General features: G+C 40.2%; 2 protein-coding genes across 2 annotated transcripts in view; one reads left to right on the top strand and one right to left on the bottom strand.

Annotated features, from left to right (window-relative positions):
* CNRIP1 (cannabinoid receptor interacting protein 1) overlaps positions 1–13896 on the bottom strand; it is an 18759-nt gene extending 4863 nt beyond the window's left edge. Inside the window, exons 1-2 of the mRNA XM_060659660.3 lie at positions 13611–13896; positions 11422–11572 (exon numbers count right to left, since the gene is read on the bottom strand). Of these exons, the coding sequence (XP_060515643.1) occupies positions 11422–11572; positions 13611–13789 (330 nt within the window). The 5' untranslated portion in view covers positions 13790–13896. The remainder of the gene's footprint in view (positions 1–11421; positions 11573–13610) is intronic.
* Positions 13897–46333: 32437 nt separating this feature from the next.
* PLEK (pleckstrin) lies at positions 46334–71876 on the top strand. The gene is made up of 9 exons (XM_060659652.3): positions 46334–46485; positions 56173–56328; positions 56577–56758; positions 58351–58442; positions 61368–61552; positions 63326–63430; positions 67910–67993; positions 68667–68736; positions 70135–71876. The coding sequence occupies exons 1-9, from the start codon at positions 46444–46446 to the stop codon at positions 70269–70271; spliced, it is 1053 nt and encodes a 350-aa protein (XP_060515635.1). The 5' UTR covers positions 46334–46443; the 3' UTR covers positions 70272–71876.
* Positions 71877–72089: the final 213 nt, after the last annotated feature.

Raw genomic sequence — 72089 nt, 5'->3', positions numbered from 1 at the left:
ACACAGAATTTGAAGCAGGTTCCAGGCTCTGAGCTGTCAGCACAGAGCCCCACATGGGGCTTGAACCCACAAACCGTGAGATCATGACCTGAGCCAACGTCAGACACTTAACCAATTGAGCCACCCAGAAACCCCTATAATCAGAATATTTTAAAGGGTGAAATGGATTAATCATCCCTAAAAAATTAACATATATATCCCCCTAACCCTAGCAGTTTTATAAATTCTATCAAGGATACATATATAGTTATGAAAAGATCACAGCTTTGTTGACAGTAGGGTCGTTATGGGAAGAATAAATTGAAATCTCATTTTATAAATGACCAAGATTTTTAAAGAGGGATTATTATTATTATTTGATCAGCACAGGGCACTGCACATTTTAAGTACAATTGAATGACATTAAGCTATAAAAATATTTTACACATACCAGCTAATCTTTTGAGGAAAGCAGCTTGAGAACATGCTAGGTAAGTGGGAGAAACAACACCGAGGCCTTTCTTGAAATAGATATAAATAAATAAAAGTTGGTTGCAAAAACAAAGATGATTATGACTACAGGGAAGAAAAACCTTAAGGTGTGACACTGTATCTGAATAACCTAAAAATTAAGAAAGTCTCAAGGTAACACAGGAGACCACTGTAGAAATCTGCTGACAGCAACAGTCAGAGCTAAAAGATATGGAATGTTTAGGTGCTTCTAATTCATTTTTTTCCCTCTTTTTAAAAAAGGTTTATTTTTATTTTGAGAGAGAGAAAAAGAGAGTGCATGTGAGGAAGTATGGGTGGGGGGCAGAGAGAATCCCAAGCAGGCTCCATGCTGTCAGAGCAGAGCCTGATGTATCTTAAAGGCTTCATCTCAGCTCTTCAGTAGCTGAACAAAATACTAAATGTGTACTTGAACGTCAATGAAAACAGAAACCAGAAAACTGAATTATAAAGTACCTTCCTCTTTAATAGCTGCATATGCTTGGGATTTGTAATAGTTTTATTGGCTACTATCATAATTTGGTGAGTCCATACATTATAGCTACTTTCTCCAGTGCTGATACTGGTAAACTGTTTCTCTAAGTCATACATCTCCAAGTCTTTTAGTTTACTTGATTTGGGGGAAATCATTCTTTTTTTTAAAGTTTGAGAGAGAAAGAAGAGTATGAGCAGGGAAGAAGGGCAGAGGGAGAGAGGGAGAGAGGGAGAGAGGGGGGGAGAGGGGGGGAGAGGGGGGGAGAGGGGGGGAAAGGGGGGGAGAGGGAGAGAGGGGGGAGAGGGGGAGAGAGGGAGAGAGAGGGAGAGAGAGGGAGAGAGGGAGAGAGAGGGAGAGAGGGGGAGAGAGGGAGAGAGGGAGAGAGAGGGAGAGAGAGGGAGAGAGAGGGAGAGAGAGGGAGAGAGAGGGAGAGAGAGGGAGAGAGAGGGAGAGAGAGGGAGAGAGAGGGAGAGAGGGAGAGAGGGAGAGAGGGAGAAATAGAGAGAGAGAGAGAGAGAGAGAGAGAGAGAGAGAGAGAGAATCTCAAGCAGGCTCCACACCCACACTCAGTACCAGCTCAGAGCCCAACATGGGACTAGATCCCATGACCCTAGGATCATGACCTGGGCTGAAATCAAGAGTCAGATGCTCAACAGACTGAGCCATCCAGGCACCCTGTTTTTTTCTTTCATTAGTACTGGATCCAAGGTCATATTGTAGTTAATTGCTGCTACCTATGCATATATTTTCCCATGCCTTACTTGTCCTAACTTCCCATTAGCCTTCTTCCTGGTCTTTCTTCTGGAGTTCTATTTCCAGGATGCCTCAACACCTAGCTGAGAATTTCTTCTCCTCTGATATAGGAGCAGATGGGGTCTCAAAAGCTGATATTCTTCTTAAAGAACAGAAGCAACTACACAGGCTCTCTACTCCCTCCCAACCCATCTGTGCCTTCCAAGGAAAACTTACCCAGTCAGGCTCCCTGGGTGATGTGATTTACACAGGTATGATTCTGTGCATTTGTATAGCACTTCTTATTTTATATAATACCTTACATATGTCATTCTACTCTGGTCTTTTGACTAGTTTTAGCATTTCCATTTTACAGATGAAAGAACTAAGATTCAGAGAGGTTAAGTGACTGCCCTAGGTCTAGACTATGCAGTTAACTAATGATAGGAGAAAGTCAAGAACTTAGGTTTACCTAATTCCTATCTAGTAGCTATTATCACTAAACCAAACTGCTTATATAAGCAAATGAGATAAGAGTTAAGGGAACAATTTTTCTTTTTTCTCCTTAAGAACATGAATGGATTGTTATTTGTAGAACGCTTTAGGACACTACTAGGCACTGAATGTGTGTATCTGCACCCCCCCCAACCGCAAATTCATATGTTGAAGCCTAAATCCCCAATGTGATGGTATTTGGAGGTGGGGCCTTTCAGAAGAAATTAGTTCATGAGGGTGGAGCCCTTGTGAATGGAATTAGTGCCCTTATAAAAATAGACAAAAAACGGATGATGTCTCTATGCTTGTTCATGTGAGGATACAGCAAGAAAGCAACTGTTTAAGCCAACAAGAGGGCTCTCATCAGACACCAAATTTGCTAGTGCCTTGGTCTTGGAACTCAGCCTCCAGAACTGTGAGAAATAAATATTTGTTGTTTAAGCCACCCGGTCTACTGTATTCTGAAAGTGACACTTTACTATAGACCTGGACATGTTATTTGCCATTTGTACGAGTTGAAAGCCTTGGTATATTTTTATTTTACAACTGATATGGAAGAGAAGCATCCAGTTCCATGGATAGGAGACTCATCTGTCATCTTCAGTAACAAATAAGGAGTCTGAAAAGTTTGTTTTAAATAATATCGATGGTCCTACAACCAGTTGGCCTAGAATCATTAGAGTACTTCTCACCATGCCACCCACTTCCATTAGAGACATATGAAATTCACCAAAAATAAGGTCACTCAGAAATCCATTGACTTGAGAGCACAGAGCAACATTATATTGGTAGAAGCATGATGTTACTTCATTGGTAAACAAATTCAGTATAATAAGCATCTGTGACTTTTAGTGTGGAGTGACCTATCAGTTCCTACTGGATTCCAAGCCTCTCTACTCCTGTACCTTTTGAAGTTTTATTAGTAAATACATGTTTTCCATTTCTCTTAGTTGAACAGATAGGACTAAAACTTCTGTGAATTATACAGTATGTTTAAGTTTATAGGAAACTGTCAAACTTTTCCTGATTGCACCACTTTACATTCCTACCAGCAATATGAGAATTTCAGTTGCTCTACATCCTATCCAACAGTTGGCATTGCCAGTCCTCTTAATTTTAGTCAGTCCAGTGGTAGAGAAGATAATAAAAAGTAGAAATCAATGAAACAGAAAAGAGAAAATGATAAAGACTATAAGACTCTAGAGAAAAAAAGTGCAAAGAAAAAGTATGAAACCAAAAATCTGGCTTTTGGAAGAGGTCTTAAAAATTGATAAACCCTGGGGTGCCTCAGTGGCTCAGCTGGTTAAGCATCTGACTTGGGCTCACGTCATGATCTCATGGTTTGTGAGTCTGAGCCCCACGTCGTGCTCTGTGCAGACAGCTCAGAACCTGGAGCCTGCTTCAGATTCTGTGTCTTCCTCTCTCCCTGCTCCTCTGCCACTCATGCTCTTTCTCTCTTGCTCTTTCTCAAAAATAAACATTAAAAAATAAAAAAAAAATTGATAAACCGTAGGGGCATCTGGCTGGCTTGGTCAGTGGAGAACGTGACTCTTAATCTCAGGGTCGTGAATACAAGCCCCACACTGGGTATGGGGCCTACTTTAAATAAATAAACAAATAAAATTTAAAAATTGATAAACCCCTACAAAAACAGAGCAAGAAAAAGAAAACAAGTTACCAATATCAGGAATGGAAGAGATATTATCACTATAGATCCTAAAAACTTTAAATTAGGAACAACTTTATACCAATACAGTTAATGAAATGGACAAAATCCTTGAAAGCTACAGGCTATTTGTAGACCTCCATCTACTGAAGAAATTGTATCCAAAGTTAAAAATCTTCCCAGAAAGAAAATTTCAGGCCCAAATGGCTTCACTGATAAATTCAGGCATTTAAGGGAAAAATAACAATTCTACATAAATTCTTTTAGACAAGAGAGGAAGGAACACTTCTCAATTCATTTTATTGTTTATTCATTTATTTATTTATTAAAGATCTTTTAATTAAAAAATTTTTAATGTTTATTTTTTTTTTTAAGAAAAAAATTTTTTTAACGTTTATTTATTTTTGAGACAGAGAGAGACAGAGCATGAATGGGGGAGGGTCAGAGAGAGGGAGACACAGAATTTGAAACAGGCTCCAGGCTCTGAGCTGTCAGCACAGAGCCTGACGCGGGACTTGAACTCATGGACCACGAGATCATGACCTGAGCTGAAGTTGGCCGCTTAACCGACTAAGCCACCCAGGCGCCCCTTAATGTTTATTTTTGAGAGAGAAAGAGAGACAGAGATAGAGCATAGGTGGGGGAGGGGCAGAGAGAGCAAAGGAGACACAGAATCTGAAACAGGCTCCAGGCTGTTATCACAGAACCTGATGCGGGGCTTGAACTAACGAACCATGAGATCATGACCTGAGCCGAAGCAGATGCTTAACCAACTGAGCCACCCAGGTACCCCTTAAAGACTTTATTTTTTAGTAATCTCTATACCCCATGTTGGGCTCGAATTTACAACCCAGAGATTAAGAGTTGCATGCTCTTCTGACTGTGTCAGCTATCTGCCCCTTAATTCATTTTATGAAGCCAGTTTTACCCTAACACAAATGACAAAGATACTACAAGGTAAATTACAGACAAAAATTCTCATGGACTTATGCATAAAATTTGCTTTTAACTTTTATTTGCTTGAAATATTAATAAATCAAATCTAGAAATAGGATCTTACAACAGTACCAAGAGAGGTTTATCCTTGGAACTCAAGGATGGTTCACTAATTTAAAATCCCTGTAATTCACCGTATTAACAAAAATAAAGAAGAAAAGACATATTATCATATCCATAGATGGATAATTCAACATTTGGTAATTCAACATCCATTCATGATAAAAACTCTCAGCAAACTGGGTCTAGAAAGAAAGTTCTTTAATCTGACTACGGGGCATTGATAAAAAATCTATAGTTAATATCACCCTTAAAGGTAAGAGAATGAGTTCTTTCCCTGTAAGATTGGAAATAAGGCAAAAACATCAGCTCTTACTACTTCTGTTTAGCACTGTGTTGAAGGTCCTAGCCAGTACCTTAAGGCAAGAGGGAAAAAAAAAGGGAAAGTAAAACTGTTTCTATTTATAGATGAACAACTCTGCAGAAAATACTAAGCAATCTAATAAAAAGCTACTAAAATTAATAAGTGAATTTAGCAAGTTTGTAGGATACAATATCAATTTATAAAAATTACTATATTTCATTAAGAAATATGCTCGCACTGAACTGGTATTATTTTTTAATATTTCACCAACTTTGTAGGTGAAAATTGGCATTGCATTATTTGTAGGGTTTTGTTTTTTGTTTTTGTTTTTAACAATAGTGAAATCAAGCCATTTAAAAATATATATATTGGTCATTTGTATTTCCTCTTCTGTGAATTGCTTTTTTTTTTTTTTTTTGCTTATTTTTCCATTTGCCACATCCCATGGTTATCTTTTTCTCACTGGTTTCTAAAAATTCTTTGTATATTAAGTTACAGATCTTGCCAAATGACTCCACAGAGCTGACATGAGGAACAACTTTTCTATTTGGGAAGACATGTGTAAGGCTACCTACCTCTGTGCACATAGCCTCCTAACAAGCTCCTATAAGTCCCTGCCCTTTTTGTTCCTTCAAACTCCCACCAGCCTCCCACTGAAGAGGGCCAACAAAAGGGGAATGGGATGATTTGTGCCAACAGAATCTCCACCTGGACTCTCTCCTTGGAGGGACTGAGTGGGGCATCAGTCACATTAAGGTACAAATCAGTGCTGGTGTTTGAAGTGCAGGTTGAGGGCTTTAAGAGTTGGGTATCACTTTATTCACTCCCAGTGCTGGGGCCTCTGGAATTATCTGAATACACAGATCACTGCCATCAGCCTAAGTCAGATATCATTTGACTACTTCCTGCCTTCAGCTTCAGTGGGTAGTAAAGGGCTGTGAAAAGTCACTAATGGCAGCAAGCAAGGTCTGTGTGGGCAGTGGCTGAAAATCAAGGCAACATAGCTTAGGATACTATGCATGTCACAAATAAGTTTTTCATCAATTGCTATTTGCCTTTTAATTTAAATGGTCTTTTAATGATGGGGTGCCGGGTGGCTCAGTCAGTTAAGCATCCGACTTCGGCTCAGGTCATGATCTCACAGCTTGTGAGTTCGAGCCCCGTGTCAGGCTCTGTGCTGGAGCCTGCTCTAGATTCTGTGTCTCCCTCTCTCTCTGCCTCTCCCCAGTTCGCGCGCTGTCTCTCTCTCTCCCTCAAAAATAAATAAATGTTAAAAAATTTTTAAAATGTTTTAATGAAAATTTAACTTGATGATGTTTGACAGAAACTTTACATTGTATTTAATCAAAACTTTCAATTTTTAGCTTTGGATATCTTCCATTTCTTTCAGGTTTAAGTTAATTCTTTTCATGCCAATTTTTTAAACAGTTGACTTTTTACAGTTAACCCCTTGATCCATCTGAAATATATTTTGAGGTATGGTATCAGGAAAGAATAACAGTGATTCCCCGCCCCCCCCCCCCCCCCCCCCCCCGCCAAATAGCCAATAATCCCAGCATTATTTATCCAAAGATACAAAAAAAAAATACTTTGAAGTAACTTTACACTTCTAAGAAGTTTCTCTCGTATACCCTTAATTCAGTTTCCCTTGCTGGATTCACCTACTTGATTAATTGGATTTACTTGGACATTTCAAGACTTCCTTATTGTCTGTGAAAGTGTGGTTGTGTCTGTAATTTACAATACTTAAGCTTGAAACACTGATGACAAAAGTCATAAAATAGTGTTAAAGGCGATGTGAGGCTTTTTTTTTTTTTCTTAATTTCTTTTTTTTTTAATTTATTTTTTAATATATGAAATTTATTGTCAAATTGGTTTCCATACAACACCCAGTGCTCATCCCAAAAGGTGCCCTCCTCAATGCCCATCACCCACCCTCCCCTCCCTTCCACCCCCCATCAACCCTCAGTTTGTTCTCAGTTTTTAACAGTCTCTTATGCTTTGGCTCTCTCCCACTCTAACCTCTTTTTTTTTTTTCCTTCCCCTCCCCCATGGGTTTCTGTTATGTTTCTCAGGATTCACATAAGAGTGAAACCATATGGTATCTGTCTTTCTCTGTATGGCTTATTTCACTTAGCATCACACTCTCCAGTTCCATCCACGTTGCTACAAAAGGCCATATTTCATTTTTTCTCATTGCCACGTAGTACTCCATTGTGTATATAAACCACAATTTCTTTATCCATTCATCAGTTGATGGACATTTAGGCTCTTTCCATAATTTGGCTATTGTTGAGAGTGCTGCTATAAACATTGGGGTACAAGTGCCCCTATGCATCAGTACTCCTGTATCCCTTGGATAAATTCCTAGCAGTGCTATTGCTGGGTCATAGGGTAGGTCTATTTTTAATTTTCTGAGGAACCTCCACACTGCTTTCCAGAGCGGCTGCACCAATTTGCATTCCCACCAACAGTGCAAGAGGGTTCCCGTTTCTCCACATCCTCTCCAGCATCTATAGTCTCCTGATTTGTTCATTTTGGCCACTCTGACTGGCGTGAGGTGATATCTGAGTGTGGTTTTGATTTGTATATGTGAGGCTTTCATTACTAGAATGAAATTTGAATTTGACATTAAGTCTGCTGACTTGATCAGGAAATCTTCTGTAACTTCAATTTTTTCCTTAGAATCAGCCTATTACAGATACCATACAAGTACATGGACAATGCTCATGACCAGTGTGGTCATTGTTGGAACAATCAACTATCAAGCACTTGCTTCTTCTAGATGTGGGCATTATAGGTAAGAACCTGGACTTTACTACTGGGACTCAAAAAATGCTAATACAATCTTAAATCCTTTGTAAGATGATCTATAGTATAAACATATAAATCAAGTTTGAATGAGCAGAAAGTTAAATAACAAAATCTAAAATTATGGAAAGATCAAAATAAACTGTCAACTCTGGAAAAATAACTTTCTCAGTTTTAAATAGAAGAAATCATAAAGGAAAAGGAGAGATTTAAATGTAATTATGTTTCTACACAATGGACAATTAAAGTAAGCAAAGCAATAGTGAGAGAAATACGACAGATATTACAGATATAAAAAAATTTCATGAGAACTCCACTTTTTTATTTTACTTTATTTCATTTTATTAAAAGTTTTTTTTAATGTTCACTTATTTTTGAGAGAGAGACAGAACATGAGTGGGGAAGGGGCAGAAAGGGAGAGATACAGAATCTGAAGTAGTCTCCAGGCTCTGAGGGGTCAGAACAGAGCCCGACGTGGGGCTCGAACTCACAGACTACAAGATCATGACCTGATCTGAAGCTGGGTGGCTTAACCAACTGAGCCACCCAGGCGCCCCTTACTTTATTTCATTTGAGAGAGAGAGAGAGAGCGAGAGTGCTAGCAAGCATGTGAGCAGGGTAGAGGGGCAGATGGAGGTTAGAGAGGGGAAAGAGGGGAGAGAGAGAGAGAATATCTTAAGTAGACTCCACATTCAGTTTAGAGCACGATGAGGGGCTCTATCCCATGACCCTGAGATCATGCCCTGAGCTGAAATCAAGAGTCAGATGCTCAACCAAGCCACCCAGGCATGCCCTAGGACTCTGATTTTTAAAAAATAATCTTTGATAGAAATATTGACAAAACATGAAAGAACCAATTTACACAAAAAGAAAATTAAATGTTGAAATGTTCATTCTTGTAAATTACAGTAAAAAGTGTAAAGTAGAAAATGTATTATTTTTTAAACTAATTCCCCATTATGTCATGATTATAGCAGACTTCTATATTGCTGGTAACATTGTAAAGTGAGTACATACAACACTTAAAAACAAAAAACAAAAACAGAAAACAAATGGCCATATGTGGGAACAGCCATAAGGATTTCTTTTGGCCAAATAATATTACTCCTATTGAGGTAGTTATATGCACAGAATTATTCATCATAGCACTTTTTATGATGAGAACAATTGACATACCTAATCTCTGGGGAACAGTCTAATCATTATGACATAGCATTATAGAGTCTTATGATGCCATTAAAATTATAACAATGAATATGTATAGAATGTTGCATGATTATATAATAAAAATGACTGCAGCTCTAAACTATATATATGTGAAAGGTAATCTGAAAATCAACAGAGTCAAAATGTAGGGATTACTGTTGATTTAAAATTTTTCTCGGGGTGCCTGGGTGGCTTGGTTGGTTACATGTCCAACTTCAGCTCAGATCATGATCTCGAGGTTTGTGGGTTTGAACCCCGCATTGGGCTCTGTGCTGACAGCTCAGAGCCTGGAGCCTGCTTCGGATTCTATGTCTTCCTCTCTCTCTCTGCCCCTCCCTTGCTCATGCTCTGTCTCTCTCTAAAATAAACACTAAAAAAAAAAAAATTTTTTTTTAAGTTTTTGTTCAAATTTCTGAAACTTGATATGTTATTTCATTTTTAAAGTTTATTTATTTTGAGAGAAACAGAGACAGCATGAGTGGGGGAGGGGCAGAGAGCAGGAGAGACAGAGAACCCCCAAGCAGGGTCCATACTATCAGCGTGGAGCCCCACAAAGGGCTCAAACTCATGAAAGCGTTAAGATCATGACCTGAGCTGAAACCAAGAGTCGGACATTCAACTGACTGAGCCACCCAGGTGCCCCTTTTCACATTTAAGTTTTAATCTTTTTCATGTTAAAAAAATATGTAAATCCCTTGAGATGCTAGGATATATTCCCAGCCCCTCCTCTCTGTATCTGTGTCCAATCAAAAAGGAATCCTACTAGGGACTTGCTGGCCTTCAGACCTATTCAGTGTGTTCCTAAATAACTGTATTTGGGAATCTGACTTCCTTCATCACCTGACTAGGTCTATTTGTAACCCTTATACCATTTTAAAACTGAAAGTGGCTTTGGAGATGAGGTAGTGAAATCCACCTATGCTGCCCCAGCTCCATCTTGAGCAGTCTCTGCTTCCCTCTCTGCTCCACCCACACTGGGTTTCTCTCCTTCCTTACAACACGTTATACTCTCCCCCAGCTCTTGACCTCTGTAGCTCCTCTTTCCTCAAGTGTTCCCTCCTCCCTCAACTCTTATTTATTGTTTGTTTATTTTTCAATAAAGCCATCCCCAAAATCTTGGATTAGGATAAGGCCCTTGGTATATGCTCCAAAGGCACTACTACTTTTTCCAATATATTTTGTATTTATTGTAATTATTTATTTATTGATAATCATGTATAAAGTATGTTTTCCTGCTCTAGATTAGAAGCCCCATGAAGACAGGGATATCTATTTTGTTCATTAATCCTCTCCAGTGCCTGATAGGTAAGAAATCCTCACATTTGCTGATGAATCAAGCAAATAAAAAAATTAATAAAATAAAAATCTAAAAATCCTAAGTAAAATATTAGCATATTGAATTTAGTGATATTTTTTAAAAAATACATAACATTTAAGTATGGTTTATTTTAGGAAGTAAAGGGTAGTTTATTATTGGAAAGTTTATTATATAATTCTTACATTAATGTATCAAAGTAGATCAATTATCTCCATAGACAGGAAAAGGAATTAGATAAAATTCAACACATCTCCCAACTAAAAAAAAATACCTCTTAGTGAACTAGAAAAAGGATGCTTCAACATGATAAATATTTAAAACTAACATTGTACCTAATAGTAAAACCCTGAAGACAAGGATACCTCTTACCACCATTAGCATGCAACACTATTCTAAAAACATTAGCCAGTGCAGTAAGGCTAGAAACAAGATTCAGAAAATGACAGTTATATGTAGATTATGACTGCCTATCTGAAAAACCTAAGATTAAATGAAAAATTTTAGTAAGCAAATTTAGTAAGGTGGCCAGTTACAAAATACATGAACACATATTATAAAAGCAATACATTTAAAACAATGCAGTATTAGCCTAAGAATAGACAGATCAATGGAACAGATTAGAAAGTGTGGGAAGAGATTTAATATTTTTGCCATATAAGAAATTACTAAGAAACTGACCATTGAAGAAGCACGGGTTATTTAATTAACTGCATTGGGATATTATAGACAAATAGATTCCAACATGAAACTATGAATTAAAATAATATTTTATAATTTCATAGTATTTCCTTTTATTTCTTAAGGGAAGATAGTGACTGTTTTCTTTTCCATGGTTTCCATTTGCCCTGACACCCCCATGCAGGTCTTACCGGCATTGTGATCTGGATGGGTTGCCGTTCTCCACTCTTGGTTGGGGCCACACCTTCCGTGTCATATGTGCCTGTGTAAACAATTCGGTCACCATCAGGCTCTTTAGACTTCAGCTCCAATGGGACAAGCACACCACCAATGGAAATGTTCCTGCAATGGACAGAGGTTAACTATATATGGTAGAAATTAGCTTAGGTACCCCATCCTGGTCTGGACCACACCCTAGGCAGGAATCCTACCGGGTTTGGCTAAAGGAGACATTCTGGTGTTGTAGAAAGTTCTGAAAAGTCAGGAGTCTTGAGTTCTCCAACTAACCAGTCACGTGACCCTAGACCAACTACTTAAACTCTCTGGACTCACCTCAGTATTCTCATCCAGAACACTTGTACAAGGCTGAGTCAGACTCCATCAGTCCTCCTCTATAGTTTGTCATTTGTGGGGCTATGAAAAACTTACCTATACCCAGCCCCATTCCCAACCCTGGAACTTAGAATTCAACTGGTTGGGTGTGGTCTGGACACTGGTAAATTTATCTTAAGGTTCTCTAGGTGATTCTAACATGCAGGTAGGGTTGAGAAACACTGAACTAGTTATTTCATGATTTTTTTCTGTTCCAACAATCAGAGGTCCCATGATTTGGGCTACTCAAAGCCAGCCACAGAATCAGGAATTCTCACTGACATCATTCCTTTGTGTTAAGGTAGTGATTCTCAAGGTATGTTCCTAGACCAGCAGTGTCAGCATCGCCTGCCTAAAACAAAATTTTAAGCTCTACCCTTAGACATAGCAAACTGGAAACTAGGGTGGGGCTCAGCCATCTGTGTTTTAATAAACATTTTAGATGATTCTGACAGACACTCAAGTTTAAGAACTACTAGGTTAGGGCAGTAAAAAAAAAAAAAAAAGACTTGATAAAATTAAAGTATAAATAGAAAAAATAGTTGTCATTAACACATTCATTTTAGATTAGTTAAAAAAAAAAATAGAGAACCACCTTGAAGAAAACGTGTTATAGAACAGATAACTTGGGAGAAGAGGTTGCCAGGAAAGATGGGAAAGGAAGCCTGGATCATATGGGGATGCACAGAACTCTGGGAAATGAAAGTAACCAGTGCATGTAGCTGTGGGGGACAGTGACAAGTAGATGGGCCAGAGCACCAGAAACAAACCAGTTTTGTTCTAGGTCCCTGAATTAGGGCCTGATACCTAGAACGCCAATACAAGTTTATTGAATTTAATGACTACAGATGACACTTCAGCTATACAAGGTATCTGGTGGATTCAAAACCCTTCCCCGCCCTGCAAGCTCAGCACATGGTAGATACAGTGTAAGCTGGTTTATTTCCCCTTTCCATATTAAACTTCACACCATGCTTTAAGTGGAAGCTGAGAGGTAACGGACTCCATCCCTAGATACTTCCCCATAAGCTACTGCACCATTCTATACTGAAGAAGTCTACTGGGTGAACCAAACTGTGGTAGCAGGGGAGAGATAATCCCTGCCACAAATAAACCAAGAAACATCCTTTTGTGGCAGGGAGGTTGCTAATCCCAGGCACCATCACCAGGATGAACAAACAAATCAGGAGAAAATGAAAAACACCTGGCAAGGAAAACCGGGAAACTAGGCCCAAGCAGAGGAGGCTGAGCTCGGATTTATGGCTGCTACTCCAGCCCCAAGGTCTCCAGTCACATAAGGGCTGATGGTGGAGTAGGGTGCATCCCTTAGGGAACCCCAATAATCATCCCATCCCCGCCTTTACACCTCATTCCTCAGCCCTTCTCGCTCCTTAGCTTCGCGGTTGGCTGAATCCGGCGAGTCGACAGGGCTGGGATTGCGGTAGGTGAACCACCCGGGATGCCTCGGGGTCCGCGCCGAGGGCTGGGCAGAAGGGATGAAAAATTTGCAAGAAAACAAACCCTCGGCCCAACCCTGGCTTCCTGACGCTGTTTTAAACATCCCTCCCCGCAATGGGTGGAAGGAAGCGTGAATAGGGAAAGTCAAGCATAAAACAGAGGAGGGGACCAAAAAGAGCAGGGAACTGACCTCTTTCCCCCACCCTTGGGCCCGCTGGGCGCGACGCGAGGCCAGAGGGACTGGGGAGAGGCTCAGGCTGTCCCGGGGGCCTCAGTCCTCCGCGCGGACCCCTAGCGGGGCCGGGCAGCCGCGGTGCGCGCGCTTACTCACTCGACCTGCAGCGTGGTGGGCTTAATCTTCACCTCCACCTTGTAGGAGGAGCCGGTGAGCAGCTTGATCGTGCGGTTCTGGCCGAAGCGCTGCCCGTCCACCTTGAAGAAGACCGGGCCGTCGTTGGGCTGGATGCGCAGCGCGATGGAGAGGCGCACGAGACCCGGCAGGTCCCCCATGGCTGGGTGCGGGACCGGCGCGGAGGCTCCGGGGGGCGGAGGACTGCGCGGGCTGCGACCGAGCAGCTGGAGCGTGGGGGGCGGAGAGGAAGCACGGGGCGGGAGAGGGTGGTGGCGGAGGGGAGGCTGCAGCTAAGAGCCCGCGCCGTCGCGGCCGTTCGCCCTGGGTTTTGAGAAGCAGCTCCTGAGGCCGTGGCCTCCCGCCCCACTCGGCGAGGAAGAGCGCCCGGGAGATAGCTCCGAGGCCCCGAGCTGCCCCATCCCCCGCTCCGGTGCTGCGCCCTCCGCGCACTGATGGGTTCGCTCCAGCCGGCAGGCCCGGGGCAGATCCGCGCAGCTGGGGGCGAGAGAGTTAATCCTGTTTACGCACCACAATCCCCTTCAGCTGGGGAAGAGGACATTTAGGCTCCTCCTAGAGCCACGCGGAGCGGGCGGAGAAGAGGATTGGGGAGGAGGAGGTACTGGGGCGCTGGGGTTAAGCGACACTACACCAAGGACCGTAATCTGGATACCACTTCGGTCGACTGAGAGCTGTGGACACCATTGCTGGCGAATCGGGGCCCCAGCCAGGCAGGAGGAGGCTGAGAGGCGAAAAGGAGACGGGAAGCGGGGCAGGAAACCGCTAGCCAGTGATTTAGATGTCAGGAAATATGAGTCCTTCCAAAGCTTGGGGGAAATGGCCGAGGGAAGGCGCAATTCCATCTAATGTGACCTGCAAACTAAACTGGATTAGAAATGTGCGCAAGAAAAAAAAAAAACAAAAAAAAAAACAAACCAATACATATTCAGGGAACTCCATCTTCTTGTAGATGTGTATTTCTATTATGTATATCTTTTTCTCAAGGATGACACGGTGTAATGAGTCGCGTATATTTACATAAATCTTGAAAAATGAGCTAATAACCCTTGTGACAATGGCCAAGAGGGGGAATTGGTCACAAGATTATTGGCAGGGCACCCCTTGCGACAAGGCAGAATTTAGATTTCCTATTGAGCGAGATTGGAGCGTCTCCATGGGAGAAGTCGGTTGACAGCTCATGATTTGGGAAGCAAGAGGAGACCAAGGGTATTAGGGCTGTACTGGAAATGGCTTCGCAAAACGGGAGGAAGCACCTGCTTCAGCACCACCAGGGTGGATAGTACCAGAGCCACTGAGCACACCTGGAGAATGGAGAAGTTGGTTGGTGAGGACGAATGGGAAGGGAGAGGTCTGTGCGGTAGTTTTTGTTCAACCAGGTTAGTATTGCTTTTCTTTAGAAATAACATCATCTCAGAAGTGATTTGTTTCCTACATTAAAGCTACATCAGCTTTAACTCTCATTTCGCAGTTGTTTGCCGTATTCCCTACACTACTCTTGAATAATATTAAATTCTGTCAGGCTGCAGAGTTTTGTGTGATTGTTCACTTCTCTACATTGATAAGTTTGTTGACCACACCAAAGTTGTTGACATTAAATAAAATCCCTTTAAAAACCTGATACATATGTTCCTTACATAAAATGTACTTTGGTTCCCCAATAAGATTTGGGGGCAGGAGCTCTTCTTCAGATCACCCAATAATGTCTACCATAGTGTCTTCTGCAAGAATTAAATATTTGCTAGTTTAACCAAGTTGTTCAGACTTCACTAGAAGGGAGGGAATGAAGCTGGAGGGATTGACTTGAAAATGTTCCTTGGCAGCAGAGGCAGTTTATGTAGTAGTTAAGCCCAGAAACCCTACAGTCAGACTTGTTAAAATCCTCACTCTATCACCTTGCCAGCTGTGTGACCTTGGGCAAATTTCATAACCTCTTGGAAACGGTTTTCTCATTTGCAAAAGGGGTAGAGGAAGAAAACGTTATCTCTCTGATAGGGTTGTTGTGATAATCAAATGAGATGATGCACATTCCAGTGCCTGACTCTAATATTAGCAATTAATATTAAGTGGAAATACAAATGGTCAATAAACATATGTCAGGATGCTTAGTCATTTCTAGTAGAAAAGCCAGGGGAATGCAAACTAGGTCAGTAATATCAAACTTTTTTGTTTGTCTATCAGTTTAAAGACTTAAAATTCAGTGATAGTAAGGAGGTAGGGAAATCAGCACTGTCATAACCTGGTGGAAGAATATAATTGCTACAACCTTTTATTGGAAGTAATTTAATGAATTTATTAAAAGTTAAACTGTAAATGGGGCTCCTGCCTGGCTCAGGTAGAACATGCAACTTTCGATCTTGGGGTTGTGAGTTTGAGCTCCACGTTGGGTGTAGAGATTACTTAAAAAATAAATAAAAAATCTAAAAGATTTTGTTAAAGTTAAACCATGTATGTATGTATGTATGTACGTATGTACGTACGTACGTACATTGCTGGGTCAGCAATCCTACTTTTAAAAACCAATTCTTCAGAAAAAATAAAATCATCATTACATTGGATATATGTAGTTTGGCTGTTAATTGCATCATTGATTGTAAAAATCAAAACAAAGCATAAACTGAATGTCAACCAATAAATAAATTATTATATACCCATGCTATATAATTTGTGCCACTGTTAATATAATAAATTATATGTTGTATTAGCAAACACATATGCTAAAACTGTTATTGATAAAAGTGGGGTCAGTACACGATGGCAAACTGTGGCAGGCCAAGGGCAAACACTTTTGTTCTTTGCTGTAACCTAGAATGCATAGAACAGTGCCTGGCACATAGTAGGGGCTCCGTAAATATTTGTTGCATTGAATTTCTGTCCTTGTTTTAAACATGTTCTTATGTAAATTCTCCCATATCTTGAAAAGTAGTTAGGCCCATATGATTTATCTGAAGTAATGTAAACTGAAAAAAAAAAATCTAATTGCAAGTAATATCTATAGGATGATAGTATTACAAAACACTAAAAAAAAATTGAAACCATATAAATGTGTATCTGTTTTTATTAGTCCTTTAAAAAAGAGTTAGAAGGTACACAACAAGCGTAATGTTGGTTACTCTGGTGGATAGGGACTGGAAAGAGGGTGATACTCTTTTGGAATTATTTTAAAGTCATTTTGGAAGTTTTAGTTTTCCTCTACTTTTTGTTCAGCAATGCCACAGTCTCAAGTCAACTTCCACCTGGGTGTTGAAAAGAGTATTGGATGTGGAGTAAGATGACTCCAGTTTGAATGATGGCTCAGCCACTAATTAGTGGCTTTATGCAAAGCGCTTAAGATCTTTGCATTTCAATTGTCATTATGTGTAAAATGGGAATTAAAATATGTCCTTCCCAACACAATGAGAATTAAATGAGAAAATGGAAAACATCTGAAAAAAATAAATTACTTTTCAAATATGAGGTGTTACAGATGCTGGGCAAAATGCATTAGGAATAACATTTTCAGAATGATAAAATGCAACTTCTTAAAATGGAATTAGTAAATGTAAAAGTAACTGGAAATTTTCTTATTTTTAACACAAAGGTGCAAAGAGTATGAGAATAGAGTCTAATGGATCTGTGTTTGTATCCCAGCTCTGCTGATTATGTGCTAGTAACCTTGAACAAGCCAAGCTACTTAACCTCTCAGAACCCTAGGTTTTTCATTTGTTCAATGATAATGGTAACATATATGATGCTCATAGAACCCAATGAGGTTATATAAAACAAGCAAGAGTATCAGATACATATAGATACTTAATAAATTGTAGCTATTTTTATTTGAAAAAAATATTTTTTTCATGTTTATTTTGAGAGAGAGAAAGACAGAGAGACAGAGCACAAGCAGGGAAGGGGCAGAGAGAGAGGGAGACACAGAATCTGAAGCAGGCTCCAGGCTCTCAGCACAGAGCCCGTCGCAGGGCTCGAACTCACAAACCGCAAGATCATGACCTGAGCCTAAGTCAGATGCTTAACCAACTGAGCCATCCAGGCACCCCCCCCCCCAAATATTTTTAAGGTCTCTGGTGTTACTATCTCAAATTGATGACTTTAAACATTGTCTATCAACAGGGCAACCATTATTATATTCTTTTGGAAATTGGTAAATTTAGCCTGAGTGAATGGTGGGCTTGACAGAGGAACCAGGCTAGCAACTTTCCATGTTCACTGTTTCAGTCTCTGTGTTAAATTCATAATAGGCTTCAAAAAGCAATCAGCATTATGACATAACATAGCTCTGTGTGTGTGTGTGTGTGTGTGTGTGTGTGTATACATATACATATACATATACATATACACATACATATACATATACATAAAATCCAATCCCAGCATGCTTAGCTACTTTCTTTTTCATTCAATCTATGTTCAGTTTTTAACACCTGCAGGAGCTCTTTCTTCCTTCCTTTTTTTAAAAAACATTAGTATCAGTAATTTATGATGTGCCAGACTCCTCTCTCCTGCTCAGACTGACTTAGTGGCAAAGATTTTAACTAGTTTACTGTCTATTTTATTAAGACTCCCTCTCTGAGTTTCATTTCCTAGACTTGAAGGCACAGCCATTCTCCCAGACCATTTCTGAAGAATGCAGGTCCTATTTTATGCCCAAAGGATTTTGTAGCCATGGTGATGAGCAACAGGCCTACTGTTTGTCTGCTAGGCTCTTGGGGGAATCTGGTTACCTTCTCATGCAGTTAGTGTGCAGACTCTGGCTCAGTGATGGTGATCCTAATATCAGTTCTTGCTTGCATTTGTTCTGGATCAATTTAGCATAAGAATTGACATCCAAATAAAACTTTTGTTAATTCCTGCCATGGGTGTAATCTGAAGAACAGTACTCACTTTTTGTTCACAAAATAAATATTCAATTGAAATTAGATTTCATAGAGATACAAACCTTTTAAAAACAATTGTGATTAAAATATGCATAATATAGGGGCACCTGGGTGGCTCAGTTGGTTGGGTGTCCAACTTCGGCTCAGGTCATGATCTCACTGCTCGTGAGTTCGAGCCCAGTGTCCAGCTCTGTGCTGACAGCTCGGAGCTTGGAGCCTGGAGCCTGGAGCCTGCTTCGGATTCTGTGTCTCCCCCTCTCTCTGCCCCTCCCATGCTCGTGCTCTGTCTCTCTCTGTCTGTCAATAATGAATAAATGTTAAAAAAGTTTAAAACATATGCATAATATAAAATTGACCATTTTAACCAGTTTTAAGAGTGTACACTTCTGTGGTATTAAGTACATTCATCATTGTGGAACTGTCACCAACATTCATCTCCAGAATGGTTTCATTGTCCCCAACTCAAACTCTGCCTGGGTGAGACACTAAGTTCCCATTCTCCCCTCCCCCCCAAACTCCTGGAATGCTATTTCACTGCATCTCTGCATTCCTTGTTCTGTCTTTGTATTCAGACCCCTGATCAAATGTTAGCTCACTAGAGAGGTCTAAATTTAGCCCCCATGCCATCCCCCTATTTTATTTTATTTTCAGAACATTTAGCATCTCGAGTTATAAAATATACATTTACTTGTCCACTTGTACATTGTTTCCTCCACCAGCATATAAAAACCTTTAGGGCAAAGATTCTATCCTGTTTACAACCTTCTTCCCAGTACCTAGAACTGAACCTAGCAAATAATAGGTGCTTAATATTTGTTGAATGAATCAATGAATGACAGTTTTTCAGAATTATTTGTAATTAACCCATCCACCAAAGCCTAAGTCAAGTCTTGCCTTCTTCCTAAAGCTGTTACTGACTAGCCCAGCCCTCACCAATACTCACTGCTCTTCAAGTCCCAGAGCAATCACAATATTGTCAACTGACAGCTAATTGGAATATTGGGGGCAATGGCAGACTGCAAGAGGAGAAAATGGACACGGATAATCCAAGTTTGTAGTGACTGGTATTGTGCATTCTGTTTCATGTCAGGGGTTGGCGGGGGTGGGGGGGCAGTGGTTTCAGGCATCTGAGCATGCAGGCATGTGAATGCATGAGGGAAAGAGAGGTAGATTCAGGAAGTGGGAAATATCCCACTTCTAATTTTCCTTACTTAATTCTATAAAAATAAAATTAGTCAAAATCTAGTGCAAAATGAATATGATATTTAGAGTACGCCTAATATTTTAGAGCAATAGTTTTTCTTTATAGGTTCCTTTCTAAAGGTGAAAGTTTTTGACCAAAAAATGGTCCAGTATTCTTCTTTATTCTCAAATAATACAACGACGCCCATAAATCTGAGTTTATCATCGAGCAAACTGTCTTTTTAGACATCTACACATTCTTCCCATAGGCTGAAGTATTGATCACAATTTTTTTTTTACTCTCTGCTTCCCTCCTCTACCGTTCTCCATCCTCACACTGAACAACCTCATGTAGCTGTCATTTCTCAGTGTTTACAAATGAGGTTCCATGTATTATATTCAAGCCATCGGTCGTTTCTATTTTCTTCAATATGTCCTCTGAAAAATTCACGGCATTGTATTAATATGGTTACCCAAGAAAAAGACAGTAAAGCTATCTTTTGTTCTTAGGCTGCAAAATTTTTCGTTCGATGCAGAACAAACCAGAGCAGGACATTCACTGAGTCTCCTGTGATAGGTTCAGATTATTGTCACATTTTCTCTTCCCATAGGAGCACTTTAAAAAAGTGACCCCTTCCTGTTTTCACTCTGTTAAATGCAAGTGATAAGGATAGGGACAGTTTAATTTTTCCCCCTCTTCCCATTTTTCCATTTGTTCAAATATTTTGAAATTTTCTTCAATGTTAGGATGCTGACATTTTGACTACTAAGGTTATGTGAAGAATACTTAAACTTTTGGATGTTCAACAAGAGAGTAGAGCTTGGATTTCCACAGAAAAATGGCAGAATGTCTGGCTGTGGCAAAATATTATACATTGTATCTGTTTCGTGAGGGTATTAGTGGTTAGCATATGATAATAAATTATAGATTTTTTTTAACATGCAAGTGTGGCAATTGTAATAATTTTTTTCACAAATGGAATATTGGGTTTTAAATGCTCTTTAGCTAAAACCCACTTAATATACCACCAGATAATTGATTCCTATAATAATTATATTTATGTATTGTCTTACATAGGTCTCTAATTATTTTTACATGTCTTATGATACAGTCAGACCATAATTTCCTATTCTTTTATTTACACCATGACACATAGCACAGTTGAATTAGGATTAATTTGCAAGTGATTACAAGTAAAGGAACTCAATTCTAACCAGCTTAGGTAAAGTCTGTCTGGGTATTTTATGAAAAGAAAAGGATAGTACAGAGGAGAGGAAGTATTAGCTAGACCTCAGGAATAACTAGAAATAGAAACTTTAAAACAAATGGTTGGAGGGGCGCCTGGGTGGCTTGGTCGGTTAAGCGTCTGACTTCAGCTCAGGTCATGATCTCACGGTCCGTGAGTTCAAGCCCCGCGTCGGGCTCTGTGCTGACAGCTCAGAGCCTGGAGCCTGTTTCAGATTCTGTGTCTCCCTCTCTCTCTGCTCCTCACCTGTTCATGCTCTGTCTCTCTCTGTCTCAAAAATAAATAAACGTTAAAAAAAACCAAAAACCAAAAAACAAATGGTTGGAGAGAAGAATCATTTCCCAAAAGAAGGGGGTGCCTTTTCCCAAAGAAAGACCAGTGAAGGTGCTGGTCAAGCAAAAGAAAAAATAAAAACAAAAATAAATGATGGAGGAGGAATCTGAGCTGAGATGGTCCAAGTCTGGTGCCTGAAGTCCGAGCACAGTGCCTGGCAAGCCCATCACCACTGATAACCCTTGTCAACCCATGGCATTAGACCCGTCTAATTTTGTTGAAGACATAGCTATGGAGTTCAAAGACAAGATGGGAATTTTAATGATCTTTTGCAGTTTATTCTACCTTTAGAGTTCTCTGATTAATGAAGAAACAAATTGAGTAAGGGAAGTTAGAACAACAGGATATTTCCCTCTTCTTGCACCCTGTCTTATCCTCATGTACTCACAGGCCCACATGCTCAGGTGCCTGAAACCACCTCACACTGAAACAGAATGCACAGTACCAGTCACTTTCTAAAGGTATAGAAGGTGTTTGCATACATTAAGAAATTGTCATACCCTGAAATCACAAAATACAATGAGATGAATTCTTGGTAATGATGACTGGTCTGGCTCCAAGCTTGTGTCAGGATCATGTGACTGGCTTGGCAGAGGGAGTATTATTATATTTTTTGCTTTTCCTGCCTTATGTTTTACAAAGCGTCATCTTGAATAATCACAGGGCCATTAATACTGATGGATGAGAGTGGAATCAATTGTGCATGATAAGGAGAATCAGGTGACTGAAAAACAGCACAATTCTCAAAGACAGAACTGTCACTTAGAGTGCAATATACTGTCAAAAGAAACTGGAAAGTGTGAGTAGGGAGAGATGAGGAATCACATAAGTAGGTCAGGAAGCAGCAACTTAACTTTTATTATTTTTTTCTTGAGAGGGAAAAATACTATTAAACTACTAGATTCGGAAAGTCCAACCAGTGTTTTATGGAAAATACTGTGCAGGGAATTTTCCCCCTCTTGTTTTACTAGTTCCATATGTGACACACAGACATTCCAAAGGCTAGAGTTAAGTCTCAATTTCAGGGAGTGTCTGAGTACAGCGGGGTTCATGGACTGGGCGCCCAGACAAGGGATTGGGTTTTGAGTCAGAGCGGAGGGGTCTTGAGAGCAGCACTATGTGAATGGTTAGTGTCAGGAACCCAACAGATCTCTGTCAAACACAGGCACCGCTTTACTTATCTAGGGAGACATAAAAAAATCACCCCAAAACTTAGCAGCTGGAAACAGTACACATATATCACCTTATAGTTTCTGGGGGATCGAGTGCCCAGGAGGGTTTTGCTGGGTGATTTTGGTGCAGAGTCTCTCATGAGGTTTCATTTAAGCTGTTAGGTGAGGTTGCAGGCTGTGTTTCTAAATTAACTCACATGGGTGTGATGGGGAGGCCTCTGTTTCTCTCTGACCATTGGCTGGAGGGTTCAATTTCTTGCAGTGTGGGCCTCGCCCACAACATGGCAGATTCTGAGAGCGAGAGAGAGTAAGAGTGAGAAAGAAAGCAGAAATCATAGTCTTTATAACTTCATCTTGGAGGTGACATACCATTACTTATATCATATGCTATTGCCACATGGAAGGGAACACACAAGGGCTGACTGCCAGGAAGTGGATATCACTGGAGGCCAACTTGGAGCTAGGCACCACAGGTACAAAAGCATTTATTAAGACTGTTCTGCCTAGGAAATGTTAAATCTGAAATCTTTCCAATAATGAAGCCCAAAAGTATGTACGTGTTTTTGTTTGAGCAAATAGCATTTAAAAAATTATTTATTTATTTTGAGAGAGAGAGAGTGCAAGTGGGAAAGGGGCAGAGAGAGGGAGAGACAGAATCCCAAGCAGGCTCTGTGATATCAGTGCAGAGCCCAACACGGGGCTCAAACTCATGAACCAAACTGTGAGATCATGACCTGAGCTGAAATAAAGAGTTGGATGCTTAACCGACAGAGACACCCAGGTGCCCGTGAACAAATTGCGTTTTTAAGGGGTGTGATCACTATGCTACAAACATGTAAAACATGGATCAGCAAATAGCCCTTGGGTCAAATTTGACTCTGCCTATTTTTGTATAGACTGTGAACTAAGAATGGTTTTACATTTTTACGTGATTGGGAAAAAAAAGAAAAAGAATAATTGTATTTAATGATGTGAAAATTACATGAATTCAAATTTTAAATATATATTCCTATATATATATAGAGAGAGAGAAAGAGAGAGAGAGAGGGAGGGAGGGAGGGAGGGAGAGAACTACTAGAACCTTTCATTTGATATAGAAAAGTATAATATTGTAGGCAATGTTTCCCAAATGTATTCTGACTGCCACAACCCTTTCCTCAAAACTAATATTAATATCACTGAGTGCACTAGTGTTCCATAAATGGGTGTTCCCATAAGTATTGAGAAATACTGCGTTAGATATACACCTGGAGACATCGCCTGTTAGGTCTCATGTGTTGAGGGTATAGAACAGATTCACACCATCTACCTTTAATTTTTATTTTATTTTTTATTTTCTTATTTTTAAATGTTATTTATTTGTTTTGAGAAAGAGTGAGAGCAAGAGAGCCTGAGTGAGGTAGAGGGGCATAGGGAGAGAGAGAGAAAATCTTAAGCATGCCTAGTGTGGAGTCTGATGCAGGGCTTGATCTCTCAACTGTGACCTCGTGACCTGAGCCGAAATCGAGTTGCATGCTTAACTGACTGAGCCACCCAGACACCCCCTCTACAATTAATTTTTAAAATAAACAGAATCAACTTTAGTTTTGTTCTAATTGTGTGTAATGTACTTAGGAGGTTGATGCTCAGTGTGGACTCCCTCTTCTCTCTCCTCCAGATGGCTCAGCCACCTTTGGTGGGACAAGAGGCAGAAAGGACATGGAGGCAGCAGGCAGCCACACTCCTTAGCAGCTGATGCCTGCTCAGGAAATCCACTAGGAGAATGAGAATCAGTCCCTGGTTTCTTTCTCACAGCAGCAGCATTAGGTGTGGGGCAACATAAATTCATTAACACTTGGCTGTGACCACACAGGAAAGAGAGAAAACAAGCGGCACAGTGCTTTCAAAGACTTCCTTCTATCCACCCTGATTTTATGTTGACAGAGCCACCCTGAACTCATTTGCACTGGCTATCTGGCTCTGCTCCAGTCCACGCAATCTTAGTGGGATTGCTGAATACAGTGCTCCACGCTGGCCAACACTCAGTTAAAAAAAAAAGCAGTTTGGAGATGAGTCAGCCAATGGCCACGTCCTAAGGAGACTGTCTGTGATTTCTGTTGCTGGGGGCTGAGAGCCACCAACGTTACTGTAATTCTGAGGCCTGGACGTTTGTTCTACTTGAATTATGGGAGTTCTCTAGTATTCTTCTAACAAATAGATTTTTACTGTTTAAGTAAGTGATTGGGGAATTTGCCACCCCAAATAGGCCACTTTGGCATAATGATTAATTTGAACTGAAGGCAGCTGACAAGAGCCGATACATGGAAAGCTCTCTGTCCTCTCCCTATTTGCCTAAAAAGCAGGACATAAATTTGTAAATATGTAACCCCTTCCTGTCTCTATCAGGAAGGTCAAGAGTTAATTACTGGGACTACTCTAGAAACTTACCAACCAACAGATGGGACCCAAGGAATCTACAAATCTCAACAAACCTTGCTGAAAATTGTTGTTCTTTTCTAAGGTGCTATACACACCTAAGTTCTAATCACATCTTTAAGTTACTCGCCACTGGGTACTCCATGTGGTAGTGTGATGTATCTGTTTGTTTTCTCTTGTTAATGTGTCTTTTGTCATTCTATTTGGCAGGGTTCCAGACAAGGAATGTAGGATCAGTAAAAGAAAAAGAAAAATTTCCTCCCCCACAGAAGTCAAGAGTCAGTTTTCCTATCTCTTAAGGAAATAACAATAGAATTGGGGTGGGGGTGGGGGTGGGGGTGGGGAAGGTATAATCAGAGAACGTATACTAAGGTTTTAATAGTAACAGAGTTTCCCCCCCATATTTCTTGACTATATTTCCTACAGTGAATAATGAATATGTATTACTTTTATGATATGAAGTCAAAGGGTAATCAAGTTATTTTTGCAAACACAATCAGAGACAGAATGGGACCTGGGATGCACTGGTTACCACAACTAAGCCCTTAGTTTAGATCTGATTTTTTCTGGAAGGTAAGGGAAAAAGTTGAGACAGGAAGCATATGGGTTATTTAGTCTGATAAAAAGAAGCAAACATATTTTTCTAAAGAGACAAGGTTTTTCCTGGCACTGAATATAAGAAGAAATTTTTTATATGTGTGGGTTCTTATTTAAGGTACACTGAGTAATTTAGTATCTTGAAGTGTGGTTTTGCAAAAGACAGACTGTTCTTCAAGTAGATTTTTTATACTAGTATGTGCTATAAACTAAGAGATAGACATCAAATCTTAACAGTGAAGACATTTCTGCAACAGGCCAAAATAATAAGATCAAGGTAAGTTTAATTGTCCAGATACTACCTGATGTAGGTGACAGACCCTAGCTCTCACTCTTACCAACCTCAGAGTCAAATTTAGAATTGCATTACTTCATCCAAAGTAGATCCAAATCACATTACTTTTAACAATGGATATGTTTGCGGTTAATTTATGATTCACATTCTTCACCAAACAGTGGAAACTTAATAAAACTCATTCACTAGAGTTTGTTACTTTTCTACAGTTACCTTTCTCTTCTCCAAATCACTGCAATTCCTCTGTGAGGTCCAGATACAGCATTTGTCCTCAGCTGAAGAAAATCCAGCTCTTGCTTAACTTATTCAATAAAACAAAAGCCTGGTTTGGTTAATGGAATAACTGCTATTTATTATTCTCAGATAAGACCCTTAAAGCCTTACCAGCTTACCAAAAAATGACATCTGAAGGACTTCTGCTTTTGATCTGATGTTGGACCAGATAGTCTTGAGAGAGTCCTCCTCCTCTTAACAAAACAACTTGAACTTACATAAAACAACTGTTATTACATTGCTTTTATCACAGTGAATAGGGAACTTTCCGAAGGAAAAAACCAACATGAATCCAATGGATCTCAGTGTCCCTGAGAAGGCAGAGTTGAGCAGGAACAAATGAAATTGCACTATCAGCCCTGCAATCCAGAAACTAAGTTCTTATGCCAGTGGCAAGTTGGTGGGAGGAGGGGAGGAGAATGAGTTTGGGGCTCCTCATCCTCTGAATAGAGATTAAAAGTAGTTGTAGATTTGCAGCAGTCCCTGACTCCTCCCAGAAGTGAATAAAAATCATATCTGGAGGAAACATGCTGAACTTAGACCACACATGCTTCAATAGATGAATATCAACCAAACATCATCATATAATCAAAGATCACCAAAACCACACAGAAAAAAGAGAAGGATGAGGGGCACCTGCGGAGGCTCAGTCGGTTAAGCACCTGACTTTGGCTCAGGTCACATGATCTCATGGTTGGAGAGTCTGAGCCCTGCTTCAGGCTCTGTGATGACAGCTCAGAGCCTGGAGCCTGCTTCGGATTCTGTGTCTTCCTCACTCACAGTCTGTCTCTCTCTCTCTCAAAAATAAATAATCATGTTCATATCCCGGATGAGCCCCCCCCCCCCAAATAAATAAATAAATAAATAATCATGAAAATAAATAAATAAATAAATAAATAAACTTTAAAAAAATTTATTAAAAAAAAAGAAAAAAGAGAAGAATGAGATTTCGCACAAACTTAGACCACCAAGAACTTTAGGTATTACAATAACAGATAGGAAATATGAAATAGCTATGGATGAAATATTTAAAAACACAAAAGATGAATTCACAAAGTTGATCTAGTTCAAAATAGACTATAAAATATACTCAGGTAGCTATGAAAAAGAATTTCAAACCTGAAGGGACCAGGTAACAGGCAATCTATTTCCAAAAAATGCCATAGATTTTGGGAAATAATTAAATATTTATCAGCAATCAAGTGGGTAAGTTTTGGACAAAAGAATATCATACTTCAATGAAAATGAACAAATTAGAGCTCTATGCAATAACAGAAATGCATCTCTCAATGCCAAACAAACAAACAAACAAACAAAAACCAAGACCCTCAAGAGTACAAATGGGATTCCATATAGTTCCAAAAGAGGCATAATTAAGCTAGAGTAATCAAAACAATTTGGCATTGGCATAAAGGCAGATATATAGACCAATGGAATAGAATAGAAAGCCCAGAAATAAAACCTTGCATATATGGTCAAATGATTTTCAACAAGGTGCCAAAACCTTTCAGTAGGGGAAAGGACAGCCTTTTCAACAAACGGTGCTGAGAAAAGTGGGTAGCCATATGGAAAAGAATGAAGTTGGACCCTTACCCTATACCATAAAAGCAAACAAACAAGCAAACATCAACAAAAAACCTGAAAATGGATCAAAGACCTAAATGTAACAGTTAAAATTATAAAACTCTTGGAAGAAAACATAGAGGGAAATCTTTATTACACTGAATTTGGGAATTATTTTTTGGTTATTATGTCAAAAACACAGACAATAAAAGTAAAAATAGATAAATTGGACTACCTCAAAATTAAAAACTCTGCATGAAAGGACACAATCAACAGAATAACAAGGCAATCTATAAAAAGGGAGAAAATGAGAATCATGTTTCTGATAGGGGGTTGATATTCAGAATATATAAAGAACTTTTACAACTCATTAACAACAAGAACAAAAAATCCCAAATAACTCTATTAAAAAATGGGCAAAGGATTTGAATAGACATTTCTCCAAAGAAGGTATACAAATGTCCAACAAGCATATGAAAAGATGCTGAGCATCGTGAATCATTAAGGAAATGTACATCAAAACCACAATGAGTTATCACCTAACATCTGTTAGGATGACTGCTACCAAAAAAACCCCCAAGGAGCGCCTGGGAGGCTCAGTCAGTTAAGTGTCCGACTTCGGCTCAGGTCATCATCTTGTGGTTCTTGAGTTCGAGCCCCACATCAGGCTCTGTACTGATAGCTCAGAGCCTGGAGCCTGCTTCAGATTCCGTGTCTCCCTCTCTCTCTGCTCTTCCCCTGCTCGCTCACTCTCTCCTTCAAAAAGAAATAAACATTAGAAAAAATAAATTAAAAAAAAACAAAAAAATACCCCCCCCCTTTCCCCAAACAGAAAAACAGAAAATAGCAAGTGTTGAAGAGGATGTGGAGAAATTAGAACACTTGTGCACTGTTTATGGGAATGTACAATGGTGCAGCTGCTATGGAAAACGGTATGGTGTTTCCACAAAAAATTAAAAATAGAATTACTGTATGATTTGGCAATACCACTTCTGGATATATACCCAAAAGAACCGAAAGAAGGATCTTGAAGAAATGATTGTACTTTCATGTTCACAGCAGCAATATCCACAACAGCCAAAAGGTGGAGGCCACCCAGGTGTCCACAACAGGTGAATGGACAAACAAAATGTGGTCTATACATATAGTGGAATATTATTTGACCTTAAAGAGGAAGGAGATTCTGACACATGCTACAACATGGATGAAACTTGAAGACATGTGACGTGAGACAAGCCAGCTACAAAAAGACGAAATAAAATATTGTATGATTTCACTTAGATAATGTATCTAAAGTTAGTCAAACTCATACAAACAGAAAGCTTCACTATCAGGGACTGTGGGAAGGGGGAGATGGGAGTTACATAATGAGTATAAAGTTCCAGGTTTGCATGATGAAAAGTTCTGGAGATCTGTTGCACAACAATGTGAATGTACTTAAACATTGTAGAAATGCACACTTCAAAATGCTTATGATGGTGGAGCGCCTGGGTGGCTCTGTCGGTTAAGCGTCTGACTTTGGTTCAGGTTGTGATCTCATAGTCGTTGAGTGCCCGCCTTGCATCAGCTCTCTGCTGTCAGTGCAGAGCCAGCTTTGGAACCTCCGTCCCCCCTCTCTCTCTGCCCCTCCCCCCATTTGTGCTCTGTCTCTCTCGTGTTATGCAAATGTTACCACAATTTAAACATTTACAAAATAAGCAAAATTGCTATACTGTTTAGAAATACACTTCTTTGTGTACATTTATATATGCACATTAATTATAAAGGAAAATCATGATTACCATGCAGTCAAATAGTTGTAATCTCTGGGGGGAGGGAGAAATATATAAAGGGGAAGGGAACATGGGGGTGTGTAGGCTGTTGGGAATATTCTATTTCTTGACTTGGGTGATGGTTACACACATATTTACTTCATAATTTTTCTTTAAACTGCTAATATGGGGGCGCCTGTGTGGCTCAGTTGGTTAAACGTCTGACTCTTGATTTCAGCTCAGTTTGTGATCTCATGGTTTGTGAGATCAATCCCAGTGTTGAACTCTGTGCTGACAGCATGGAGCTTGTTTGGGATTCTCTTTCTCTCCCTCTCTCTCTCTCTCAAAATAAATAAACAAATTAAAAAGAACCTGCTTGTATGTTTTATGCATATATACGTTTTTATCTTTTTAAAAACTGTTTTCTTTAAACTCTTGGGAGAGCCTAAGTGGCGGGTCGCTTAAGCCTCCAACTTCAGCTCAAGTCATGATCTCAGAGTTGGGAAGTTTGAGCCCCATGTCAGGCTCTGTGCAGACAGCTCAGAGCCTGCAGCTTGCTTCAGATTCTGTGTCTCCCTCTTTCTCTGCTCTCTGTCTCTCTCTCAAAAATAAATAAACATTAAAACAATTTTAACTGTATATACATATATGTGTATATATGTATATATATGTATTAAGTTTTCACTGCTACTGTAAAAATTACAACCAAATTAGGAGCTTAAAACAACACAAATTAATTATCTTACAGTTTGGAGGTCAAAAGACCTAAAATAATGACTTGACAGGGCTGTGTTCTTTTTCTAATAGCTTCAGGGGAAAATCTCTTTCCCTGCCTTTTTACCTTCCAGAGATGACCTTCAATCTTTGGTCATGGCTTCAACTTCTGTCTTCAAAGCCAGCAGCATAGCATCTTCCAATCTCTCTCTGCTTTTGTCATAATACTGTCTTTTTCTGATTCTGACCCTTTTGTCTCTCTTTTATAAGAAACCTTGTAATTACATTGGGCCCAACTGGATAATCCCTAGTAATCTCCCCATCTCAAGATCCTGAAGTTAATCATGTTTAAAGTCTCTTTTGTTGTGTAAGGTAATATAGGCACAAATTCCAGGAATTAGGATGTGAGCATCTTTGGGGGGGGGGGCATTGTTCAGCCTTGAAATGTTTGTTGATGTCCTTTCTGGCCTTTTTAAAAATCAGGTTGTTAGGGGCACCTGGGTGGCTCAGTGGGTTAAGTGTCCGACTTCAGATTAGGTCATGATCTCACAGTTCGTGAGTTCAAGCCCTGCATCGGGCTCTGTGCTGACAGCTCAGAGCCTGGAGCCTGCTTCACCTTCTGTGTCTCCCTCTCTCTCTGCCCCTCCCCCATTCACGCTCTGTCTCTGTCTCTCAAAAAGGAATAAACATTTAAAAAATTTTTTTTAAATTGGGTTGTTAATTTTTTTAACATTAAGTTTTGAGAGTTCTTCATATATTCTAGATACAGTACAGAAATTTGATCTGCAAATATTTTCTCCTGGTCTGAGTCTTGTCTTTTTGTTTTCTTAGAGGTGTTTTTTTAAAGGAGAAAAGTAGTTAATTTAATTTAATTTTTATTTATGTAATGTTTAAAAAATTTTTTAATTTTAATTTTAATTTAATTTTGAGAGAGAGAGAGAGACAGAGAGAGTGAGAGAGCGCACCAGTCAAGGAGGGGCAGAGAGAGAATCCTAAGCAGGCTCTGTGCTGTCAGTGCAGAGCCTGATGTGGGGCTCAATCCCATGAACCGTGAGATCATGACCTGAGCTGAAACCAAGAGTTGGATGCTCAACCAACTGAGCCACCCAGGGGTCCTGAAAAGTTGTTAAGTTTAAAGAATTCCAATTCATTGATTTGTTTTTCTTAGGCATCATGAATTTACTGTTATGTCTAAGAAATCTTTGCCTAACTTAAGGCCACACCAATTTTTTCCTATTTTTCTTCTGCAAGTTTTCTAGTTTTACATTTTGCATTTAGGGATTTTACACGTTTTGAGTTAATGCTTGTATGAGGTGTGAGGTGCGTGTCTTTTTTAGGACTTTCAGTCTTGAGTGAATAACGCAAAGACTAAAATATAGTTAGAATTCATTGGTGGAAGTGGTGGTTCATGGTGCGTGTTGTGTAGCAGCAGCAACAGCCTCATGGCTGTATTCCTATCAGAGTCCCCTTGATTTCCGTCTTCACCTATGACAAGGTAACCATGCTGTAGATAAAAATGGTATTTGTGTTCAACAAAACACAAACGATATCCCCAAATAACACCACCGACAAATAAAAACACCTTCCTTAAAAAAGAGTTTGAGATGGTAAATACCCTTTTATCTACCACATTGAAAAATGTTCCAGGGTGCCTGCATGGCTCAGTCGGTTAAGCATCTGCCTTCAGCTCAGGTCATGATCTCACGGTTCGTGAGTTCAAGCCCCACATCAGGCTCTGCACTGACAGCATGGAGTCTGCTTGGGATTCTCTCTCTCCCCCTCTCTCTCTCTGCCCCTACTCTGCTTGTATGCTCTCTTTCTCAAAATAAATAAATAAACTTAAAAAAAGAATATTAAAAAAAGAAAAATGTTCAAGTAGAGGCTTTATTATAGGCCCTGAACAAGAATAAGACTGATTTACATTGTACTGTTTATTTGAGAAGTTATGTGAAGAAACCTGAACTGAATAGTATAATTTTTATTTATCCCAATAATTATAATAATTATATTATTTATTAATTATAATAAATAATTTATCACTTACCCCAATGATATTAGGTTGACATACAGATTGATGTTCTAGAATATTGCTTGTTTGGCCCCTCCCTTAATGCAGGTCTCTGTTTATTTGTCTCCTCTCAGGTTTCCATAAAGGAAAGAGATTTCCCCCCATTATTATAGGCTAGCACTGTGTTCTTAATTTGGTTGAAATTTGGGAGAGGAGAGGGACGGAACATGAGTTCTCAAAACACCCTGGACCTTTAAATACTTAAACATTATTTCTATGTTTCCCTTTGCCTTTATGATATTGTTTATTCTGTTTATTTCATAACTGATGACAGACAGGTGTACATGGATAATTTCTGAATGAGCATTCACAAATGGCTAAATGCTACAGGATCAGAGATGGGAGAACATGGGCCTTGGCATTAGATAGATTTGGGTTTCAATCCAAGCTTTGGCACTTACTGAACTTTAGAGATTTCCCTAGTCTCTCTGAACCTCAGTTTTCCCTTCTGCAAAATGGAAATAACGATACCTTCCCCGGATGCACAGACTCTGTGTTTTATAAACATAGCTCTATAGAGGAGGCCATAGAGGACGTCATTGAGGGTTGAGAGGAGGCAGCATTTACATTCTGCAGAGCATTTACTGAAGAGAGCTCCTGGCTAGGTCCTGAGTAGTGAACAGGTTGCTTTCTCTGACTTCTGCTTTTCACCTCCTTTTTTGTCACTGTGACAAAGCATGGGTCCCTCCTGCCTGTCTTCGCTGTTACCATAGCAATCCAGATTCTATTTAACCAGAGTTTGTGGCAGGACAGATTGGTTTTGTGAACTGTGAAATCTCACTCTCTAAAATAGAGCCCAAGCCGTGACAGCAGTAACTACGTGGAGCTGGGCAGGGCTTCCGCTCCCTCTCACAGTAGGTGGAGGGCTGTGGTTAGCCTGCTGTAGTGCCAGGTCCTGGTTATTCGGGTTATCAGGGAGAGCCATTACCTGAACGGATAAGATACAGTGGCTGAGAACTGCCATTAGCTTTTCAGTTTCCCTTCCCTGTGGTTTCTCTTTTCACACTGCCTGCTTTCATGTTTGGCCTCTTTCTACCAGCAAACCCCGGCCCTCAGATCATTCATTCTTGTGAAGTTGACACAGAGGTTGTTTAGTGGGCATTAAACATAGAGTTGCTTCTAATTGATTTTAGAAAAGTTTTTATTTTTTAATTAATTAGTTATTTTTAAAGATTTCTTTTAAGTAATATCTACCCCCAACGTGGGACTTGAACTCACAAACCTGAGATCAAGAGTCGCGCGCTCCACCAAATGAGCCAGCCAGGCACAACCTCAGAAAAGGTTTTGTTATGGGAAATTTCAAACATAAGAAAGCAGATAGTATTCATCACCCAACTTCAATAATTATCCACTCATGGCCATTGTGTATCTCCATGCAATTTTACCCTCACCTGTATTTTTGAAGCAAATTCCAGAAATGATATCACTTAGTCCACAAATATTTCAGTAGAACCACTGAAAGATAAGGATTATTGTTGTTGCAGATGTGTGTGTGTGTGTGTGTGTGTGTGTGTGTAACATGACTACAATATCATTGAAACTGACCTTGGAGATACTCTTTATCACTCTTGGAGAAGTATGAAGGATAAAATTATTGACTTCTACCTCTTCCCATGAAGGTTTAACTGCAACTAGAATTTCCCTCCTGTAATAAACACCTAGAAATTCAAACAGCAAGAACAACTGTTTTCAGATAGTGGACAGCAGGTAGCATAGGGCCATGAAACCCAAGAGAAGGGAAATAAATAAGGCAAGCCCTACGGTTGTCCCAGCTGACTGTCTGAAGCCATTTCCAGGGCATAGAGGAGAACTGAAACAGAGCCTATTAACCTCACTGAACTGAGAGGCAGAGATGAGAAGAGGAGACTAGTAAGAATATTCAGGGCATATTATTAGTGGGGAGGGATGGAATAGAGAGACTGAGAATGTGCTGGATATCTGCAGAGCAGTCCGCTCGGATCTTTGGCTAACTACTGATCTGTGCACACATGGGGCAAAATTCGACCAGGCCAGGAAAGAACCACCTGAAAGCAGTAGGTTGAATAATTCCCAGCAGTAGGACTGGGAATTGTTTGCACTACCAGTCAGAGTGGAAAGACCTTGCAATATTTGCAGACTTTACCTTGGACTTGGGGGAAACAAGCTGTTAATGGGATAAAGTATATAGAAAACATAGGTAGATGGATATTGTCTAGTATAGACTCCCTGATACAGAGCCCATGCTGTGATAACCAGATAGCAGGAACAGTCTCTTATTACATCACATGATAATTCTGAGTGGTATCCATTTTTTAAGTTTATTTCTTAAAAATTTTTAATAGTTCTTGGGTTATCTGTAAACTTGTCATCTGTTCCAATTATTACATAGAGGATAGAAAACATGTATTTTTCTTTACATATAATCATATATATATGTATACACATAATTTTTTATATATGTATATGTACGTATTTATATATAATGTATCTTATGTATTTGTTATAACATGTATATATACATTTATTTTAGTTGTAATGAAATAGCAATTTTTACTATTATCTAACCATGATGAGAAAGCTTAATACAAAGTCCTTACAATGCAAGTTAATATTTTTTTTAGCATCTCTTATCTCAAGCATCTCTTTAGCATTTCTTGTCTCAAAACGTATGGATTTTCACCAACTTCATAGGGAAGATCAATCCGATTAATTACTTTACACTGTATTATTTTCCAGCTTCTCTATCCTATGGGATCAGTAGGGTTCTACGTTGCTTAACATCCACCTATCTACTATATACCACTTCCAGCTCCTTGGTAATGTCTGCTTTGAAGATATTCCAGTTCAAAATCATTATTGCCTATGATATACAACTTTGATTAATCATTTATACATTTACATATATGATAAAGCAGACCAACAACCATTTTCCAATAAAAATCTTTAAAGAAATCCTGTATCTATCAAACATAGAAGTGCACTCATCTACTGAGGGGCAAATTACTTGTGCCTTTGACCAGACTTAGCCTGTGCCAATGGAAGCAATATTATCTTTTTACACAAATGGTAACATGCAGTGTTACTCTTGTGCATTTTGATCTTGGTCACGTAACAATATTCATCCATTCATTAATTTATCATTTAAATATTATTTACAGGGTTGCTCATATGTACCAGATCCTGTTCTGGATGCTGGGGATGCAGCCCACCTTCTGGAGTGGTTCGGCCACCAGGAGTGGTTCTAGGTTCAAACTAGCAATGCGGCTAGTAGTATTCAGTTGAACTAAGTCTAGCACTAAGTTTTACTCTGTAGATTGAAACAGGTCAAGTAAAACAGCATGTGAAACATATTTGATCTTATCAGTGATCCAGCAGCTCCTTGTGGGTCGTACAGAGTTTCCATGAACGAGGTCAAGCTATGGGTGCTTCATTCTGAAACAGAGAGTGTACTGCCCTAGTCCCCACCTGTCTATATGATTCCAGTCGCGTAGGCCCGTGGCTTGCCTGAATGCCCATATACTGCTCTCCCAGTAAACAGGACAGATAACCAACTCATGGTATCCGCATTTACACAAGGAAGTGGTGCCGTGAGAAGGCAGATGGGGATCACCTCCCCAAGCAGGCCTGCAGCTTACCTTTCACTCATACGCACACTCTAGAGGGAGACAGTCGAATCAAATAAGCAGATCAGGACAGTATTGGTGCTGTTATGACCAATACATAAGAAAGAAATGGAAGATGATGAGAGATACTACTTTGTACCTTAGAGAGGGGAGTCCTTGTATATTTGTTATTTCCATACAGGTAAGTATATCCAAGGATCTTTGCTCAGAAGCAGATATTCTGGGTCGAAGATTATGTGCTTTCTATAATTTTGATGACCATTGCCAGATTTTCCTCCGTAGAGTTTGTTCTGCTTTACAGTCCCACCAGCCATATGCCTATTTCCCTGCACCTTCATCCACAAAGAGTGATGAAGTGAATGGATGAAGTGAATCTGAGCCATCTGATAGGTAAGGAATATCATCTTGTTCCTTTGCACAGTCCTTTATTATGAATGGGTTCACCTGTTTTTTGTAAGTTGAAGAATCATTTGGCCTCATTTTTCTATGAACTGTTGGTTCATATTCTTTACCCATTTTCTGTTTTTCTCATATTTTTTATATGTATTCTTAGTACACTAAAGAAATTAGCCTTTTGTCTGTGATTATATAATCATTTTTTTCAGTTTGACATGGCTTTTTGTTTGTGGTATTTTTCTCATACAAAATTTTTATGTTTATGTAATTTAATCTATCAATCTCTTATGTCATCTTCATTCTAGAATTATAAAAATTATTTTTATTTCATGTTTTCTGATAGAATTTTGATATTTTTTAAAAAACAGTTTTAATATTTATTTATTTATTTGAGAGAGATAGAGACAGCGGGGGAGGGGCAGAGAGAGAGGGAGAGAGAGAGAACCCCAAGCAGGCTCTGAGCTGCCAGCACAGAACCCAACACAGGGCTCGAACTCATGAAACTGTGAGATCGTGACCTGAGTCGAAACCAAGAGTCAGATGCTCAACTGACTGAGCCACCCAGACACCCCCTCATATTTTCAATATTTACATTTTTGATCCATCTGAAATTTATTTTAATATATGGTGTGAGATGTAGAATCTAAATTTATCTGGTTTTTTTTCTCCCATGGGCTACTATCCATTACACCACTCTTTACTGAATAAGAACTTGATAATATTTCAGAGCATATATATCTGCTCTTAATTAGCTACCTAGAATATACACACTTTAGGCCTTTGCCAAAGACTATACCCTCAGACTTTTTGCTGCTCAACTTTTATCTTGCGTGCTGGGATGAAAAATGATTTACAGGGAGGATTGTTTAAAGGATATTCATCTGATGGGGAATCTGGGTGACTCACCTGGTTAAGTGCCCAACTCTTGATTTTAGCTCAGAGCTCAGGACTCAGGTTATGATCCCAGGGTCGTGGTATTGAGTCCCTCGTTGGGTTCTGAGCTGATAGTATGGAGCCTACTTGGGATTCTCTCTCTCTCTCTCTCTCTCTCTCTTTCTCCCTCTACCCCTCTCCTGTTTGCTCTCTCTTGAAAAAAAAAAGGAAAGGATATTCATCTGAGATTATATATTATGTATATATGCCTGTGTGTGTGTGTGTGTGTGTGTGTGTGTGTGTTTATTTATCCCAGGTTTTATTTCTGGATTAAGATAGATGATTAGAAAGTTTTATATATGATTCCTATTGTTTTAACACCCATCAGAAGAAAAGCCTTTTTCAAATTGAGTGTTTATTTCCTTACCTCAGATTTGTCAAGAGATTTTAAGAAGTTGCTATACAAAATCCAAGATTACATTTATCATAGGGATGTTTTATTTATTTATTGGCATCTGTATAAAAGCTTCTTTTTTCTTTTTTTTAAGAATGAAAGATCAGGAAGCTTTGTTTCATCTGTGGAAATGGTAGCTCTCTTTTGGGGTTGATGTGAATTTAATTGATTTCTCATGGCTGTCACACACCACAACCTAGAGGTGGTGGTATGCCAGGTATTGTGAGGAGCTTGCAGGTTCTGGAATGAGACAGACCTAGGACCAAATCCCAGCCCGCTGTCCTCATGAACTGAGCTGACTTGGGCAAGTCATTTCACTTTTCTGTGCTTGCTGCCTCATCTGTGAGACAGGCATGATAATAAGAGCTGCCTCGTTACATTGGGAGGATTAAATGAGTTTAAAATTAAGGATTTGGTATAGTGCCAAGACATAGTAAGCATTCAATAAATGTAAGGTCTTATTATTGTGGATTCATGTTGATCAAGGTGTTAAGAAGAATGCCATCTAAAAAACAATCGACAGCATTTGGAAGATTAACACAAACCTTAGATGCACTGACATCTGTGCCTCTCATAAAGAGGTGAATCATTTCTCTTTTGTTATCGTTCTTAATATCCTAGAAACCAGGGGCTTGGAAATATCCTAGAAGCTCTGGGCTTGAATAAGATCCAACTACCCAAAACAAACCAAATCTGAGTGAATCCCATTTATCTCATAGAATTGTAGAATCTAAGTGTTGGAATTTAGGTGTTGTCGGATCCAGCTTCCCTTCCCAGAGTCACTTGGTAAATAGTTAAATAAACCCAAATTTTATCTTTTTTTTTTCTCTATAAGTGAGACTAAATTATTTTTAAAGAAATGGAAAGTCTGAATAGGATGAAATATATGCATCTTATTTCTAAATTTTAAAGTGTCAAAAAAATTTTCAGAACCAAGTGATGATCAGATATTTCATTTGGTTTAAATTCCACTGGGAGGAGTTTCCTCCACCTTTTACAGAAGGTCGGCCGATAGAGGGCCTATAACGTCACTACGCTGCTGGAGCTCCACCCAGCTCGGACCGACTGCCTCCCTGCTGGAGCTCCACCCAGCTCTGACCGACTGCCTCCCGCACAGTCAGGCGGTCCTCAGCCACGACTGTCGCTGCTACGGAGAAGACGTTGTGCTGACCTAGAAATAACAGCTCGGAGCTGTTGATGTCAGTAACTTTTAAAATAGCTTATTTAAAAATCTCTTCGGTGACCTCAGCTACACTTAATGCCACTTAGCTCATCTGGAAGTGGTTAGGAAATGTAAGAAGGATGGGTGACAACTGGAACTCCAAGCAGCTGTATCTTCAGAGGCCCATTTTAGGAAAGAACTTGTTTGAACAAGATGAAGATTGAAGATACCCTTGGTATCCAGTGACCGTGATGCAGATATAGAAACTGTGTGTCCAGGGCCCCGCAAGTCTAGGGGGAAACCCAGATCTCATCGTCAGTTGCACATGGTATTTTTCAGCTGTGCATATACCTTCTGTGATGGGAGTTCTGGCCCCCTTCCCTGGTCCCCTGCGTATTTTGAAGATTCTGCAGGAGATGACTCACGTGGACTCACAGATATGGCCTTGTCAGTTACTGTAAGTTTTCCCTGTTGGCCTTCCTTAGATTCTCTCCGACAACCCCGGGGGGCCATTGCACTGAGGGTGGGGGGTGGGGTGGGCATGTCTGGTGCTGTCTGGTGCATCCAGGCTGCGAATGCCTGACATCAAGGATTCTGCTGTCTGCTCTGGGAGCACATCCTCTGTTGCTGAGTCCAGCTGAGGGTGTTGCTGCCAGGAGAAGTGCTGATGGGCCAGAACCCCTGAAAAGCTGAGCTGAATCTTCTGGAGCCTTGGGCGTGCTACACCAAAACTGTGGGCACCTTGGCATTCGTTAATGCCATTCATCTGTTAACTGGACACCAAAGCCATACCATACTCTGTACCTATAACTATTGAAATATTTGTGGGCCATTTTGAAACAAGTATGTGTGAAAAATTTGACAGCTTATCCCTCAGCACCTAGATCACAGGACTCAACCCATTTTCAGCCCAATAAAAAAGTTCCATGTTCACTATATAAAAACTAGCACATACAATCTCCAACTAGTTTGTCCTGCTTTTTTCCACTTATTCCTATCGAAAGCCATTTATTTTATTCTACACATGCTTCATAAGTCAACCAAGCTTTTATTCTTGCATATTTAGATACCCCCTCAACTTGTCATTATTATGACCCATACTGTTAAGAAAATCCTCATGGCTATTCCACAACCCCCCCCCCCCCTCCTCCACGCCAACTATAATTATTTTCTTAGGAGGGAAAATTCTAATTGTTGAGTCAAAGGGGTTGTATTTTTTAAGGCTTTTGATACACACTATCTAGTTGCCCTCTCAAACGGTGGGACTGATGTATTCTCCTAGCATATTCTTGACAACTCTGGGTAAATCACTAAAAAATAAATGCTTATTGAATTTAAACAAAATTATTGTAGTAATACATACATATGACAACATGTTCAAATGATGTAGAAGTCATTAAAATATAAAGTGAAAGCTCTCTTCATTACTCCTCTTCCCCACTTCATAAAATATTTGGTGCATGCTTCCAGACACTCTTCTGTGCAGGGGCCAGTGGAAGGACACAGTTCTGAGATGAGACTTTGATACCTATCCGCTCGGATGTAATGAAAACAACCCTACTGAAAAACAAAATCACTGGTTTTAATGGAAAACATTAATTCACCCTCTTTCATTTCCCTATTTATTTCAGTCTTTTCTGTACCTTTTGAAATGTTCACAAGTTCATATATTTTGATGATCCAAAAAAATCCACAAGTATATTCATAAGTACATTAGAACTGGAATAACCTGTAAGGAATGCCACCCATTTCCTCAAACCATGAGCCATTTGTGGTATTTACTGTAATTTATATGTAATATATGCATACCATGAGGTATTGAGAAAACTGTTAGAAATTTATTGAGAATTCTTCTGTTGCGGTCTAGAGTTGGGAACAAAGGCTCATATGGTAGCTCATTTACCAGATTAAATGGAGTTCTATCTTTCAGATTAGGGGTCAAAAAAACAAAGAACAAAAAATGGCCTGTGGGCTAAATTGACCTTGCCTCCTGTTTTTGTATGACTTGCAGGCTTACAATGTCTTTTTTACACTTTTTTTTAAATTTTTTTAACGTTTATTTATTTTTGAGACAGAGAGAGACAGAGCATGAACAGGGGAGGGGCAGAGAGAGAGGGAGACACAGAATCCGAAGCAGGCTCCAGGCTCTGAGCCGTCAGCGCAGAGCCCCACGCGGGGCTCGAACCCACGGACCGCGAGATCACGACCTGAGCCAAAGTCGGCCGCCCAACCGACTGAGCCACCCAGGCGCCCCCTTTTTTACACTTTTTAATAGTTGAAAAAAATCAGAAGAATAATATTTTGTGACACATGAAAATAATACAAAGCTCAATTAAAAAAATTTTTTTTTGACATTTATTTATTTTTGAGACAGAGAGAGACCATGAAAAGGGGAGGGTCAGAGAAAGAGGGAGGCACAGAATCTGAAACAGGCTCCAGGCTCTGAGCTGTCAGCACAGAGACCGACGCGGGGCTCGAACCCACGGACCGTGAGATCACGACCTGAGCCGAAGTCGGAAGCCCAACCGACTGAGCCACCCAGGTGCCCCACAAAGCTCAATTTAAACGTGCACAAATAAAGTTTTATTGGAATACAACTACACTCGTTCATTTACATATTGTCAGTAGTGGCTTTTGTGCTACAACAGCAAAGTTGAGTAATTGTGACAGAGATTGTATGACTCTCAGAACTGGAAACATTTACTCTCTGGCCTTTTACAGAAAAAGTGGACCATGCCCGGATTTAGATTTTCAAATGAAAGATAGATTTAATTTCGCTACTAAGCAGGAAAATCTGTTTATTAATTTAAAGATGCATGATCTCCTGATAAGTTTTAGAGAGGAATTAGAGAATTTGAGGTGCAGACCACAAATGAAATCTTGGAGACTGAGTGGGCATTTTTTAAGAAGGGTCAATGGTCCTCTCTGGGATAAGCAAATATAGGAAGTGTATGATCCTTGGGATATGTAGTTAGTCTGTCTCGTAGCATGTATTTAAAATTTGGGAGGTACTAGCTCATTGCTCTCCACAGAGACTTTTGCTAATTTCTATTTTCACTAACAGTATATGGGAGTGCCCTCATGTTCTCACCAATATGAAAATGGTTTTAAGTCTGAGGGCAACATATGGCACATTGTAATTGTTTTAAGTTGCATTTCTTTTATTACAACTGAGGTGGGCACTTTTTCCTTCATTAGTAATTTTCAGTTATTTTGTAAAATGCTTTTCCATATCTTTTGATCATTTTTTCTCTTGGATTTTCTTCTTATTTTTAAATGTTTATTTATTTTTGAAAGAGAGAGAGAGGTTGAGAGAGGCAGAGAGAGAGGGGGACAGAGGACATGAAGCAGACCCTGAGCTGACAGCAGTGAGCCTGATGCAGGGCCCGAACTCACGAACCATGAGATCATGACCTGAGCCAAAGTCAGATGCTCAACCAACTGAGTCACCCAGGCGCCCCTCGATTTCCTTCTTCTATTAGATTTATAAGAGTTTGTCCTATGTTATGAATAGTAACTTTTTGTATTTTATACTTATTCCAAATATTTTTTCAGGTTGTCATTTATACTTTAACCTTAAAAAAAACTAATAATAGCTAGTTTTTAGTAAGCACTTAGTATGTACCAGACACTCATCTAAGAGCTGTACATAGTTTACTTCATTTACTTCTCATAACAAGTTTATGAAGTGGGGACTATTATTACCCTAGTACTATAAACAAGGAAACTGAGTTACAAAGAAGCCAAGTAACTTGCCCAATCACGTGGCCAGGAAATAGTGGAGCTAGGATTAGAGCTCAGGCAGCTGGGTCCAGTGCCAGCCATGGTGCATCTGCCATGCCGGGGCACCAGGCTGGCCAGCAAGGCAAGACCTAGTTCAGGGCTGACCCAAATGGGCTATGGACCTGGGGCAACTGAATGAGTAAGGCTACTTAGGACGAGTCTACTTGAAAGGAGTCTGCATATTAGGGCATCATTCATGGTTCCTTAGGTTATCATGAAAAGAATTTTTCAAATTAAATTTTAACGATGTACAAAAATGAGGAATTAAGACACGATGCAAAGACTCTCCCCTCCCCCCAAGCACAAGCGTTAAGGCAGCTGTCCCAGATGTTCTACTGAGGGACACCTCTGATGATATATCTTTCACCATGTACATCTGTCCCTTAGACCCTGGAGAGATCGGAAAGTCCAACTTAGCAAATAGGGTTAGAGAAGGAGATAGGACAGGGTGAGAAGCTGATAATTAATCTTCCTCTTTCATTCCAGTTTTCAAACTGGCAGTGAGGGAAGACTGTCAACTAAAAAAAGAGTGCTTGGAGTATTTTATATTACACTGGACTAGACTTATATGATCATTAGACTGATTTAGATTTTTTTTTTAAGCTAAGAGTTCTTGGGAAATATGTGGAAACTGACCAAGATTTCATCCAATGGGCTCAGAAAGAATGGATTGTCAGAGTGAGGAGCACTGAGAAAAAGTAGGGGCTTTGTGATTGCACCTGACTGGGTCCAGCTTCTTCATGAATGCGTTCCCTTTGCAGCATCAACTCTCTCCACATCTGCTGAATTTTCTGTTTACTTGTTGTCCTTAAAAAGAGGGATCTATATATTTCAAAGTTAAAGTTGGGTTAAATTCTGTTCCTGTTCATATTATTTGAACCCAAATAAAGGAAGTAGGGAAAACTTAGATTTAATATTATTTTGTTTAGAGAGACCATTGGAGATATGCAGCTGTCTTTTTTGCTCATTCCAAAGTCAAATTTTCCTGGGATGAAAGGTACTATAAGAATGTTTCCAAGGTGTTGGTCAAATGTGAGAATTAACAGGGGGACAAAACAAGATTTTTAAAAGTAATCTAGACACACATACATGAAAAAGATATCAAAAGAGGTTGTAATTATTTGGTCTGGAAATGGGACCTGACAGGGCAGAAGAGCATTTGCTTTAACTGGTAAGAGAAGGAAGACCTAAACACGTCATTGATTCAGACAGTTCCCTCTGCTGACCACTAGGTGTTGCTAAGCAGGCATCATGACCTATGGTGGGCGGAGGAGAAGCAGGAAACGCAGCATCTAATCCATTCAGGGTACATTCAGAAGATCCAACAAATTTGGGGTGCTCTTGGTGGCAAGACATCTTTACTTCGTCCAGCACCTGGTACATGGCAAGCATTCAACACATATTTCTTGAAAAGAATTATTCAGAATGCAGAGGGTGCTTTTACATAGTGGGCATCCAAACAGTATGACATTTCTGTGTAAGGGTTCTTCAAGACCTCTTGTCATATTGAGACAAAGGGAGAAACATTATAAATTAGAAGTCACTTGATGAATTAAACAAAAGGAGACCAATTTATCCATGGAATCAGACTTGGTAAATCGGTGAACTGTGACCATTGCCTGTACAAATACAGACTTAGCAAAATACTTGTTTAAGTGCAGACATGGCAAACCATGCCTTTATTTGTCTCTGTTTTACTCAGGTGCCATTGATTCTTCCACTCCTACTTCCCCCAATTTTTGAATATTTTCTTACTGATTTTGGTGCAATGAGAAACTGATGGCAAACCATCTATAATTCTACATAATCTGCATCAGCATAAAATTGAAAAATAGAGGAGCAATGACTGTAGGTTAGATACAGAGCTGGAAGGAAGGAGGAGAGCGCATCAGGAGGCTTTGAGAAAACCCCAAGTACAGGTCTTCTTCTTCCTGTTCCTAACTTTCCTGGTTCCTCAGATGCCTTCTGTGGATATCGGTGGGTTTTGCCTGCCTAGGGACCTTTCACTCTTCTTCTGTTAATAGTGCTTCAATTTTACTTTGGGGGATGAGCCCCTGCCCCATTGGGCACTGTGCTGATGGGCTGTCAGTTCACAGGCTCCCCCTTCAGGTAGCAGAGAGGTAAGCAGTAAGCCAAGCTACACCAATCAAAGGCCCCATCTCTGGGAACTTGTAGAGCCTGAAAACTACTGGAATTCTTTTAGTTTCGTGTCTCAAAGAGATGGTTCCTTAGTTCTTGCTTTGTGGAACCCCATAGCTGTCCTGGCTTGTGTTTTTCCAAAGACCTAGTCTTCATTTTTTTCTTCAAGTCTGTGAGCCACCCTATATTCTTCCAGTAAATTAGCTGGAGTTGGTTTCTGTTGACTGCAGCCAAAGAATGGTGACTGGTGGAATGAAGAAAAGGAGCTAGTAAAAAAAATCTATTCCTATGATTACTTCCATAACCTCCATTAAACTTATCATTGAAAAAGATCAGCCCTAAGGTAATGGATACTCCCTGGAAATGAGGAATATAACGTTTATGGACACTTACTATGTTTCAGATACTTTTAAAAACACACATATTATCTTTTTATTTTTAATTAAAAAAAAAAACTTTTAGGTAGTCTCTACACCCAATGTAGGGCTCGAACTCACAACCCTGAGATCAGGACTTGCATCTCTACTAACTAAGCCAGTCTGGTGCCCCACATATTATCTTACTTAATCTTCAGAATGACTCAATTGAATAGATGTTACTATCCCCATTTCATAGAGCACTGAGGCACAGAGTGATTGAATAGCCTGCCCGTTTTCACATGGTCAAATTAACATTCTTAAAGTTTGTTCTATGGAATACCAGTTTTTCTGAATTATATTAATTTCCTGGGGCTGCTTTAACAAAGTACCAAAAAGGGGGCTTAAAACAACCGAAATTTATTGTCTCACAGTTCGGAAGACTAGAAGTCTGAAATCAAGGTGTTGGTAGGACCATGCTCTCTATGACTACTCCAGGAGAGAGTCCTTGCTTGCCTCTTCCAGCTTCTGGTGTTTTCCAGCAATCCTTGGCATTCCCTGCCTTGTAGATGAATCACTGCCTCTGCTGTCACATGGCTGTCTTCTCTCTGCGTGTCTCACTCTTCTTATAAGAACATTAGTCATATTGGATCAAGGGTCTACCTACTCCAGATTGCTTCATCTCACCTCATTACATCTATGTCCAAATAAGGTCACATTCTAAGGCACTATGGGTTAGGACATCTTTTGGGGCAACACAATTCAACCCATAACATGAATGGTAATACAAATTGTTCAAAAAGGGATTCTGTGGCCAAATAAGCTTGGGAAACACAGGATTGAATATCATTACAGTAGGACTCTCTGCTGTAGTACTTTGGGAGGGTCTTTAATTTATTCATCTGAAGGGGAGTCATAAAGCTGGGACTATCATGGACGATTTCTCATACGTTTGCTTGTGGATTTCCTTTGACATGCCTACTGTGGATTAGTGTTCTGCGCGACACCCAGTTCTCAGACCAGATGGGAGGCAGTAGACCTAGTGAGATCCCTCCCTACTTTTCTGGTTCCACCTCTTAACCTGCTGTGTGACCTTGAGACAACCACTTTCTTCTCTGAGCCTGAGTTTCCTTATATGTAAGAAAAGGACAATAATATCACTTCCCCAGGGGTTTCTTATAAGAACTAAACAAAATGAGGTTTTCTTGTTCATCTACCTCTTCCTTTCACCAATTTTTTTTCTCTTTAGAAGAATGGTTTTGTTTATGGTAACAAAAATTTACCTGGGGTAAATGTTCAACCCAACTGCACTTTTAGTAAGTCTTCGATGTTAGCAAAGAATGGGTTATTTCTCTCTGCAGTTCCTCATTCTGGTCTTCCACCCCAGTGAGAGGAAGAGGATGTGATCATGCGATCGCCAGCAGATGGGAAATTGTGAAAGGGACCTCGCTCTAGAAAAGCAGCCCACAACTGCCTCAGCTCTCAGAAGAGGCTGAGCTTCTAACGACACTTGTCTGAGAGTGGACTCGGCTGTCTGTTTGTCCATCCGGCATGGAGCCAAAGCGGATCAGGGAGGGCTACCTTGTGAAGAGGGTAAGCAGAAGTTCCACGTACAAGGGTATCTCTGAAAATAGCGTTGGGGATGATCGGTGTCCAGCTTTGGACTCTCCATCCCCAGTCACTTTAGGAACGGTTTATGCTGAACCTATTGGGCTGACATAGGAGAGCATCACAGCCTGTAGACCGTTGCAAGGGAAGCCAGCACATGTTCCACGGCGTTCTGTTTCTTAAAGGTGAACTAATCTAGCTCAGGCATCAGCAGTTTGATCTTGTTTGTTCCAGTTTGCAGGATATGGGAGGTGGAGGCCTAAGCAAAACCTAAATAATGACTTAGAGCATTTTTTTTTTCATGAGCCACATGTGTATATTATGCTAGAAGACTCACCCTCTTCTCCTATGCAGGTTACTCAGAGACTATTCCTTTGTAACTTAAATCCTCCTCCTCCTCCTATTTATTTATTTACTTGTTTTTGGAGGAGAGGACAAAAGAAAAGGATTAAAGAGAAATGATATAATGACACAGTAATTGTTGCTTATTTCTTGGGCCATCTTCTCAGAATTGGTGCATAAAAAACCTTATCTTTTTTCTGAAATTGGGCTCAAATCTCTTCATTCATCATTCTGAATGTACTGCTAAGGTAGCAGGAAGTGATTTTAAAGATTAGGAAATAGGGACAAGTTTAATAAAAAATACTTAGTCTCTCTGGTATGGCATCGAGAAGTTGAATTTTGTTAGCACTGTTTTTCTCCTAATGTTGGGTGTATGTCGTGTCATTGTGTGAATTCACACACAGGGTGGGCTGGTATCCTGTGGGCAACACCTACGTGAACAAATGCTCTCACAATGACCCAAGCAAGCTCAGTGTGTCAGAAGTGAACTGAATTAAGTACATTCTTTCAGAAGCCCAGCTCGTTAATCAAATGAGCACCTAAAGTGACTCTGTTTTAGGTCCTTCGTTGGTTTAACATTTTAGCCTAAAATGTTCTACCTCGGAGGGGGTTAAGCAGCACGCATTGCTGCCTGATTCTGTTTTGATTTAAAGCTAGAAGGGACTTCAGGTCACCTGGCTTCAACACCCCATTTCCAGAAGAGGAGACTGAGACCTGGAAGCCGGGTGACTACCCAAGGTCACATGGCTAAGACAGAGGTTGACACTAGAAACCCACTCTCTGACTTGGGTTTCTGACTCATTGTGCTGAACTCTGTCCAGTACACCAAGATTTTCCTAGAGTAAGTGTAACTTGAAATACGGTTTGTAATGCATTTGTGACAGTGAGAGTTATAAGTGGCTTCTGGAGAATAAAGGAGTCCACAGCTGATAGGCTCTTTAGCTAGCAGAACATCTCTAGCTACTTTGAAACATCCTTGGAAAAGACACACATTGACACACAGAGGTGTATGTGGATTCTTTGCAATAGGTGCCAACATTCTCTTTGAGAACCAGTAATAATGTGGACATTTCTATCCTGGTTGCTGGGGCTAGTATTCAGACAAGAGCAAGTGAATGGAAACATTTTGCAATGAAAATTGCTGTTATTAAGTTTGTATGTTCACATTTTAAACTCCACAAATTACAAAAAATACAGAAGACTAAATTTCTAATAAGCGAGGCTGCTCCACTAGAAAATGGGGATGAAGGAGGTTTGTCAAGCTTACAGACTTATAGTAATAAATAGTTTTTAGTCAGTGAGAGTAATGCTCTCAGATTATTGCCTATAAAAGCCAATCTAGAAAATGTCTCTAGAAAAAAGCATAGTCAAAATTCATATAGATATTTTCACAATTTCCATCTTCCATAATTTTCATGTCTACAATTTATATCTTCCATAATTTTTACATTTTTCTCTGGGACCTTTTGAACAGTATTTGTGGTAAGATTCATTTATTTGTCATTTTAAAGACATGCTTGGTTCAGAAATGTTCTCTTTGTTGGCTGCAGAACTACACCTGAAGCCAGAATTTCCTATAAATGTTTTTAGATGTTAAATTTCTTCCAGTTACCTCACACATTTGGATTAAAAACTATATATGTCAGGAACTTAGCACATAGTAGGTGCTATGTGTATGTGACCATGATTATTAATATCAGTATTGATATACACTTCAGTAAACAAAGGTCCTTTTCTAGATGCTAATGGGGATATGTACTGGTGCCTGGGTTGGTTGCCAAGTTAATAGTGAAGAAAGGACAATGGAAATCTTTCTCTGACAAGGCTGTTAGATGTCTTGACTATGGTTATTGATATCAAAGCACGATAAGCAATAACATATGAAGTCCCTCCATTTACTCCAGTTTAAGATATGTGGGTAGTAACAAAGAATATCTTTTTTCCTATGTCTTGTTTTGTGAAATAACTTTATTGGAGATAAGAAATTCGGGGTGGCAAGATACAACATTAGAAATGGTGGTTCAAGAATTTTGTCAAGTCCGAAATCTTGGGGTCAACAGTCAATGGCAATGACTATGAAATGTTCCTGAGTGGAGCCCAATGCAGGGCTTGAACTCACGACCCTGAGATCAAAACCTGAGCTGAGATCAAAAGTTGGACATTTAACCAACTGAAACACCCAGGCGCACCCCTGCTGTTCTTTTGTGCAAGATAACTGCTCACATTTTACAATTCAGGTTTCCTCCTTTAACTCCTGCCTCAGTTCTTTATCATAGAAATGATAGTTATGTGAAGGAAGGAAAATACATGATTCTGGCACTTTGCAATCTTTTCATTCTAAATAAGACCTAGATTTGCTTGTCTCAGAGTCTTGCCACTTTTGACTTTAAGGAAAAAAAAAAACAGCACGTGGAGCTGACCATATAGCAGCCAGCCACCGTACGAACATGATCTCATTCAATCCCAACCACCCTCTGAGATAGTATCATTATCCCCGTTTTACAGATGAAAAAACCAAGGCTCAGAGAGAATAAGTGACTTGCCCACAGTCAAACAGCTGGTAAGAGGAATACCTGGGATTCAAATCCAGGCTTGTGTAACGGCAAAACCCAACATCTCATTGATCCCATGTAACAGTCTGAAGGCAGGCTTACCCAAGCCAGCAAAAGGGAGGTTAGACGAATTTGCCAGAGCTACAGTAGAGCCTGGACAAACTGTACTGTGGGCAAGATTGGGTTTAGTAACCTCAACCTTCCTTTCTCTCTGATTGGGGGTTAATTCCAGCCAATAAACCTAAATGTCATTGGATGTCCTTGAAAACATACTACTGATTTGGATATGTTTATAATCAATCATAGCTTTAAAAAAAGAGAGAGGAGAGATTTCCACGCAATGAATAACCTAGACTCCACTAAGTCATGTCCCAAATCAGCCTCATTCCTAGAGGTTAATGGAGCAAACCACGCTGTCGACAGATCGACAATCAACTAGCAGGCACTTCACGCAGCTTGGCAGATCCCAAGAATGGCTTCGGGATGGGGTGGCCTGTAAGGCTGGGCGAAAGTGCAGGAATCAGAGTGGTGGGAAAGAGAAGGACAAGGGTGTTTGGGCAGGAAAGAAAAAGGCTGCAGAAAGCTGTGGTGGAAAGGTGAAAGACTCGGGTGCAAGAGAGAGCAGAAGGGTCAGGAGTCCCAGCCCAGGCATCCTTTTGTACAGCTACCTTGTCTTCTGGACACGCTACTGTGAAATAATTCCCAGCAATTTTCATTTGTTGACTCATCTCCATCATAACAGCTGACACTTGTGCTCACTGTGCAGCAAAGACAGATGTAAGCACCAGATGTACTAATGCATGTAATCTTTATAACAACCCTACAAAGTGGGCACAGCGATTATCCTTTCCTTTCAGATGAGGAAACTGAGGTACAAGAGAGGCAGAGTGCCTTGCCCAAGGTCACGCAGCTATTATGTGGCAGAGCTGTTCTGAAGTCAGCAGTGTGGCCTCAGTGTCATGAAGAGCCATGCCTAACTATGTTTCTTGTAGCCCTCCTGTGCTCATTTTGCAGTGATATTCTTCTCCAAAGCACTGTTGCTGGGATGGGTGGCGCCCAGGATAACTTTATACCAGAATGATTTCACAGTATTGTCTACAAACTGTGAAATCTGTCTATGTGGTTACCATTTTTTGAGCACCTACTACAAGCTAGCCGCTGTGCTAAGCCCTTTAAGTATATTATCTCATTTAATCTTTGCAACATGTCCGTTTTACAGATGAGGAGACTAATGTCTAAGTAACTTGGCTAAAGCCACACATTCTGGGAGAGGCGAGGTTGAGATTTGAACCCAAATCCTTAGGACTCAAGAAATCATTTTGTTGAGCACTCGGTGCCATTTCTATTTTGCTCACCCGATATGTTTTTATTGAGAAATTGTCCAACGTGGAAGGGTTTACTTATATAAAAAATATACTACTGAATAGTTTCCTTGCCTTCAAAGAATTTACATAGGTACAAAATGAAGGTTTATCTGGGATGTTATACAAGTGATTTCATGGATTAGTTTGGAAAACTAGATGATACAATTTATGATGTACCAGAAATGAGGACTTAATTTAATACAACAGCAACTTAAAATAACATGTCCCATGAGTGTGGGAGAATAGACGACACCTACTCACTCACAGTTCTGCTTTAGTTAGATACGCAGTTTTGCTCAAAACGTAATTTCCTTTGAATTCCAGCCACACGTCAACGTATGAAAAGAGAAGTCTGAGTGAAAGGAGAAGTTAAACGAGATGTTTGCACTCTGTGGGAGGTGTTTAGGAAGGGTTCTAAACACCAAATTCAGATTGCCCCAACCCTCAGCGATGAGTTGTGGCAATCTTCAGTGAAGCTACACAAAACAAAGTATGCCCCAGTTTGCGCACTGGTCACACTGAACTGGAGCTGTCGTTCAAGGTCACTCTCTTCCCTGGGTAGACTGGGAACAGTTTGACAGCAGAGACTGCCTCCTGGTCAGTTTTATACCCCAACACTCAGGACAGTGTCTGAAACACAGGAGCTGTTTTATCATGATTTGTTGAATGAACATGACTCAAAAAGAAAGAAATTTCCTGGAAAAAGACATGTGGAAACTGAGAAATCAGGGCTCCATATCATAGTAACTTTTGAAGTATTAGAAAAAATTTTCAATGGAGTATTCATTTTTAGACGGTCATGTTAAATGTTTTTAAGATGTATTTATTTTTGGCTTGTAGGTAAGACCCAAGGTTTGGTAGGGCATCTGTAAATAGAAGACATAAGGGACAGAAGGGACACAGGGTTTTTTGTTTTTTTTTTTGTTTTTGTTTTTGTTTTGGAATAGATGTGTAGAATCTGAGGGTTGAAAGGAATACTTCAAAAAGTATTTCATTGAACTTTCCCATCTGTGGCTTGCATTCCTTTTACTAAACCACTAACAAGCATGCTGTAGTACTGCTTGTGACGGGAAACTCACTAATTAAAATTTCTCCCTGAAGGTATGCAGCAAACCATTTTTTTCTGAAACCTCCACCTACTGGGCCTCCAAACAGTCTACGATAATGTTCTACACCTTTCAGGACAGTCCTCATCTGCTCTGCCTGTCCCCTTTTGGGCTAAAACCTAGCATTTCCTCCAACAATTCCCCAAGAGAGAAATGCCAACAGGCCCCGATCATCTGCAGCTTTAAGGTTTCCTGAACTCAAGGTCATTCTCCAGGTGCACCTATAAGCACAGAATTACAGGCAATAGGTAGTATTTACTGGGTGTTTACCGCGCTCTAGATCTTGCCCTAAAGCAATTTACATGGAGTATTTTATAAAAACACAATAACACTAAGAAATAGATAAGTAGCATTATCGCCATTAGCCAGATGTAGAAAATGAGGTTTAAAAACTTGCTCCAGGTTACATTACTGGAATGTGGCAGAGCCAGGATTTGAGCCTGGGCTATTCAGCTCCAGATCCATTGTCACCTACTGGTTATGCTCCATTTAAAGTTAGAGTATTACTTTCATCACTTTAGATCTTGTGCTTCTATTTATACAGCCTGCAATGACTTGAGTTTTTTTGGCAGCCTACATCAAACTGCTGACTCACAGAGCTCCTTTTTTTTTTTTTCCACATGCCTGTTTCCCCAAAATCTTCCCCAATACATTTTATACATCTTTAAAAAAAGTTACTAATAAAAAGATTATATCTTTTTCAATTTTAATTTGTGTTTCTCTGAATTCTGTTGCAGCAGTACGTTTTTATGTTTATTCACCCCAGGCTTTTCTTCTTTTGAGAAGTGCCTGTTTATATTGTTTGCCCATTTAAAAAAATTGGGAGGGTTTGTATATTTCTTATTGACTATAAAGGGCTTAAAACTATATTAAAAATATTAACCTTTAATTATATTATAATATATTATAAATAGCCATGCATTTATGTTTGCTTTTCAGTTGTTGCAGGGTTTTTTTTTTTTTTAATGTACAGAAGTTTAATTTTTTATATGGCCAAATCTCTTGTCTTTTAAGATTTCTTCTTTTGGTGTCATGCATTGTCAGACTCTTGTGCGCTAAACTATACCAGTCCCATGATAATGAGCAGTTGTTCACTGGGAAATTTTACATCTGACTCAGCATCTGAAACCAGCTCATTGTGATATGAAAGTTTAGGTTTTGGCCTACAATGGGAAAAAACACACGTATGCCATATATATGTATGAAATCATAAAACGTATCTATTATACATCTATAAAATCATGATGTAATATGGTTTAGATGTTTTATGATTATTCATATATAACTATGATTGTATAATATACATTATATTATATATTTATGATATATATGTGTGTATATATATATATATATATATATATATTTGAGCTTATATATATGGCTAGCTAAGTAGCCTAAGCATTTTGATTTAGAGTCTAGAACTACAGTTATGCAAGAACCCAAAGGAAGATGGGATCTAGGGAAAATGGAAAGAGCATAAAATTGAGAATTAGGAGACCTGGATTTAGTCCCAATTCTGCATTAATTGGTCAGGTGTAGTAGGCCCAGTCATTTAACTGGGCCTCAACATTCTTACCTGTATGATGAGTGCGTTGGTAGATGACCCTGACTGCCTCTCTGGCCTGGACGTTCCTATGATCACACTTCCAGGTGTGCTACTGAATGAGCACCAAGGTGCCTGGGGACAGAAGGGGTAAATGCAGGCGTGGCTGAGGAGAGATGCTGTCAGTGTAGTCCAGCGAGAAGCTGCAGCAATAGCTGAGAGGAGACAGATCACACACAATTTCATCACCCTCACCTAATTAATTGCTGCCAAGCCTGGAAGAAAGTTTCCACTTTTAAAATGTTCAGATTTCTTTTGTTTCACAGAATATTGGCCTCCTCACTGTGTATAACGAGCCCAAATCCCAGATGACACATTCTCCTCTGAGGAAGTTGACAGAGTCCCTAAGGCTACATTTGAATTAGGAAAGCCCAAATACATTTTGAACAGTTGGCTCTGGAGTACCTTTATTTTAATTCTCTACAGAAGGAATGCAATGCTGGCTGACCTCTCCCAGTTTATCCCAATTCCAAGGCCAAAAGCCCTGAACTACTGGCCGTTATTAGTCTTTGAGAGACCTGAGGTAGGATATAAAGTTTTGTACTTGAAAGGCATTTTCTCCTTAATCTAGCCCAGCTTCTTACTCCTAGCTCTGTGAATATATCTTTGATTACTTTTAGTTATTTTACTTTTTTATTAAATAGACTTCCCATATTTCTCTAAAAGTATATCCCAAATTAAAAACATTAAAAAAAATTTTTTTTTTTGAGAGATACAGAGCGTGAGCATGGGAGGGGCAGAGAGACAGGGAGACAGAATCTGAAGGGGGCTCCAGGCTCTGAGCTGTCAGCACAGAGCCTGACACAGGGGGCTCGAACTCAAGAACTGTGAGATCATGACCTGAGCCCAAGTTGGACACTTAACCAGCTAAGCCACCCAGGTGCCCCCCAAATTTTAATATATATTAGTGTCATGGGTTGTTCATTTATTTATTAAGTTTTCTCAAGTTTTGCAAAATTTTGAACCCACAGAGAAATAGGAAAAATAGTAGGATTACCCATATGTTCTTTACCTAGATTTATCACCTGTTAACGCAAGGGTGCTTTTGCTCTCTCTTCCCTGCTTCTGTATCTCTGTATAAATACAGACACATATTTTTATACTGAGATACTTGCGAATAAGTTGCAGACATCATGCTACTTCACACCTAAATACTTCAACATTTATCTTCTAAGAATTAGGACATTCTCCATAGTTTTCCATTATTAGATGCACCATTTTGCACTCCTGCCAGTCAGGTATGGGAGTTCCAGTTACTATCCTTTCCAAATCTTGCCCTTCTCAATCTTTTTAATTTTAGATACACTCATGGGTGTGCAGAGGTATCTCATTTGCTTTTCACCTGCATTTCCCTAGTAAAAAATGATTTTGAGCACATTTTCAGAGGCTTTTTGGATATCCTCTTTAATAAAATGCCTCTTTTAGTCCTTTGCCAATTTAAAAAAAACAGGTCATTTGTATTTTTTTACTGATTTATAGGAGGGGCTTTTTATAATGTGAATATGAGTTTCTCTTAAATAGATGTAAAACGGATAGGCATTTGATTGACATTATTTCATGTATCGGCATAGTGTCTGGCATTGCCCATTTTTTAAAAAGAGAAATAATCTAGTGTCAGTATGGACAGTTATTCTGCCTGTGCAGAAGAGAGATAGTGTGTTCTAATTAAAAAAAAATTTTTTTTCAGTAACTAAAACAAAGGAAACACATGAACAAGCAAAATGATAGTCCCCCAAGTATTTATCTTCATTGTATAAATAGTCTTCCTTTTGGGCAACTGGACCTTTATATAGAAGCTGTTAGTATTTTAAGATAAGCAGCAGGATCTGCTGGGAACTGGATGATAATTCTATTTTGTGGTGGTCATGACAAGGTGATACCATGGGTTCAAAGATGAGAGGCAAAGAACCTCTTCCTTTTCCAAAGTCCTCCCAAAATATGGACAAGAAAGAGAGACTTTCTTGATGTAGTCAGAATGGTTAATTTATTGCTACAAGGGTGGTTGGCATTAACCCCAACATTTTAAATAAGGATTTTCCTAAGGCCACACTGACGTGGGTAGTCTCACTGTATTATAGATGATTTTGCAAGTGATTTTCATACAGCTTATCTATGCTCATACACAAGGCTGCTCTCTGAGTTTCTTCTTGATGTTCATATTCAGATAAAATCTGATTAGACCAAAGGATGGCAGTAACCACAGCTAGCCAATACCATTTATGGCCTCCATGCCCATAGTCAAAACAGCTATTGGATTATGGTACCTTTCCAGTGAGTCTGGCCTCAGGCATCAGTTACTATTCAGTAACTGATTTGATACTTGAGATAGAATCTATTTGCAGTCCCTAAGTGGAATGAACACAGTGGGCAGAGTTGGGAGCAGAAAATAAGGCTTTCTGTGGCTGAAATGCACAAGAAGGGGGTTAGAGAGCCATACCATATTCCCTTGGTAATGGCCCATGCGAAGCTTAAGGCCTGCCTATGGAGGTGTATATATTTTATCTTAAAAATTTTTTTTTAAAGTTTTCAGTGGAATGGCAGTCCCCTTCTCCCCTGAAGGCTGCTTTCCTACCAGCCTGGTCGTGTGACCAACGTGCATCACCTGAATCCACACTGGCCAAAACTAGGCTATTTACCAAGCTGTGCACCATCTATAGAACCATTTTAGAAGACATTGTGGCACAGCTCTTTTTGTTTCATTACAGGGAAGTGTGTTCAACACCTGGAAACCCATGTGGGTTGTATTGTTAGAAGATGGAATTGAATTCTATAAGAAGAAAAGTGACAACAGCCCCAAAGGAATGATCCCCCTGAAAGGAAGCACACTGACTAGTCCTTGTCAAGACTTTGGCAAAAGGATGGTGAGTCAACATTCCTAGCCATGATGAACACCTTGTAATGCTCTGACATTTGAGCCTGTGTGTAGCCTACAATGTGAATGGTGCTCCCTGGGTCTGTTCTTCTTACCAACACCCATACTCAGCCCTAGGCATTTGGGTTTCTGTTGGCTGAGCACTTCCAGAATGGGGTTGACTCTACTACTGTGCTTCTAAGGGAACTCAGACCTTTGAAAGGAATCACTCCTAATGGGATGTGTTTTGATTTTTAGTTTGTGTTTAAGATCACTACGACCAAACAGCAGGACCACTTCTTCCAGGCAGCCTTCCTGGAGGAGAGAGATGCTTGGGTTCGAGACATCAAGAAGGCCATTAAATGCATTGAAGGAGGTCAGAAGTTTGCAAGGAAATCTACCAGGAGGTCCATTCGACTGCCAGAAACCGTTGACTTAGGGTGATTTTCTTTGCTTCACTCTACCCTCGTGCCCCCTCGCTATGGAAATCTCACAACAGATCCTGCTCCAAGGCTTGCTTTGGAGGCTGTATCCACTCCTCCAAGTTGATGCTGGCACTTGGTGTACTGAGATGTTTACATGAGTCTGAAGGAGTGATCATAGATTCTCCAAGGCCTAGCAGCTGAGGAGAGGAGCCTAATGCAGTATAAATTCCCTCATTTTGTGCAACCTTGGTAGAAAGAGAGACAGAGAGATAGAGACAGAGAGAGAATGCATACTTGCATTTTTGAAGTAGCTATAATAAGTTAGTCTTGAAATAAAGGTTCAGGATCTCTAGATAGGCAGAAAAAGGCAAGTAAGGTTTCAAGTTCAAGTTCATGCATTTACACAGCCAGCAAGAGCCAGCCAGGGTGAACAACCATCCTGGGCAGAAGTCATTGGTGCCCTGACTTGGTTTAAATGGTCTTTTCTGTTGGCTGGTTTGGACTTGCAGGCGAGAGTTGTTACCTAAAGGTTTTTAGAGGCTCACAGGTAAACTCTGCCTCTGACAGGGGTTGGGAACAGGGTTTCTTCCTTCCTGAATGTTTCACATCTCCTACCACAAGAGCCTCTTTCCCTAGGAGTCTCTTCACTTCTTGCTAGTTTTGCTTTTGTGTTGGACATACGCTGAAATGGGAGCCCTGCCAGGAAGAATTCCATGTTGGTTGCTTAACATGTCCAACAAGGATTCTGTTTACAAAATGGCGAGGGTTTCTGGGAGGGGACTGAAGAAACCCCTTATGCAAGCCCACCACAGGACTTGGCATATCACAGGGATTTAATAAAATTTGCGCTTTGAGCTTGGTGAGAATGAGCACCTTCTCTTACCAATAAAGCTTTTGGTAAAGACCCAAGAGGCAGTGCCTAGTCCAGCTGTAGTTGCTGGGAGGGGTTGAAAAGTGACCATGTTTCCAGCCACAGCTGTCAGTGCTATGTGGGGATGATGTTTGTGCCACAGGATACACAAAAACGGTCTTCTGTTTTGTTGTCTGCAATTTCTCTGATAAGGCCATCTTTGGTTTATTACTTCAAGGCCAAAAATGAGAATTTGTCATCTCTCATAATTTTTAGAATAAGAGATAAGCTTAGCACAAATTTTCTTTCTTGGAGGCAAATATCTACAACAGATGGTCTCTTGAAGGACACTTAAAGAAGTAAGACATGAGGATTGAGGGCAATTAAAGACCTAGAATGTGTATGAACAATTGGCCCCAGGAACCTCTCCTCTTGGCACCTAACTGGGGCAACTCTATTTCAGGCGCTAGGAGTTATATCACCAAAGAGCTCAAAGAGCTTAATGTCTCTTAATGTAACAGACATTAAATACATTCCCAGCACATTTTGCTGAATCCTGTATAGGCCACAGAGTTATACAAATATGAACCCAGCCCTTTAACTACTTTTGATCCAGTGGAGAGACCAGGCTCAGGGGCCACCTGAGGAGGGGGGAAACTTGTGATCATGGCAGGCCTTTCCAAGGTGGTGACTTCCAGAGAGGACTTGCCATTCTGAAAGGCTCCCCACTCATCCATCTGTTTTCATGTCTGCACAGTGCCTTGTATCTGTCCATGAAAGACACTGAAAAAGGAATAAAAGAGCTGAATCTAGAGAAGGACAAGAAGATTTTTAATCACTGCTTCACAGGTAAAAAGGCATGGCAGGTCTGAAATAGGGCAGCTGGGGAAGGCAATATGTAGTTCTCGCTCAGCCTTATGTGTGGGAGGGTGTATGAAGCATGGTGGGTGAACGGGGTCATAGAACTCAGGCTGGCGAACATGAGAATTGAATGTCCCCAGGGTGGAAGCAGAAGGAAAGGCAGAAAAGAACTATGCTGTTCAAGTTAAAGTTTTGGAAGTTCCAGCTAATCAGTCAAAGGGTCTCTCTACCTCTAACCCAAAATAAATGGCATTATGTTGAAACAGACACAGAGTTGAATAAGTTGATAAACAGGAATCAAGGTATACAATGTAAGATTTAAGTGACAATACTAGAGATGTGTGAGGCCGCACAGGATCCGGCATTAAGTGTCACAAATTTAGGTGGATGACATAGAGGTTAAAAACATATTCTTTGGAGCCAGACTACCTTAGTTAACATCCTAGCTCGGCCACTTACTTGCTATAAAACCTTAGGCCAATAACTTAGCCTCTCTGTGCTTCACATTCCTTGTCTATAAAATGGCGATAATCACAGTGCACCTACTTCATAGGCTCTCTGTAATATGTTTAGAACAGTGCCTGGTATACAGTAAATACCATATGGTGTGAGCTCTCAGGGTGGTTTTTATAATTAAGAAGTCACATGTCTGAACAGACAATTCTGAGTCCAGAAAAGAGAAAGAACTCAGGGGGCTGTTGAGACTCATAGAAGTAGAGGCTTAAATTTTACTCAAAGAGTTGGGTGGCATTTCATTATGTATGGTGAGGACAAAGTTATGAGGCAGAGATATACGGAATATGCATCCAGAAGAAGAAAATGACCAGCCTAGCAGGGCTGATGGTTCATTAGGGGGCTAAATGGGACACGCAGTTGGGATTAGGTTGTCAGAAGCTGAGCATGCCTTATTTATGGTGACAGAAAAGATCAAGAGAGAAAATCTCTGAGAAGATACAACCGATGTAGAATCTGAGGGGATATCCAATCAATAGATACTTCACAAAAACCATTCAGGACAAAGTCAGGAAGTGTGATCTGCAGTAGCAGGGTAGTGTCCCGTAGGAATCAGCCTCAGAGAGTTAAGGTTGTAGCCTGTTAACATTAGAAAAGTCAGGGCTAAAATTTGGAACCAAGATACCAAGCCATGGGCAGTGGTAAGGGAAGCTGACAAGAGGAAGGCAGGGCCCTAACTCTAGCAGGATTGATGTCACTAAGACAGAGCCTCTAGCAAAGGAGACAAGGAAGAGGTTCTGAAATAGGTCTGGGGGCAAGGTCCAGGCCATACCTATTTCCTGTGTATGTTACTGAGTCCCAGAGTACAGGGCTAGAACTTCATAAGTCCTCCCCACTGAAGGTCAGTATTAGTTCTAGAAATTCAGGTAGATCAAGTTTTTCTGTGGGAGTCAGGTGGTCTCAGCGGAGAAACAAGACTATGGCAGAGACTGGGACTCAGGCACTGCTGAAAAGTGATGGAGGACCTTGAATGTTGGAAAAAAGGAAGACTGAACTTGTCTTTCAAGCTTCAGCATGCCCGGCTGAGTACATATGGACTCCAGGGTGAGAACACTTGAGTGAAGGGTCATTGCTGGTGTAACTCAGGCCTAAGGTTACTTAAACTCTCCAAGTCTCAATTTTCTCATTGTTAAATGAGGTCTGTAATTACTCCCCTAGCACTTTCATAGGGTCACTATGAGGTTTAACAGCAGAAATGCAGTATTAATTAGTTTATCCTTCTACAAAATAAAAGTAGGTAAAAGTGTCTCATATATGATATTCATGGAAGGCTCACTAACCAATGTTTCAAAGGTAGTATATCCTATTGCTCTTGCTTTGATGACCGGGAACCTATTGCCTGTTACGCTGGCTCCCTGGTTGTCTACATTTATACAGAATATGTCATTTTTCATGTAAAGCTTCAAAGTTGTAGCCTGCTAATAATCCAAATGATGGGTCAATTCCCTTTTATCTTCTTTAAAACAATTTTTTTTAATGTTTATTTTTTTGAGAGAGAGAGAAGGACATAGTACAAGCGGGGGAGAGGCAGAGAGAGAGGGAGACACCGAATCTGAAGCAGGTTCCAGGCTCTGAGCTGTCAGCACAGAGCCTGACGCTGGGCTTGAACTCACCAACTGTGAGAGCATGACCTGAGCCAAAGTCAGATGCTCAATTGACTGAGCCACCCAGGTGCCCCTTCATTGCCAGATTTCTTAGTATGCCATCTAAGCCTTCCCACTCACCCTGTGTCTTCCTCACTCTCTTGTCTTCTTTCACCTTCTTTCCACCAACTTTACCCTCTGCCCCCAAAAGGGGCTGCTTCATGCCTGTGGGCCTCTGTTCCCATGCTGCTGCTTTATCAGCCTGTGCTGGTTCCTCTCAGCCCTATTTTATGTGCTTGGCAAAACATTTTACTCATGTTTTAAGCCCGAGCCCCATGCCACTTCCCTTATGAATCTTTTCCCAACAGCGTAGACCAGCCCCCCGCCCTACCCACCCGCTTCCACACCTTCCTGCAGATTTGACCTAGTAGCTCCACTGAACTGCATTGATCCATAGCAGAATGCTTGTTACAATCCTTCAGTACATCCCATCTCTCCCTTTTAGATTCCCTGAGGGGGAATCCCTAATATCCATCACAGCACTTAGCACCTAGTAGATGCTCAATAAGTGTCAATTCATTAGTGGAGTAAATGAGTGAGTTTGTAAAACCTATTTCTCTGATGTATGGATTGCTCCTTAAGGAGCATGTAGAAGTATTTATCCTGCTGATTTCATTTTTCCTTCTTGGAATAACAGGGAAGATGAGACAAGTGAGACACTTGGGTGCTCTAGAGCTCTTCAGGGGTGACTATCAGTGGCTTGTTCTTTGGTAACTTGGTAGGGAGTGTTAACCTTCCCTCTAATGGTCCCATCCAGGCAACTGTGTCATCGATTGGCTGGTTTCCAATAAGTCTGTTCGGAATCGCCAGGAAGGCCTCATGATTGCCTCCTCGCTGCTCAATGAAGGGTACCTGCAGCCTGCTGGAGAACTGTCCAAGAATGCAGTGGATGGAACTGCTGAAAACCCTTTCCTGGACAACCCTGATGCCTTCTACTACTTTGTAAGTGAGATATGCTACCCCTTTACTCTTCCTGTGATGAGGGCTGCCCTGCACAGATTCTAGGTTGGTCTTAGTTCATACCCATGTGTGCAAAAGAAAGGGCCCAGCCCTGTAGAGACTTGTTCACCTCTGCAATGCCTGCTATATCCACTTTAAAGAAAAATATTGTTTACTTGAATAGTTTCCTTTAAAGTGACTTTTAAAACTTTATTCTTTTTTTTAATTTGAGAGAAAGAGAGAGAAAGAGAGAGAACACTGAAGGGGAGAGGGGCAGAGGGAGACAGAGACAGAGAGACAGAAAGACAGAGAGAATCTTAAGCAGGCTCCATGCTCAGCACAGAGCCCAACATGGGGCTCAATCTCACAAACTGTGAAATCATGACCTGAGCTGAAATCAAGAGTTGGATGCTCAACTGACTGAGACACCCAGGCACCCAAAACTTTATTCTTATTCTAAGCAATAATTAATTTATAAAAACCTATTAGGTCCTAGTACATTCCAGGCACTCTCCTAGACAGAAGAGATACAGTGGTGAAAAAAAAAAAATAATGGGCAAAAACTGCGGCCCTCAGGGAGCTTCCTTTTTAGAGGAAGATCTGTAAAATCACAATGTGCTGGTTGTATTTTTCTAAATATATATATATTTTTATTTTTTTAAATGTTTATTTGTTTTTGAGAGAGAGAGAGACAGAGTGCAAGCAGGGGGAGGGCAGAAAGAGAGGGAGACACAGAATCCGAAGCAGGCTCCAGGCTCTGAGCTATCAGCACAGAGCCTGACGTGGAGCTCAACCATGAGATCATGACCTGAGCCGAAGTCGGATGCTTAACTGACTGAGTCACCCAGGCACCCCTACAATACGCTACTCTTAACACAAAATGTGTTCATCCACATCCCCTCCCCCAACCATCTTGTTTACCTCCATGTATGCTTACCACAGATTGGGAAATACTATATTGCACAATATGGACCTAAACTTGGGCCAAATAAGAAAACCAGCGACAGTGGATTTCTAGGGGGATTTTGGCAGTTTTGTTTCAATTCGGGGTCAGGGCATAAAAGGTAGGAAGCTATTTAAGGGAACTATCTTCTTACAAAAATGAAGTGAATATCCCCAAGAGAGTTTCATTTCACTTTGGGGGAAGTTCCACTGTCAGTATTTTCTTCTTTCTAGACCTTTGGTCTGGTTGTTTATAGCCATTTAAATGTGAGATTCTAAAAATACCCACCAGAGTGGCTCTTCTTCCTCTGTATGGTTCATTACTTGCTTATAGCTGAGCAAGGCCCAGTTTGCTCTTGACCTTAGAACATGAAGCTGGACACATCATGTTCTCAGTCTTCTCAAAGTGGAAGGGGCTGAGTGGTAAAGGTCATAATGGAGATTGTGTTATGCAGTGTCTTATAAATTAGCTAACTCTACTTTAAAGGATATGGCCATGAGGTGCCAAGAGAAGGAAGGCTTTGAAGGAAGAAATGTGCTGAGCTAGACTTAGAATACAGTTTGCAGAACCCAAGAGGATGAAAGGATATTGACAAAATCACTCTTGAGTGGAGCATCTAGAAACAAGAAACAAGCATCTAGAGACAAGAAACAGGAAGAGGGGAAATGAGCTAACCAAGGACAACCTTTAGAGTTTAGGTCAGGATATGAACCACAGTAGGAAGGAGAAAAGGAAACCACCCCAGTGGCTGGAGGGGAAAGGGAGGGGAGAAGGTACAAGTAGCCATATGCCTAAGACTGGTAAAACAAACTTACTGCTTGGTTTCCCAACAGCCAGACAGCGGGTTCTTCTGTGAAGAGAATTCCAGTGATGACGATGTGATTCTGAAAGAAGAATTCAGAGGGGTCGTTATCAAGCAAGGATGTTTACTGAAACAGGTGAGTGGTCACCACTATTCTCTTCAGTCTTTTCCCCTTTACCAGTTTCTTTTAATTTCTAAATTAACCAAATAGTATTTGGTTCATTTGGCCAATACTCAACTAGAAAATGAGCCCTGCAGAGTGAAAGACAAAAAGCTAAGTAGATGATCACAGTGACTTTAGGACAGGAGGACTGAGGCAGGTAGAGTAGAAGATGCACCTTGAAATGGGGAAACTCTTCTTTTTTTTTTTTTTAAGTTTATTTGTGTATTTTAAGAGAGAGAGAGGGTGTAAATGGGGGAGGGAGGGAGGGAGAGAGAGAGAGAGAGAGAGAGAGAGAGAGAGAGAGAGAGAATCCCAAGTAGGCTCCTCACTGTCAGTGCAGAGCCCACGAACTGTGAGATCATGACCTGAGCTGAAATCAAGAGTCAGACACTTAACGGACTGAGCCAGGCACCTGGGGAAACTCTTCTTTTATGAATATCAGGGGAAAAAGAGATGTTTCAAAAAAAATAATAATGACCTTTTCATTAGCTGGAAGAAACCAATTGTCTAAAAGGTGCCATCCAAAAAACAGAGATGTTTCACAGTAAAAGTACTTCCACTCGCCTATCCCTCCTTCTTGCAAAGTGACCAGGAAACAGGAATAGGCCACACTCAGAAGAGGAACATTACATACCATTGAAAGCAAGGAAGTCATATTCTAGACCGTGGGTAGGTCATGGGGAGACCAAATCCATGACATGCCTGAAGCCAACTCTGCAGGAGCTGCAGCAGACAAATGTCAGATCCAGTCAGGTGGCATGCACTCAGTCCTGGGTGGGGGGGCGTGGGAATCATATGCAGTCACCAGGTCTCCACAGTCACAGGCCACTGTCAGTCTGGGAAGCAATGGCAGGGGTGAACCGGAGAGCTCTAGTTAGTTACCAGGTGCTAAGGCACAGAATGCCAAGAGGTAAGGGAATATAAGGGCTGGGGCTAAGTGAGGAAGCCAGGGACAACACCTGGTAGAGGAAAAAGCAACAGGAAGACATGAGAATATTCGGGGTGAAAAAAATTGATACTAGCATATGGTATCATAGAAACCAAAGCTGCTTCATAAGGCCGAGGTTTTAACTTCCTTGCTGTGCTGTGATCTGTCTTAAAGGCACTGCTTAGTATATAACTGTGGGACTGAGATTTGACTTACATCATGAGAGGAACTTGAACTGAGGTGAAGAGGGAAGAACCAAAGTTGACCATATACTCACATTTAAAAAGAAGAAATTTGAACTAGTTGAGATTAGGTATAGATATAGATTTTGAGTTTTACTAGGGAAGGGGAGCATTAGTGTGAAACACTTACTTTAACATTAGGTTTTGAGAGAACAGGATCCTAAAAGATAATTCAGCAAGGATTTAAAAAGAATTCACAGACTATTCTAATAACTTTTATGATAGGGTGACCACTGACTAGATCAAAGGGGAAGTATAGGAGCAGGGCCAGCCTTCTATAGAGAAGGCTCTGGCAATTGTCTGTGGCCAGAGTTTGCCTATTGCAAACTTCCTCTAGTTCTGCCAAACATCCTCATATTCCTGGTCAAAAATTTGGCTGAGGGTAATGGTTATCTGAATGTGTGTTGAAGATAATGGGGACTTGAAGTAGACTTACTTCTGTATTTTTCCTCACCTTCCTTTAATTGGCTTTTGATAAGTGCAATTTAGTTTTAGCTGGCCCAACTGGTGTACATTTTAGTCCTCCAGGGATCTGTTAAAATTGCACCCCAGGCCAATTAAACCTGGGTCTCTGGATTTTAAAGCTCTGCAAGTGATTTTGGTGTGTAGCCAAGGCTGAGAACCACAGAGCCAGCCTTTTTCTTCAAAGCTAACTTATCCTGCTATCAAAATACCACTATAATATAGTAATCCCTCTTAGCCTCCTTTTACTATGAAGAAAACAACAATCTATGTGCATTCAGAGATTTTGTTTTTTTTTACAATATTCTTTCCTCTAATTTTTGGCAGGAGTGAGAGGGAAAAGAAACCTCTTCTATTTTGATTGATGGCCCCCTTTAATGTTTCCAATCTCTTAGCTTGGTGGTTTATAACCCTGGTTCATATCACAATCATGTGAAGGAATTAAAAAAATTTCTCCAAGTGTCACAAAGCTAAACCACTCTGTGTCTGCTGCTGGGAGTTAGCAGGGTTAATGTGTGTAGAAGGCTTATCATGAAAAAGGGCACCTGTGTCCCACACCTCACAGGCGGGAAGTAGCTGTGTTCAACTGGAGGCCAGTCCTTCCCTCCCACCCAATTCTTCCCACTTCTCCCATCCCAGAGAAAATAATTCTACTTGGGGGATGTAGTAAATTTGAGGATAGATGATAGTGAATTATATTTAATATAATCCCTTTTTAAATAGTTCCTTCTGTTATGACAATGAACAAAATATCTGGTTTCAAAACTATGTATAGATTTTTTGATAAGGAGGGACAATATATCATATGTTTTTCTCATATCTTCTGCAGAGCTCAGCATCCTTCTTGGTCTATAATAGATAATAAACATTTGTAGAGAGAATTAAATTGAATATAAGTGGCTGGCAGATCAGCAACAATTCTTAGAAACCCTGGGCATGCACACATTCCTTAAAATCCCCCAGGAAATACTCATTACATGAAGGATGGCCAGAGACCCACTTACTAACATTAAGCTTTTCAGTGAGTCACATTGTGATGTCAATGAGAGCTTAAAGGCAATAGGTAGTTGACCAGGGTTGGCTGATTTCACCTCTTCCTATTATCTTCCCCTTCCACTGATTCACAAGAACTTGTTATTCACCCAGTGATTGCATGAGAGATCATGAAATGTGTGTTCACAGGTCAGGTAGAAATGGTGTAAGGCAAAAGCTTTAGCATCTTATTACCTAAGGCAAAGAACAAGAATTCGTAAAAAGAATTTTAGAAATTGATACAGAAGCCATTCTACACATGATATAACAGATAGAAATATTGTCTGTTCTCCCATATGACTCTATAGGATTCCTGGCTCCATCCTTCAAGCAAGTAAAAGCCTCTTTGGAGATGAGCTCCTTGGCCAATATAACTTAGACTCATTCTTGAAAGCTCCCTTTAAACTCCTTAGACTTGGCATCATGAAGGAGACACTGTTTGCTAAAATCATAAATGTTTCATTTTTTTTCTATAGGAGCACAGTAAAAAATATTGGAAAATTTGTATATGTGCTTGTCAATATATGGTGCTTTAGAATTAAATGATATGCTTCATATTGGCAAGACAGAAACTGTATATCATCTAATCTAATATACACTTTTTTTTCTTCTGGAGATATTTAAGTCATTTGAATTTTCTGGAGGAAATAATGAAATTAGGTTTACCATGACATTAAAAAAAATTATTATAAGCTGATTGAAGAAACTGTATAATTCAAGGAAATTACAAGCAGATATATGGCAGCTTCCAGGGTGAGATTTTATGTATCAGGCATAGGGCTGGGCTTTGGAGGAACAAAGGTCAACAAAACATAAATCCTGCCCTACAAACCCACAGTCTGGATGGTGTCATTCTTTGGGAAAGCCCAGTTCCTATGTGTTTTCATCATGTCTGTCACAGTGACTATTCCTTCCCGCTTCCATTGCTGCTACCTGATGTTAGTTCCTAATAATTCTGTGCTTAGATTGTTGCAATAATTTCCTAATGAACTTCTTTTTACCTTAGTATCTTCTCCCTGGCTTATCTTTAACCTAGCCAGCTGGTCCATCCTACATGTGGTCGCCATATTAATCTTCCTAAAATGTGATTGTAATCTTTTCACCTCTGACTCAGAAGCCATCAGCAACAACCCCCACCTTTTAAGTCTCTTTCCACTTTCCCAAACATGCCTCATGAACCCTGCATTCTAGCCAGACTGGTCTTATTCATTAATGTCTGCATATGCCTTGTGTATTCCCATTGCTGCTTTTTTGTTGTCAAGTCTTTCCACCCACCTCTTTCCCATCCATCTGTCTCCTGTGTGCCCTCTGTGGTTAAGCGCAGAGGCTCTCTTTGACATCCCAAACCTACAGTGACATATCCCACATTTAATTCCCTTGAAATCTTTTATCTATACCAATTACTTGATTTGGACATTTGCTGTTTTATATTTCCACATAGACTGTAAACTATAGCTCTAAAGAGTAGAGCTATGTCTTAACCTCTTTATATCCTCTATGTTACCTAACAACCATGTAGGTACATTGTATAAAATATTGTCTTATGTAATACTAAACCTGGAAGGCAGTCTTAGAAATAATTAATCCATAATTTCATAACATCCAAACTATTCACTGGCCGTAGTGCTATCTCCCTGACAAAGACCTGGGTTGGGACCTCGTTTTCCTGAAGTTGGTATTTCATCTTTTTCTTTTTTCAGTTCAACAAAGCTTACTATGTAGATACTATATGTACAGAGTGATGCTAAGAACTCACCATGCCTCTTTTTATGTTGATCTTGGATATAGGGGCACAGAAGGAAAAACTGGAAAGTGAGGAAGTTCATTCTGAGAGAAGACCCTGCCTACCTGCACTACTATGACCCTGCTGGGGTGAGATCCTGTGGTCAACAAATCTATTGCACTCAGACCTCCATTGCATCTGCTATCTGGGCTTTCCATTCTCCTTTCTGCTCTGTTTATATCCCCATTTCCTCTTTACCCTCCCACTTCTTTTTCTCCTGCTCTCCTCTACCTCTTCCTCTCCCCTCTTAACTGCAAAGATCTGCAGTCTTAGGCTTTGAGGCCAGCACAAGCTCAGGGATGAAAGAAAATATCACTATATTGTTATTCATTTGTTTTTGTTTGCCCTGATCTGATACTTTCAGAGGGACTCAACCAGTCCAATTCATTGCTCTTGGTTTAATATGAAAAACAGTGATAATTCCTCCTCTGGGCCAATTTGGATGAGAGCACTGTTTAAGTCCAGCCATTTGGGCTGTTGTTTATTCAGAAGAGGGCCTTTTCCTTAATAAAAGGAGTCAACTCTAAAGCGTAAAGACAAACCCATCTGGGTTGGGTCCTCAGACCCTGCTTACAGTGCAGGGCTTACAGACCCTGCTTACAGGGCAGGAAGGGGTTTTCTTTAGTCTCCTTCTACTCTTACCCATTTGGGGTGCCCTAATCTACACCAGAGTGAGTCTGTATGGCTTTTGTACCAACAGGATAAGGTATGTTCGTGCATTGTACATTGGAAACATAACATGAGGGCTCCTCTCTTCTCTAGGGGGAAGATCCTTTGGGAGCAATTCACTTGAGAGGCTGTGTAGTGACTTCAGTGGAGAGCAACCCAGATGGTAAGAATGAATTTTTGTTTGAGAGAGGTTATTCAGGCTTCCTTTCCACACCTGGGCATCCTGAGCCAACAACAATCAATAACTGACTTAATCAATCGGGCTAAGCATGAATGAATTTCTGTCTGGAAACCTGGGAGAAAACAAGAGTTATTTTCTCCCAGATGCTGCCCTGTCTCTCTGGGCCTTGGAGAGGAGGAGTGGCTTGGTGGATGACTTGAGCAAATCCTTGAGCAATGCTGAGAAAAACCTTCCCCTTGGAACTGGCTTGGATGGAGAGACTTGTTACCTCCTGATGCCTGTAACTGAGCTATGGCATTCCTTAAAGGGGGACCTTTTACATATCCAGACCAGGAAATCTCCCACAGCAAAAGAAACATTTGTGCAGTGAGACAGTGCAGTGAGTGGAAAGTGCACTTGGCTTGCAGTTATGTCTGTGCTAGTCGGTTAGTGGCATGGTCTAGGGTGAACCACCTAATGAATCTGGGCCTTAGCTCCTCCTCTGGAGTGAGGGGTTGCACCAGTGACCTCTGGGTCCTAGATCACAAGTCTATGATGTGGTGAATGGAATAGCCATGCTGGTGTTTACTGACTTCACAGATGCAGAGATGAGGGGTATCACTGGGGAGATGTGGTTTAGACATCCCAACCCTGGTTTTGCCATGTCATTTTGGGTTTATGATGTTATAAAGGCTGATGGGAAAACACTACAGCTGCAAAAGCTTAGATTTTTGACTACTCCTGTATCTGCTCATTGTCTTCTTCTTATGGAATTACGATTTTTGATTTGAGGTGGATGTTTTAAGTCTTGTCGCACTATTGGCCAGTTAACTGCCTTTCGATCTTTCAACAGACTCTAACTTAGCCCCTGATAAAAACAAGTTCAAGCTTGTATTTTTTACCGGAAGTGGGTCTGGATTTTTGTTTTTATTTTTAATTTTAATATATTAGGGTCAGTCTTTGGCTTATATTACGAGCAGAGGAAAAGTACTCATTAGGCTCTCATAGAGGTACTCATTAATTGGTATGCAACAGTAGGAAATTTAGTTTGCTCATAAACTGTAAAAGAAACTGTAAACTGTCGAGTATTTTACTTATTTCTTAAACACACACTCATACCACACACAGTCATACTATGTACCTATCTATATACATACTATATCTATCTAGATATCTATATATAGTATTAGAATACTGTAGAATATTATAGTATATATCCATACTCTATATATGTATGATTATACAATAAAGATATATGATCATACAATGATGATAAGTTTGAAAGCCACATATTTAATTTTCTTAGGATACTAAAAAAATAAAAATTTCATTCCTTGCAAAAGGAGGGTGCCCAGGCAGTGTCTCTGCATGCACTTTGTCGCTCACTTTCTTTTTCACCAGGCAGGAAAAGCGAAGAAGAAAACCTCTTTGAGATCATCACAGCTGATGAAGTTCATTATTTCTTGCAAGCGGCCACTGCCAAGGAGCGCACCGAGTGGATCAAAGCCATCCAGGTGGCCTCTCGGACTGGGAAGTGAGGATGTTTCTGCAGCCCATCATCACTCTCCCAAGGGAACCCCGTGGATAAGCTTGGCCTAGGACCTGTCCACTTCTGGCAACAGACTGATGATAAAGGGCTCAGGGCTGGGAAATTTTTGTCTGCAGTGGTTCTGAATAGAACTAACCACATGCCACGTCCTGTTCACTTGCACCAATCACATTGCTTTCTGAAACCTCTCCGTGTCCCACCACGCAGATATAATAAGCTGTGTGGCATGGCTTCCCTGCTTAATCTCTCCAGGCCTGAGCTTAAAAACCAAAAGCCCTGTGATTCTAATACCCATAGAAGTGAAGTGTGTCTAGTTGTCCGGCTAGTGTCCCTGCTAGGCTCAGTCCTGGCCTTCAGAACCTGAGATATTCTGCTCTTTAAAACTGTTCCCAATCTATACTTAAAGGACTAGGCATAAACCTCCTTTGTTCTTGTTCACCACCTTCTCTTGCTCTTGGCCATTAGATTGTGTATCAGAATGAAGGAGGACTTTCTTCTTCCTTCCTCACTCTAACCAGAAACTTCCTGAAAACCAGTGCCACAGTGCTGTCTTTTAGGTTGAAGCCTTCTATACTTACTATAGCCTGGAGAGTTATACCTTCTGAGAAAATGACCCAAGGAAGCCAGGAGTAGCTGAGGGTCTTTTCCATGCCCAGAAGCCACCCAGAGCAGGTATATTCTACTCCCACCCAATGCTGACCTGAGATGGGTGTATTTTTGTCCCTTCCCAGAGCATTTCTCTATCTACCATTGGCTGTAACTGAGGGTGGGGGTGGGGGTGGGCTCCAAATCTTTGAGATTCTCTTTCGTTTGAATGTTTGCAGAAAAAAGTAGCCAGATGGGTTCCCCCCATGGGTTCTCTCCATGGGTGAGGGGTCTGGAGGCTGGCTAGCTAATGTATAGCCTCCAGTTCTAGAGGCTGCAGGGACTGGACCAAAGGCTGGAAGATTGGATGATGGCCTTATACAAAGATAACATTGAGAGGACTTAAGTCTAGACAGAGCTCACTGAGGTGGCCATCAACATTGTGCAGCACCTTTAATTCTCCAGTTAATGATATTGTGGTAATACCTGAGGTTTAGACACAAGCTGTAGCTGCTCCTGCTTGGCCTCCATGGGGCCTTGCGAACCCATTACCAACCCGAGTGATCTGATCTAGATTCAAATTGAGTACCTGTTTCAACTTTTGACCCTGTCAACCAATTAGTGATTCTAACCCTAAAGTGAGAAAAACAAAAACAGAAACAAAAACAAAAACAAAAAACCCCCAAACAGGTATATATGTGAAGGTGCATTTTCCAACTTCAGATTTCTAACTTTAAGGCTATAGTGAGAAAAGGAGAGCAGAAAATTCTTTCTGATTTTATCAACTCCTCTCTTTCCCTCCCCCAATTCCACATAATATCCTTGAGGTTATTTCTACTCCTGAATGGTTTTATCAACGGCCTAGAGGTAAAAGGCTATCTTTTCTCCAATTCTTTAGTAAGCTGTCTTTTTAGAACATGCACAGTTTTTCTATATTCAGTGTTAAAAGTATTTATTGATATGGAGTCAACTTTATGTTTTGAAACAAACATGACCATGTTTAACATCTCTTTGGTGTGATGGTTCTGATGTTTTGCTTCCCATGATGACTCTTCTTTTACACAACACACTTTCACTTCCTGAGGATAATACCATCTCTCATCTCTCAAGTTATCTCAATGACTTTAGAACATATTTTATTTTATCTTATTTATTTAATTAATTAATTAATTAATTTAAAAAAAATTTTTAACGTTTATTTATTTTTAAGACAGAGACAGAG

The sequence above is a fragment of the Panthera onca genome, chromosome A3 (assembly GCF_046562875.1).
Source record: "Panthera onca isolate mPanOnc1 chromosome A3, mPanOnc1 haplotype 2, whole genome shotgun sequence".
Lineage (NCBI taxonomy): Eukaryota > Metazoa > Chordata > Mammalia > Carnivora > Felidae > Panthera > Panthera onca.
The sequence above is the reverse complement of the archived record's forward strand: the minus strand, read 5'-3'. Positions and strand labels throughout refer to the sequence as shown.

Coding starts and splice junctions, on each gene's coding strand:
- PLEK (XM_060659652.3), top strand. CDS start 46,444: ATGGAGCCAAAGCGGATCAGGGAGGGCTACCTTGTGAAGAGG. Junction 67,994..68,666: donor ACTACTATGACCCTGCTGGG/GTGAGATCCTGT, acceptor TCTCTTCTCTAG/GGGGAAGATCCTTTGGGAGC. Junction 68,737..70,134: donor AGTGGAGAGCAACCCAGATG/GTAAGAATGAAT, acceptor CTTTTTCACCAG/GCAGGAAAAGCGAAGAAGAA.